The 60,948-nt window shown below is 44.7% G+C and overlaps 5 protein-coding genes and 1 long non-coding RNA gene across 14 annotated transcripts in view; 2 read left to right on the forward strand and 4 right to left on the reverse strand.

The window, feature by feature from the left end:
- slc5a11 (solute carrier family 5 member 11) overlaps positions 1-3,242 on the forward strand; it is a 5,923-nt gene extending 2,681 nt beyond the window's left edge. For all 4 annotated transcript variants that reach the window (XM_088316595.1, XM_088316598.1, XM_088316596.1 and 1 more), the window contains 9 exons: positions 3-83; positions 174-379; positions 728-863; positions 1,121-1,228; positions 1,306-1,456; positions 1,610-1,778; positions 1,938-2,153; positions 2,332-2,464; positions 2,532-3,242. In XM_088316595.1, coding sequence (XP_088172721.1) covers positions 3-83; positions 174-379; positions 728-863; positions 1,121-1,228; positions 1,306-1,456; positions 1,610-1,778; positions 1,938-2,153; positions 2,332-2,464; positions 2,532-2,764 — 1,433 coding nt within the window. In that variant the 3' untranslated portion in view covers positions 2,765-3,242. The remainder of the gene's footprint in view (positions 1-2; positions 84-173; positions 380-727; positions 864-1,120; positions 1,229-1,305; positions 1,457-1,609; positions 1,779-1,937; positions 2,154-2,331; positions 2,465-2,531) is intronic.
- Positions 3,243-3,441: 199 nt separating this feature from the next.
- arhgap17b (Rho GTPase activating protein 17b) lies at positions 3,442-15,822 on the reverse strand. 5 transcript variants are annotated; one of them, XM_088316583.1, is made up of 20 exons: positions 15,387-15,820; positions 13,302-13,341; positions 9,823-9,927; positions 9,572-9,648; positions 9,307-9,418; positions 9,160-9,236; positions 8,859-8,961; positions 8,714-8,782; positions 8,548-8,629; positions 8,345-8,472; positions 8,026-8,137; positions 7,836-7,917; positions 7,682-7,762; positions 7,458-7,571; positions 7,298-7,389; positions 7,036-7,171; positions 6,149-6,406; positions 5,593-5,714; positions 5,067-5,459; positions 3,442-3,986 (listed from the first exon to the last, which is right to left on the reverse strand). In XM_088316583.1, the coding sequence occupies exons 1-20, from the start codon at positions 15,437-15,439 to the stop codon at positions 3,868-3,870; spliced, it is 2,355 nt and encodes a 784-aa protein (XP_088172709.1). In that variant the 5' UTR covers positions 15,440-15,820; the 3' UTR covers positions 3,442-3,867. The 5 variants fall into 5 exon arrangements, with proteins under 5 accessions (XP_088172709.1, XP_088172708.1, XP_088172713.1 ...); XM_088316585.1 differs by adding an exon at positions 4,510-4,561 and having other exon boundaries at positions 3,850-3,986; positions 7,836-8,137; positions 15,387-15,822; XM_088316582.1 differs by having other exon boundaries at positions 7,836-8,137; positions 15,387-15,822.
- LOC148322443 (uncharacterized) lies at positions 10,849-13,751 on the forward strand. Its single transcript, XR_015846618.1, has 4 exons — positions 10,849-10,908; positions 11,572-11,669; positions 11,746-11,839; positions 13,607-13,751. It is a non-coding gene; the product is annotated as an uncharacterized LOC148322443 (long non-coding RNA).
- Positions 15,823-19,319: 3,497 nt separating the features above from the next.
- Positions 19,320-22,517, reverse strand: LOC148322444 (meteorin-like protein). 2 transcript variants are annotated; one of them, XM_088316609.1, is made up of 4 exons: positions 22,343-22,517; positions 21,333-21,757; positions 20,387-20,446; positions 19,320-20,046 (listed from the first exon to the last, which is right to left on the reverse strand). In XM_088316609.1, the coding sequence occupies exons 1-4, from the start codon at positions 22,435-22,437 to the stop codon at positions 19,709-19,711; spliced, it is 918 nt and encodes a 305-aa protein (XP_088172735.1). In that variant the 5' UTR covers positions 22,438-22,517; the 3' UTR covers positions 19,320-19,708. The 2 variants fall into 2 exon arrangements, with proteins under 2 accessions (XP_088172735.1, XP_088172736.1); XM_088316610.1 differs by having other exon boundaries at positions 21,333-21,733; positions 22,343-22,458.
- A 1,092-nt stretch (positions 22,518-23,609) lies between these two features.
- Positions 23,610-28,104, reverse strand: cbx8a (chromobox homolog 8a (Pc class homolog, Drosophila)). The gene is made up of 5 exons (XM_088316606.1): positions 27,909-28,104; positions 27,666-27,709; positions 27,160-27,225; positions 26,654-26,720; positions 23,610-26,454 (listed from the first exon to the last, which is right to left on the reverse strand). The coding sequence occupies exons 1-5, from the start codon at positions 27,975-27,977 to the stop codon at positions 25,762-25,764; spliced, it is 939 nt and encodes a 312-aa protein (XP_088172732.1). The 5' UTR covers positions 27,978-28,104; the 3' UTR covers positions 23,610-25,761.
- Positions 28,105-32,037: 3,933 nt separating this feature from the next.
- cbx4 (chromobox homolog 4 (Pc class homolog, Drosophila)) lies at positions 32,038-38,977 on the reverse strand. The gene is made up of 5 exons (XM_088316599.1): positions 38,592-38,977; positions 38,445-38,488; positions 37,865-37,930; positions 35,843-35,909; positions 32,038-34,725 (listed from the first exon to the last, which is right to left on the reverse strand). The coding sequence occupies exons 1-5, from the start codon at positions 38,658-38,660 to the stop codon at positions 33,301-33,303; spliced, it is 1,671 nt and encodes a 556-aa protein (XP_088172725.1). The 5' UTR covers positions 38,661-38,977; the 3' UTR covers positions 32,038-33,300.
- Between the last annotated feature and the right edge of the window lie 21,971 nt (positions 38,978-60,948).

Genomic DNA, 60,948 nt, shown 5'->3' on the forward strand with positions numbered 1-60,948 from the left:
AGGTGGTTTGGCTGCAGTCATCTACACGGACGCTGCTCAAACGGTTATCATGCTGGGGGGAGCGCTCGTACTCATGGGCTTTAGTAAGCGCACCCTCAAACGATGACGCCGGACATCTCATGACAGCTTTTTTTTTTATCTTGGATTTGTTTATTTGGTGTGCTCCCGTCAAGGTTTTGCAAAGGTGGGAGGCTGGAATGCGCTGTTGGAGGGCTACTTCAATGCCATCCCATCGGTTCGCGTGCCGAACACGACGTGCGGAATTCCCAGAGAGGACTCGTTCCACATATTCAGGGACCCGGTGGACTCTGACCTCCCGTGGCCTGGCGTCATCGTCGGCATGTCCATCCCTTCCATGTGGTACTGGTGCTCTGATCAGGTAAGGTTGGTTCAATTTCTTTTAAATAAAAAAAATAATGTTCGGTGTTCCTCAAGGATTACTTCTAGAAACCTTGTTATTTTGTATTTTTAGTTTAATTGCTCCTTTATATTCTAAAACAAATATAGCACTAAACAAATGACAATAAGACATAAAAAGGGCACCACAATATGCCAAGGTCTATAAAAAAAATCACGAGGCGTCCCACAAGGATCATTTCTTGAGACCTTTTGTCTTTTCTCTACACCTTTCGTCTTGTATAAAAAAACTATTTCGTAACCACTAAAAAATGTCCACAAATCAATATCAAAAATGTGCGTCACGGATCTCTCTGTGTTTTTGATTCAGGTGATTGTGCAGCGCTCACTGGCTGCTAAAACGCTGAGCCATGCAAAAGGCGGATCTCTGCTGGCTGCTTACCTCAAGGTTTTGCCTTTCTTTGCCATCATGTTGCCCGGCATGATCAGCAGGATATTATACACAGGTGGGAGATGCACATTCGCCGTCTTATTATTTTTGTCGATTTTTCACTAATTAGCTTTCATGCATTGCTGTTAACTCAACTCAACATTTATAACGGAGCACTTTTATTAATTATTTAAAGCAAACATTGCTGAATACAAAGTTAATTGTAATTGGGTGTTCCTTACAAAGTTTTAGTTAAGCTTTTCAATCCAAGAAAATGCGGAATATTTTAATAGCAATTTGGATCTGACCGATGTGCTTGAATCGTATATGCAGATGATATAGCGTGTGCCGATCCGGAGATGTGTAAGCAGATCTGCGACAACCCGGTCGGATGTACGGACACCGCTTACGCAAGACTGGTCATGGAGCTCCTCCCCACAGGTAATTTCCGCTCAAACATTTCTTGTCCTTTTCGCCCCTTTAATATTCCTACCAAATGTGTTTTATGTCACTTTGAGGCCTCCGTGGTCTAATGATGGCTGTGATGATTGCCGCGCTGGTCTCCTCTCTCACATCCGTCTTCAACAGCGCCAGCACCATCTTCACCATGGACTTGTGGAAGACGTTCCGCTCCGGGGCATCCGAGTGGGAGCTTATGACCGTGGGGAGGTGCGTTCATCCTTTTATTGTCGGAAGCTCTTTGGGACTATGCTGACATAAACTGACAAGGATGTTTTATTTTTATTCTGGGCTCTCTGTGTGGGTAACCAAAACAGCAGCACCAGAAACGTACGGCACATCATTCAATGTTTTGCTCTGCAGGGTGTTTGTGCTCGTGCTGGTGGTGGCGTCCATTTTGTGGATTCCCGTCATTCAAGCCAGTCAAGGAGGGCAGCTGTTTATCTACATCCAGTCCATCAGCACCTACCTGCAGCCCCCCGTCTCCATTATTTTCCTCTTGGGCTGCTTCTGGACCAGGGCGAATGAGAAGGTAGAGCAGTGTTTACTATTAATTTTACAATTTTTTTTTTTAAATAAATAAATAAAAATGAAAGCTGTTGCAAGTTGAAGGGTGATTTTGCAATATTGTAAACAGTCAAACTGGGTCACCATTTGCAGCTTTCAGAACCAATTTTCTCCCCACCATCAGGGTGCCTTCTGGGGCGTGGCCGTGGGCCTGACAGTGGGCTGCATGCGGATGCTGCTGGACTTCATCTACCCGACACCGCTGTGCTTCGAGCGAGACGACAGGCCCGCCGTGGTCAAATCGGTGCATTACCTCTACTTCTCCACGCTGCTGTCCTTCATTACGCTCGTCGTGGTCGTGCTGGTCAGTCTGGCCACCGAAGCGCCCAAAGCCGCGCAGGTAAAGACCGCCGTTGCGCTGACAACGTGGCTGCGAACATTGAGGAGCTACAGTAGATAGAAAAAGTCTACACACCCTAATTTACATTTTTTTTCCTAGAGGAAAAAAGGGCAAAAAAAATAATCAAATCAATATTAAAATCGCATTTGACGGGAGAACCGATTTTTCACTTTTTCAGATTGATCGTCTGACTTGGTTCACCAGATTTTCCGGCGTGGAAGGCAAACGACAGACCTTGGAGGAGGTCAAAGGTCACTTGATGACTGAGATGGTCGTTACAGGGAAGGAAGGAGACGAAAGCGCAAAAAAAGGTACTTTGAGATCCGTCCCAACATCGTTGCATCGACTTGCTTATTTGCCTTCTCCGCCACTTTGCAGAGTCGTCAAGCTCGGGCTCCGGCGTGAGACGTCAGGCCCGGCTGGTTTCTGCGCTCTACTGGCTGTGCGGGATGGAGCGACGGAAGGAGGCGGCGGAGAAAGCGCTTCCTGTGGCGCCGGCGGCACCCGACCTCAGTCAACTGAAAGAAAATCCTCGTCTGAAACAGGTGGTCAACGCCAACCTCATCATTTGCCTCGCCGTGACCGTGTTCATCATCGGCTACTGGGCTTGAGAGGTTGACACTCGTCTCAAAGGACATCTCAGTGAGCCCGTTGGCCTTCAAGGTTGTGTACACTTTTTTTTTTTTTTACCCCACTCACACAAATGTTTAATCTAAAAAAATTTTAGCTTTTATTACAAATTTTAGGCTAATACATGTTGAATACATGCACATATTTGCACACTGCGTTGCCTTTTTTCTAGGGGCGATGCCAAAGATTTGGTTTGCCAGGAAAAAAAAGTGTGGATGAAGAAACTCATTATTCGTTTTACTTCTTGACTTTACAGTACCAATTTTTGTTTTTTGGACTGTCAATGTATTGTACTGTAATTGCGGTTTTTCCACCTCAAGCACATTTTTTTTTTTTAAACCAAGAACTAGCCGGCATTGGCTCAGGCCTTTAGGCTCAAAATTGTTGGGCTAATGTTTGGTGTCTAATATCTTATTAAAATGTGATTATTGTAAAAGTAAATTGTTTCTTACAATATGAGTAACATTTTCGTTCTGGACTGTTTTTGTTGCAATACGTTACTGCTGTGGACTTTTTTTTTTTTTTTTGTCCTAATGGCAATGAGTCCACGCCGCATTACCGCAGCCCTAATGTCAGCTTTACAGATGTCACATCTTGATCTGCAGTGTTGTTTAATGTAGATATATAATAAAAATCAAACATTAGACGACAAACGAGACAAGATTGTAAAACTTTAATCATCACAAGTCATGATGCAGCAACAGTGTAATGTTTCAATATTAGCAGCAGCAAAAAAAAAAAAAAAATGAAAATGACAACTCACTGAAAAGAAGGTGAAGATTGTCAATATATTTGGTCAAAGCTTTGAAATTTTGGAGTGGAATTGGTCATTTTATTTACATACGCCACCACAGAAGCCAAAACGGTTTTCACCCCGTTTCCTTTTTGCCTTTTCTTTGGTCCAAGCAATTTCACTTGCACTTTATAATCTGGCCGTGCGTTAAATAGATTCACAGGAAAAAACAAAACAAATACTTTTGGTCGAGCCTGCTGTCAAACTTGTAGCAGATTGTCATAAAAACGCGCCAAAGCAGCCGTGACGAACCTGGCAGCGGCCGCCGCGCGCTCGGAAGACCGGTCCCGCTCACAGTGAGGTGCTCTCTGCGTCGGGTGGCGACTGGGAGGCGGGGGGGTCCGCTTGTGGGGCCGCCACGACCTCCGGGATCCACGCTCGTCTGACCCCCTTCAGATCCAGGCCGCCGTCTGCGCGGGGTCATCATGGGGGCAAAGGTCAACGTCATACAGGCACGCACAGTCACGCTATGCACTACTGTGTAGCTTGACACACACTTTTCGACACTAAGGACTCCGCTACAGTGGTGCCTAGAAATACGAGCCACCTGACTTAAAAAAAAAATTTTTAACGATGATGGTATCATTTTGGGAGAAATCACATGTTTCTTCTGCCATATTGGATGGAAACTGAAAATAGCGTTATTTGGAGTCCTTGGTGTACATGTAAAGTGTGGCACATGATCTACAAACAAAACAAAACACTACGGCACACTAGTTCTCTGCTTTTTCGTTTAGTCACACACGATGTCGATGTTAGTTTGTCAGGACAGCAACTGATACATACGCACACAATGTATGTATCCACCCGAGCATGTGCTTAGCGGCACCCCCCCCCTCAACTGCCCACACACACACACACACACACACACAGACACACACACCCCCGCACACATGCAAGCAAACCAGGCGCGTCAGCCAGTAGGAGTCTTACCATTGCCTGCCTTGCAAAGCCCATCTTACAGGCAGGCCACCACCTCAGACATCTGCAATGTTACACACACACATCATGCTTCACGTCACCACAGTCACATTGAGCGCGTCAGGTGAAACCCAGAAGCCAGAGAGTCCAAAAAGAAAAGGGAGCTGAAAATGTCACTCAGCCAGCAAGACATCCAAACCAGCCTGTTTGCTCCATCTATGAACAATTTCTATCTTTTTATGTCTTTTGTTAATTCAACTTAATTTTTGGGAATGTAGCTGGAGAAAACCTGCAAACTCTGCAGAGGAGGGCCAGACCCGAGATACAAAGCCGGAACCTCACAAGTATGAGGCAGACGTGCTAACCACTATTCCACCGTGCTGCCCTCATGATCGATTAGAGCAAATTGTGCACGCACACTAACAGTCGGCTGCGCAGATCAGAAATTGCCACTCCAGTAGGACATGTAAAAGTTGACCAAAGTTCAAATTACGAATACAATTTAATATCAATCTTTCATGCTCTTGTTCTCTCTTTTGTCATAATTACAACAATCAGCGCTGCTTTACCTGTGATGATTTTGGACGAGGAGCCCAAGAGGCCGTTGCAGCTGTCGCTGACAGCCGGCTGAGGCGGCGGCGGCATGTTAGGCCGGGGCCGTGGCTTGGGGGCGGGCCGGGAGGGCCGCGGGAGCGAGCCGGAGTGGTAAGCGGGCAGCTGGGCTTGGAGACCGTCGTGAGGCGGAGTGTCAGGCGGCGTGGGCGTCCTGGGCGGCGACGGCTGCGGCTGCTCCCCTGGCGGCTGCGGGGGCGGGTGGCTCGGAGCGTGGATGGGGCTTTCCTTGCCCGGGTGGCGCCGGGGGGTGATGGGCGGGTGGTGTGGGGACGCCGGAGCTTGGCTGACAGACTGAGAGGCGAAAGGACTGGCTTGTTTGGGTGGTGCTGGTGCCTGCTTTTTGGTGCCTGTGTTGACGAGATGAGGAAAGGGAAAAAAGTTAGCATTTTGGATTACGCTTTTTGACGTTTACTCCACGTTACTTGTGAATGAAGTCAAGCTGACAATGCCCGGCCTTCACATGCGAGAGACTGCGCTTACCTCTGCGGACCATGTGAGGGCTGGGCCCTCTGGATCCACTTTGGGACTGCGACGTTCCTGGCGTAAGCTGAGCCGAGCCGTTCCTCTGTGGCGGCGGCGTGGATGTGAGCTCCCGAGCCGGGCTGGACACACAGAGCGGATGCAAATCATTTTGCGTGCTGGCCGACATTTAAGGAATTGTGAGGCATCGGCGCGAGGGCATGCACACGAAAACAAGCTTGCGGGTTACAAGTAAATTGACGCAAAATCATATGATGCAACACTTGAAAATGGACGTCATGCCAGATCAGACCAAGTCGCAGATTGAGGACCAAGATCAATCAAGCAGGCTTAATGAAAGCAGAGCGGGGAAAGCGTAAACAAAGTCAACAGGCAGGGAGGACGTAAACATCACCTGTAAACAAAGCGTCACGTGATTGAACTTTGTCAGACATTTTGAATTTGGTGGCTTCCGACAAGCACAAGAGGCGCGGGAGCTCCGGGTGGCTCGGATTGGTTGAGAGCAGGCGGCGTTGCGGGGAGCGTTTGCGGCTACGTCAACTAGCTCGCTCCTTACCTGCTCTCCTCTGCGCCGAGCTGGGCGACCAAGTGCGCTTGTGCGGCGGCTACCTGACCCCCAGCGCCCACGCCGCCGGCCGGGCCGGGCTGCTCGGCCTCCGGGGTGGCAGCTTGGGGCTGGGGCTCAAAGCAGGCGGGGCCCCCGCCATCCTGGTGGGGCGGGAGGGGTTGCAAGGAGGGTGAGGTTAGCTGTGGCTGCTTTTTAATTGTGGTGCCGGCTCTACGTGGGCTGGGCTCCGGATGTTTGTTAACAGTGCTACGGAAGTGAGGGTGGGGGGTGGGGGGGGGGGGGCAAACCACACACATAAATTGTAAGAAAATGGCCCAGGAGAGCTCAAGAGGAACAGAGAGCGGAGGTCAGACAGAGACGAGCTCTAAGAAAGCAGAACCCGATATGAACTTGAAGCCACATGAGCGGCTTCAGGAGGAACCGCCGTGGCTGCACAGGACAGACGCCAGGAAGCCAACACACAACCAGCAACCGACACGTGTGACCTAAGCTTTAATGCAAGTTACGGGGAAAGTACAAGAGCACACAATGAAATTCAGACCACATATTGCAACAAAGGCGCTAAATGTTTTGGTCCAGCAGTCCAGCAACGAACACAAAAAGGAATATACTCCAAAAAGTATCGACAGCATCCAAAAAAATTTCCCTTTGACCATCACAATGCATTCGTGGCCGCTACTTTTGGCTAGAGCGCAGGCTCAAAGTTTGGACAGGGCTGCTGTCGGGTTGGCGTTTCACATACTGTGATGGACTCGTCGGCCACTACGTAGTGGGCCGACACCGCCGGGCCCCGCGAATCCTGCCTGCTCGGTGTCTTGGGGCGGGACGGGAGAGGGAGCGGCAGGCTGAGGCTGAGGTTGGCGCGAGACAGGTACCTGTCTTTGCGGGGCGGCTGCGTGTCCCCGTCGTGCCCCACGAGACTGCCGGGGCGCTTCCTCTCCAGTTCGCCGCCGTCCGACGTTGCCGGGTGGGTGGGCATGGCGAACATGCCCGACACGTTGAAGTCCACCTCTGGACGGGAGAAAAGGAAGCAGTGAAGCAATTCTGCAAACGGTTTCCATTTTGTTGAACAATTTTGAAAACTAATTTGCAAAAAGGTTTTTTTTTTTTTTTTTTTAACCACTCCTGAAGCATCACCTTCCGGAAAGAACCAATCGGCATGCTGAATGATCGGCTCAATGATGGCGACCACGTGGACCGAAGTCGCCGCAGCCATTTCCGCCAGTGACCTGAAGAAAGACGTGAGGAGGTCAAAGGTCAACTTCCCATGACAATAAACCAACGTGAATCCTCTCACCCCTCCATCTTTGCCCACAGGAGGTTGGGCCCCAGCACGATGGCGATGTTGCTCGGAGACATTTTGTTGACGTCGCGGTCTTGAGCCAGTTTGGCCAGAAACTTCACCAGGTACCTGCAAGAAGTCATTATTTATTTTTCTTTTCACATGTTTGTTCTTTGTGCTCAAATTCGGTTTAAGACATGCATTCCGTTAACTGTGAGCAAAGTCGGGTCACACCTTACCTAAAATTGGCTTTGTGAGTCTTTGGTAAACGGTCACATGTCACCCACAAGGCTTGAAGTCGCTTGTCAGGGTCCGACACACTGAAAACCACAAACACGCAGTTAGCGGAATCACATCTGGGTCACGCGGTTGCAGGTGCGGTCATCCCCTTACTAGGACGCCTGCGTCCACTCATCATACAGGCCAAACGTCATGAGAGGTTCGGGAAGTTCCCTGAGGTACGATTTTAGGGCTCCTGGATATGTGTGCAAACGGGTATGTAAAAAAAAAATAATTAAAAAGTGAGGCCAATGAGGTTTTTGGTTTTGCGAGGCTGTCAAGACACACAACGAACGGTTCTTACCGGCGACGGCGTGGGGGTCGGAGTAGAACTCTTCCAGCTGCGACGTGGAACAGTCCAACGCGGCTTTCAACTTTTTTAGTTTCGAAGCTCCCGCTGCTATTCTGAACAGACCCTAAAAGGAGAATAAATATGTTACAGTCGTATCCAAATGGTCAAGCAGTGATTCTCAAAATGTTGTGCAGTTCAGTTGTATTTAACTTTTTGAGTTCAACATTTCATCTTTCATTATAACATTTCGCTACATATAATATGAAACAACCCAATGAAATATTGCATTTCTCCTTTTTAACAATTTTAAAAAAAAATTTTTAAACTCTACCTCTTCTTTCATCCCCGTCTCCAGCAGCATCATGACGCAGGCCTCGATGGGCAGGGCGATGTCACGGTTACTCCGCTTCAGGTGCTCCTCCAGTGCCGTGCCGAATGCCGGCTTCTCCATCCAGGAGTCTTTTGAAAACGGTACCAGTTTTGGAGTTTATGTGCTCATGTCTCCTCCCGGTAACAAAATGCCACGCTGCTCACCTTGCTGTAATTGTATATTCGGTATGGCTTCCTCCAGCGCGGCCAGAGACCTTCTGTGGTAGTCAGCCTGGGCCTCTAATAACTGTCATCCATGGACGAGCATCAATGTGGGCCACCGTGAGCGCTGGTCCCAAATAAAGTGAAACAAGCCGGCGCCGGTACCCACCATGAGATAATAGCGTGCGTAGTCGCCTTCTTTGGACGCAAAGTTGTACATGTCTGCCGATAACTGGTCCTGCGGGGGGGGAAACAACAAGATACATTACAGAAAAGAAATCTCATTTGAGGAGAGTCAGGAATCGGAAACCTACTTTACAGATTTCTACTTTATTGAGAGCCTCTTCCATCTCGTCCTTGAGCGAGTCCACCTTTGCTGCCATGGCCGGGTTGCTGGACTTGGTTGCTTGGTACCACCTGCACCACAATCAATTCTTACACCCTCAAAATGGCTTCCACGACCAATTAAGGACTTTTCAAAAAAAAAAACTACAAACTAATGGATATTTCTAGAACCGATAAGCCCAAGTTACCGTTCGTGGACTATGCTCCATCCCACCACAAAAATTTCAGGATGTTTAACAAAACAAATCGCGCATAGAACTGAAACACAACCTGGTCTTGGCCGAGTCGTAGTCCAGGACCAGTTTGGCGAGTTGCTTCCTCTGTTTTAGTATGTTTGGTATCTCAATCTGTGGGATGTCAAGTTTCAACAATGAGGGGAGAAAAAAAAAAAGAAAAGCATCTGAGCAGGTTTTGTACCTCGGCCAGCGTGTTGAGAGGGTCGAGAATGTCTCGCTCGATCTGCACCTCGTGCTGCATCAGTTCGCTGGCCAACTTGCTCTCTGCCTCGCCGCACACGTCCATCATCTTGCTGTTTGTTCACACGCGACAGCACTTTAAGTTGCTTTTTTTTTTTTTTTTTTTATTATGCATGAAAAGTGCAACATTTGAAACCATTTTTTTTTTTTGCATCATGACAAGCAGTAAGTTTGACCCCAACTTGAGTGGACGCGTCATCCCTCACCCGATCAGACTCTCGTCGCTCAGCTGAGAGCCGCCCTCTTGCATGGCCTGAGACAATGCGGTCAAGGGCAGCTTTTTCTAAACGGACAAAAACAAACCAACTTAATTTTATCCCAAATATTAATTATTATTACGATTGCAAATCAAAATTGCTTTTTGTGGGCGTTTGCAAGCCTTCGCTGACATCGTTCACTTTCATGCGCTAACATTTACGACGTCAAGAGTGTTGACGTTCGTTGTCGCGTGACTCACATGTCTCTTCTCGGTGTCGGTGCCCAGCTGACCTTGCAGGCAGGACACCAGCTTCTTGTGCGTGTTGTGCGACATCAAGCGCACCAGCTCCATGCGTCTCTCGATCTGAGCGTCAACATCATACAACGGACACGTTAACGCACAACGTTTTGTTTGAACGGGTCATTATTGAGGAAGCTCCGAATCCAAACACAGACGCTTCTCCGACGCTCATCCATCTGTCGGCTTGCCGGCATGCTTTCGTCGTTACTAAAAAGGTGCCGATGGCGCTTGTCAAGCCAAAGTTGGCGTCGCTTCCGTTTTGTGGTGACGTAACGTGATAATAAGAAACAGACTGATGGATTGAGGGTGTTTTAGGAACAAAGCTTGAGTGCTACATTTACAATTTAGTAGGAATTCTTGTACTTCATCACACATAGAAAAAAAAAATCTGTATTTTGCCATCGTCATTTGGAATAAAGAAAATGATTCATCAGTTCATCAAATTGAAAAAGGAAGCTTTTTCAAGTAACCCAAACAATGTGTTGTTGTTTTGTTTCCAACAAATTACAGACTTTTTTTATTTATTTATTTTTGTCGTCAATGCTCCTGATAGCAGGCCCTGTGCTTTGGAGTTTGGTTTTGAACTTTGAAAAGCACCACTGAGAAAGATGGCATCACCTAAATGCACATTTCCTCTTCCTGTCTCCGAGTAAACAAACAGGGCGCCTCATTAGCTGAGAGATTCCCATCTTTTACTCTCTCATCTTCCCATTTTAACATCTGACATTTGAAAAAAAAATAAAATCCAGGCAAAAAAGGTTCAGACAACATCCCGGAGCCGATTCTGTCAAGCGGAGACGTTTAACTCTCCAGTGTATGATTGATGGACTCTGGAATGCACCAGGGCTCCTACTTCGTCCCACCTTTACTCTCCTCCAAAAAAGTCAATTCTGCACCAAGACTCGCTGTGTTGTTGTAAGAAGACAAACAAGCTCTAACTTGTCAATTCTACTTCACTTCAAGGTGCAGATACGTCAGCTGCAAAGAGTCGAAACCCACATGAGCATGAAAAACATGCTCGAGAAATACAAAGTCAATAAACAGGTGAGCACCTTTCCCCGCAAATATTCAACCTCATGACGGGAACTGCCTCGAGTATTGCGAGTCTCTCTTCACCTGCTTCAACCAAACTTTTGTTCGACCGTCTCCGACTAGGTCATGACGCTGCCACGAGTCTTTAGTACAGATCTCGCATGACTAAAATTCTGTCGTCTTTGCACTGGCGCATCGTAAGAATGAGTACAAAACTTTTCGTCACGTGTCCTCAATGGTCACGCTGCGACTTTGTGAATCTGGTGTTACTTTATTGTCCTGTTTGGTCGCGTTGGTCAGCTGACCGCCTTTCACTTCCTGTCTCACCCACGAGATGAAACGCTACAAGTGATTGAGCCTCACAAATTGTGGAATGCACTTCGCTTCCTCTTTTCCTGCCTCTTCCGCAGTACAAAACGCTTTTGTCGAGGCGGTGGGACTTGATTGTTTGGGGGAATTGATTTGTTTTCTTCCATAATGTTTGCAAGACGATTATATGGAAGTGTTAAAAGTTTCACACATTGTTCCTATTTTCCATGACTTGAACCAAATGCGGCCCTTCGGCATGTACAATTTAACGATTAACAGAACGCCGGCCTCAGCTCTTAAGTACGTAGGTGAGCCGTCCAAAGGTTTACAAGATGGCCGTGACCAACTTCCTTTCATTCTCAACAGCTGCGTGCCGTGAGGAGAAAGAAACAGACCTGATGACCTCTGAGCAGCAACCAAACAAATTAAGTTAACGTCTCACAAGCTGGACAAGCAAGTACAATGTACATACATGGGTTTTTTTTCCGTCTGTGTGACGGAATTGTGCCAATTCAAATGTGTGATGTTTATACAAAACAGTGACACACTGGGCTGTGGCAACACCAATTCCACGAACCGAGCAGTTTTCGAATCACAAAGGCTGCCACTTGGGCTGTGCTTCATCTGTCAATTGGTAGGCTTTATTTTCATTTCTTTTTTTTATTTGTTTTGTGTCTTAATATGTTGTAATCTGAATTACTGGACTGATTTATGTTTTGTCATGTTGGTCTGAAGAGAAAAAATAATTTATTGTTTGCTTTTGTAAAAAATTATTTAACATTGACGACAACACCCCCCCCAAAAATAATCACAATTTTCTTTTTTTTTTTTTTTCTAAATCATTATTGGACCCTTTCCCCTTCAAATAGCATCTGTCACTCTTTCCATCCCCACCCAAAAACGTCAAACTGAGAAAATTAAAGGTTTAATATGAAAGCATGTTTTTAAACGGCATGTTAGTTGCCAAGTACTGAACCGACTGAACAAGCTATCAGTAAGGGAGGCCTTCGGGTTAACATTAAAACACGACGGCCACAACTGAAGCGAGGACGTGTCCAAACAGGATCAATGTGCCTGAGCCGGCGCAAAAAAAAAAAGGGGGAAGTGAAACAACAACTACGCTAAGGAAATCAAAGCGTCCAATTTCACGTTGGAGGCCACCGTTAGCATTGTTGTGATGATGCAAGGAAAAAAAATTTAAAATGTCCTGCTCATGTGTGGATGTCGCCGTAAACTAAAAGAGATTGTGAGCAAAAAGATGAGTGATGAAGCAGCGATTCCGCGCCTTGCACCGCGCCGACGCTCACATTCCTCACCCGAGGAATGTCTAACGCAGCACAAAGCTGCCGACGTTCACCACAAGGACGGGGTTGCGTTTGCTTCAGCCGTCGCGATGAAGGTTGAGCGCCAAGCCTTTCATTTCACATCCCCTCCTCTCATGTGGTGAAAGTTTCTTCCCGCAGTGACATCAGCCTTACTTTCCGAGGCGCGCCCATCGTGCCCACCCCGTCGCGGGCCCGCCAACATTTCAAGAAATCAGAGCATTGCCCTGATTGGTTTTCAGAAGAAAACCGTGGCGTCGTCAAAGTCTGAATGAGAAGACGCCGGCTTATGTTGTCATTCCAAAAGTTTTGCTTCAAACCTGGCCAGAGTGAAGATGATGACTTTACCAGACGGCGCTTGGAAGAAAAAAAAAAAAAAAAGCCTTCCACAATTGACTTTTCAAGAAAACGACTTCCACTCTTCGACAGCATTTCTCGTGAAAAGCTCGGGATGGAGCTCCGGACTACGAACCAAGCAACGAAATGAACAAGAGACAGACTCGACAATTTTCAAGAGAAATCCTAAAATAATTCAAATGGCAATTCACAACTTCTCTTTCCTCGGAATGTGTGTCGTGCCATCCTTCTACAATGACATGAAATAAAACTGCGCATAATGTTATTTTTTTTTCTGCATAATATTCCCAACGGGCCATAACGCCTCACACGCGCCGTCTCAGGAGATAAACAACCTAACTTGTGATCCCATCACCAAATATTGATCTGACATCTAAAAAGTGTGTGTGTGTTTGGGTGTGTGGCCAAATTATTCACCTGGAGGAGGTCATCGCTCAGCACCTCGGTCTTCTCGGCCCTGAGGAAAAAAAAAAACGTGCACTTGATGTAAACAACACAACACAACGAGACGATTTTTAAGAGTCCGCATTTGAACCAAGTAACTGATTTCAAAGCAGCTTATCTTTTGTTTCCGGAAAAAAATATATTTATATTTCACAATCTGTGATGTCGTGTTAGCTCATCAACTGTTGCATGTTGAAGTTGGACGACGCGAGGCTTAACGCGATGCAAACAAGCTGATCCTTGTGAAATCGAGCTCAACCTGTCTTTTGTGTACACAGCAGGCAGAATACGAGCCGCTGAGAAAGTCATCGAGCAAAAGAATGATGATGTCAAACCAACTGTGTGTTCGCTCAGCAGAAACGCCTTCCTGTGAACGAGCTGTCACATTCCTCCCGGCGTGTCCCAACACACGCTTCCTGTTGTGTCACCGCGTTTGTTATGGCAACGCAAGGTGAGTCAGGGTGTGTGTGTGTATGTGTTTGTGCCGGAGGTTGTCTCAAACTCTCCATTCATAATGATGACGTCATACTGAAAGTTCCAAATTTCGTCTGCCTGCTGTGACTCTCTCACGGGGATCAATTAACTTGTCCTGCTCCTTGGATTCAAAATAAATAAATAAATAAATAAAATATCGCTATTACCATTGAATGAGGGTTGATTTTAGCTGCACTCAAGCATGACCCCGACCCGCAGCCACCGAGTCCACCTTTTTAAAGATAACACCCGCTTTCAACCCCCTCCCCACCCCCACTCCCACTTCAGTACCCCCGGCGACCCCCCAAGCTGTTGCTGGCTGGCAACATCCCCCAAAAATGCTGACTCCACGCAATCCCTCTGTGGCCAACTGAGCCCGCCTGAAAAGCGCATCACAGGCGAGGAACGCAAATTCACCAAAGAGTTCCGCACGTGCCGCTTTGGGTGTACTGGAGGTTAAAGCGGCAGTGGGCGTGTCTCTGTGGCATTTTACGACATGTGGGGGGCGTGCATGTGTGGGAACACAAGCCAGATGCACATGGAACAGCGCAAAAAAGAAGAAAAAAAACAAGAGACCAGTAATGAACACCGACTCAAACCCCATCAAACACTTTTGGGGAAACCGGGCTTGTCACTAAATCAAATCGATGACATCATATCAGCACAATTTTAGATAGAGCTAATTTTGAAATTTAATTTTACACCCCAAACTGAGGCCATCTTTGTTCTCATTGCGCAGATGTCAAGATTAAAACTGGCTTTTAAGTGATGTCGTCTTCTCCAACCTTTTATCCATTCACCTATTTTTTTTTTCAGTTTTACGTAAACTTCACAGTGTCCGACTAAAAAAACTAATCCTTTGGACGTTTTCTAGTTTTGTTGGAGTCGCAGTCATCTTGATCGTTTGGTGTCAGCTGTTTTCCCATTGGTCTTTTCCGAGTCTTGCCCTACGATATCCAACGTTTTTGAGATTATTGCAGGTTTGTCCGTCTTTGACAAACCGTGACACAAGCACAGCTCAAACAACAAAAAAGGGAAAAAAATTAGAACCTTGTCAGTCGTTCGGTCAGTTGGTGAATCGTTTTGGTGGGTGGCTTTTCTAGGAAGTTAGGGGTGAATCGGTTTAATGTGAGGGTCGGGGATTTATTTACTCTTGGGAGGTAGGTAGGAAGGTGTGCATCGTTTGATTGGTTGAATATTATTACAGCTTTGTAAACTACAACCACAATCATAAAGTGTTGAGTGCCTTTATACGGCCGTTATTAATGTTCGCAATTTCTCCTCTACTGGCTCTCGTTACATGTTGCAGTGATTATTTTTTTAATGTGCAGTAATTAAACCATTGGCGTTCTAATTAACAAGACAGCACATGTACTTTTTTTTTTTTTCGAATGACTCACAATGAGTTAGTTGAGACGAGAGAAAAGGACTTCGCCCTCGTTTGAGAACTACAAAATGACGTCTAAAGTGTCAAATATTCCATTGGTACATCAAAGCTGCGAGTGTCGTTGACTGCCATTAAAAGCCGGCAGCGGTTGTATGTCAGTTACATGTTGTCGCCAAAAGTCGACAACAAACACTCACCTCCCGACTGTTTGGTTGGCCAGTTGCCTCATTCGGTTGAATTGTTTCTTCATCTTGCTCTCCCTCTCGCTTCCACTTGAAACTGAGGAAAAAAAAAAGTCAACGGCACCTCCGCGGAACTCTCACCGTGGCTCCGAAAAAAAAAAGTTGGGCTAGGTCGGAGCCATTGCGCCTCCCAAAAAAAAAATATAATAAAAAATCCACACAGGCACTCAAATCTTCTTCGAAGCTTCCGGAACGAATTTGGTATTAAAAGTTAGAAGCAACGATGACAAAGCGGCGCAACTTGTGTCCCGAGCAGCTGCCAACATGCCAGCGAGCACAAGTTGAGACTAAAAAGTTGGCGGCTGCTCGCTCGGCTCAGCTCAGCTCAGCTTCGGAGCAGTACAAGGAGGAAGTGACTCGACTTTCCGACTGTACGGCACGCGCGCGCACTCACACGCACACGCTTACGCACACGTGATACCACCGCACGGCAATCAGAGAATTTTTTTTAAACGTGTCAAAAACACATTTAGAACACACCATGCCTTCTCTGAATACAATTATTCTTATTATTATTATTATTATTATTATTATTATTATTATTATTATTAATATTATTATTATTATTATTATTATTATTATTATATTGGTGCAAGGGCTCCCCCTAGTGACACATGGACGAATCACTGAATTAATATATATAATATAATTACTGTAATAGGAAATATGTTTCATTTGTATTTGACTTGTAAGTGCAATAAAGTTGCCTTTAGTCTTTTAGAAATGTTTTTTTGGGGGGGGCAAATTTTTACATTTTTCCCCCTCTGATCAAGCACGGTATTGCTGTTTGAACTGTAAAATGCTGCAGTGGCTTCTTATATTTTAATGTTGGTCATGATGAGCGCTACATTTTTTAATGAAGTGGCTAGGGTGCGCACTTGGCAACAATTCAGGAAATTGCTCGCATATCCACAGCTCCAAATTTCCTCAGCATTGTTGTTGTCCTCAATATTTCTATGCACATCAGCTGATTGGAGATCAGTTTGCTGACACCTGGCTGGAGGGCCTGCATCCTTTGTGCTCCAAGCATGGAAAGAATGTTCCACTTTTGGTTAATAATCCAACCTGTACTGTTTCAAGCAGTTTTTCTTAGTAGCTTTGCAGAGCACAAGATCCTCAGTAAAAATTTTCTATCACAGCTGTGACACTCCTTTTCCTTATCAGCCTTATCTGGCTCCTTATGACAAGGGCCCTTCATGTAAAGGCCCTGCTGGGATTCCTGTCCGTCGACCTCTGGACCAGTCCAGTAAATCACAAGCGCAAGCGCACGCCGCCTCTTGTACTTTGCTACTCGGGTGGTTAAGCTGATTTTAAGCGTCGTGTTGGGCAAACTCTTGTAATCTTTGAACAATGCACGGAGGTCGTGTGGAGTTGTGAAAATCACATTCCTAAGTGGAAACATAGCAGGCCTTCCCTCGGGCTACAACTCATGGAATGTTTGTTTACGGGTGCCATCTACAGGCACTTTGTGGTCATTGCAGCTCTTTCTGCTTTTTCGGTTCAAGCCTTTTGAACCTCCCAAGCGGAACACGCAGATTGACATCTGAGTTGTTTAAATTGGCAATTTAGTGTGATAATGTAACATATTTGGCCATGCAGAAAGACAAATTCTGTGACCTCTCCCTGGGACTACAAATTGTACATCTGGACTGAACAAAAATGATTCAAAACGTATCATATTGTCATCTGAGAAGTTTGGAACGCGGGCTCCATCTAGTGGACAAAATGGAAACTGACGGCCAGCGGGCCACGCTGAGTTTCTCCTTTTCGGTCGTTATTTTGTTGTTTGCTTTCAACAATTTATTGTTGGATACTGGCTCTATTATACCAGCAATGAAAAATGAAATATAGTTAGCGCATGCATGTCTTTTGCATGTATATGCACGTATCCCGCCCATATTCAAAATGGCATTTTTGTCATCCATGCACTTTCTTTCAGAGTTTATTTTTGGGCTTCATTTGCAAAACGCATGAGAACATTCGCAAAATCTGATTCTCAGCCAGGTGCTTAATTGGCATGAGGATGACCGATAGCAATTATATGTAAACGTGTTTGGAGGGAGGGAGGGCACTTTCCTTCAATAAGTTGCAAAAACTCAATTACGTCCCACTTTCAACCCCAAATGCTGCCTGCGGTCAAAAGGAGGTCCAATGACAATTTTTTCCCAAGCCAACTCGACATCTTTCTCCATCTTTGTGTTGCTGCAGCTCAGTGCGGCTCTCTGAATGGCAGCTCGACACCGGAGGGTCTCACGCTGCTTTCATATTGTACCCCCGGGCCTCCACACAGCAGTGGCCCACATGGGAAAGCGGACCAGGCGGCGTGATAAACCAATTACCCCCCAGCCAGGGTGGACTCCTGCCGGTGAGCCGCGCGGCCGATCGGCGCTGAGGCCTCCCGGGCTCCATCCCCATGAGAGCTGGCTGGAATTCCCAGAGATGAGAATTGGGAGGTCTTGAGAGCCCGCAGAGAGGTGACATTTTGTTTCAAAGTCTGACATTGGGTGGGGGGGGAGGCTTCATGGGGGGTGGCCTTCCCGGGATAATACAAGGGGAGGAGACTTCAACGCAGGCCTACTTTGGGCTAAAATACGTTTGTTTGAAGGCTTGATGAATGTGCAGCATTCATCATGTTCATTTCAAACTCGGGTGCGAAACCTAAGGCCCGGGGGCCAGATATGGACTACCACATTGTATTATATAATATGTTCCTCGTTTGTTTTTTTTGCTCAATGGATTTGTTCTTTCCATTGCGCGAGAATGTTTTGCATCTAGCATTGTGTTTGACACCCGAGCAATAAAGGAATATCGTACGTTATATTAAAAAAAAAAAAAAGCTGAGCTCCAGCTTGTCGAAATCCTGAGCCATGATGTTTTAGTCGTGACAATGCTCATTATGTCTGCCGGGGGCCTTGTCAGCGCAGCGCCATTGTGCGGTCGCCATTCACTGCCGAGTCATTTACACTTTCATTGGCAGCTATTTAGTCCCCATAAAAAGTTCAACGCACCAATTTGTGAGCCTCCCTCAGCCGAGGAGAGGCGTGGAATATGTTGGGGCTTTACAAGTCAATTAATTGTTCCCCTCGGGTGGGAGGGGCCCAAAGCAATGGGAGGTGGAGGGCGGGGGTGCTCCAGGGCCTCACATCTGTCCATTGGGTCGACATGATACGAGGGCGACACGGCTCAAGAGCAAGATTTGGCTCTACTTTTATCACAAGAATGAGATTCCACGGCAACGATGAGACGCAGATGGAAAAAAACAAAAAGATTTGTTTTTTGTTCTGAATTCCATTCTGCCCCAAAACAGATTGCGGTTGTGATTGTGAATAAGTCATGACTGAAAAGGCTTTTAAGGGTGTCTAGAATTTTAGATTTTAATACACTTCACTCCAAGAAATGGCTTTGTGTTCTTTTTCGTTGTGCTTCAACAAAAGTAAAATAAAACTGTTGCAATTTTCGTGACGCAAACCGGACTCGCCGTGACATTCATCAGTTTTCACTTTTTCACATAAAATCACACCAGCGTGTCGAGTTCTTTTTATGTATTTATGTAAAATGATCACATTTGAAATACCAAGAAGAAAGTATTCACAACAGTGCAAAAAGTGCAACATTATACAGTCCGTATACACAACCAGTGGACTCCAAGTTTGCAATAGAAATATTTTTCGCAGGTTTCTTTTCAACACATATATACAGTAAAAAATACATTTGAGGTCGTCCGAAACAGCTATCTGGCAATAATTAAAAAAATGGAAAAATTGAGTTGAAAATCAGTCAAGTTGCACACAAACATGTTGGAGGCTGCTTCGCCTTGACTGAGGGTGACAATTCTAAAGTTTTCCCTCCCACCTCAGTTCAGAGGTCACGAAGCGTCCAAGTGAACAACAGGCGATGCGGCGACCAGCACAAAGAGCTCGCTCCTCTCCCAGGGTGGACGCCACAAACGGGAGAGACAATGGAAGAATATTCTACCTATTGCAGAGTCTAACCCTTCATTCAGAAATATTACTAAATATATTACTTATTATTGTTGTATTACTATTATCCTTTCAAATCTGATGTGCTAGAAAAAACAAAACGAGGGCTAATTTGGAATCGCAAAAAAAAATCATTAAGAAGTTTACTTATATATTTTTTCATTCTGCTTCTTTCAAATTGAGTGTCCAGCGAGATATTTGTATCGCCATCTAGTGGTCGATAGTGTAATCAAACCGTCCACTCCGTTATCAGACGACGTGGCCCATGTTTGAATCATTAAATATCTTAACACCACCTCATTCCAAAGGAAAATCGCACGGATTCCGAAGCCGGGCCTTGGCAGTCCGGTAGACGGACAGGAAGTAATTGTAACGCGGGGCGCAACCCAGCCAAGCGTCCCCGAAGTGTTCCGAGCCCGTGAAAAGGAATTCTCCCTCTCCGGGCTTCACGCCGCACTGGTGGTGGACGCGGATAATACCGCGCCACGATGGGACGGGCCGAGACGATCCAGGAGCCGGCGCCTGGTGCTCGAACACGCCGCTACGCTGCCGGTGGACCTTCATCGCCAACACTTCCACCAGCGATATGTGACCATCACCATGGTGACGAACGTCCTCGATGAAGCCTCGAACTACTGGAAGAGTACAAAGACAGAAATTTGGAATTCCTCAAGTGCCCACTTCACGGAGCAGATGTGCTTCAACCACGTTGAGACGCTAGTACGGAACAATTTTAAGGGAGTGAATGGAGAAGCTTTGATTGGCTATGATTAAAATCCGCTGTGACCACACCCACAGCAGCGCAGCACTCCCTCTCACAGAGAGCCAGACCGCGAAAAATGATCAACTTCGGGTCTAACCTGCCGTGCAGGATTTACGCCAGGCGCAATTTGTCAGATTCAATATTTATCTTCTCATTTGGCTTGAATTAAAATCATCCACCAAAGACGGTTTTCTTCATTCATGCATACTCACCAAAGTCGCTGTTGCAGACGGCCATCAGAAGCTCCGCATCATCGCATGGACGACATGAAACTGTGAGCAGAAATGTGTTGCTTGTTATTGAAACGGACTCTGATTGGATGACGCTTTTTTTCCATCACCAATCGCCTTTTTGGTTATATGTCACATGTTGCCAACATCGCAAAGCACGAAGATGGACGGACGGAGTGTGACGTCACCACACGACGTCCGCGTCATCCCGCCTCTTTTCAAACCCTCGACACCCGAAAGGTTAAACGAAGGAATGTTGTGTGCCCACCACATGAGCTTCCACATCTTGACTTGCTCTTTGACTCCTATTGTACGACCACCACCGCCCCTCCCTCCCCACGCCAAAGTGGGGGTCAACCATTCTTCCGCTCCGCAGCTGCATTTCCTCCACGGCGAGACGGCGAGTGGGCCCGCACACGGGGATCAACGGCGAGCGCCATAACGAGGCATTTGTGGAATCTGCAAACTATTTACCGACTCGTTTAGCCCGCCGATGCTCACTGGCCCCTCTGTGCTTTGTCGTCCGGGATGCGAAGCAGACAAAACAGCATGCTGAACAGCAGCTGCGTCTTGCGAACATGATGACTGCGATGTGGAAGAAAGCAGCTGCTGTTTTTGACGACGTTATCAGTTTTAGTCCAAAATGTTTATGAGCTGCTAGCATCTCGAGTGGATACTGATTGATGAAAAAGAATTTTTAATGAGGAAGTCAACCCCCCAATTTTTTGCATGAATGTGCTAAGCAGCAAAATCCACATCCTTTGACTTAACATGAACTCAAGTGGCATTCATAATAAGTCGTCTCTTCAGCTCATCAGTACGGCACTGATATTAGTTGTTCTACATAGAGGATAAAGGAGGGGTATGTTTATACTGTCAAGGAAAAAAATGAATCTAAAGAACCGATGAAAGTAAGAGGGAAACTCACTTGTGTGGTCCAGGCCGGGCGCTGCACTCCTGTTGGCCATCAGTTTGTATTTGAAACCCATCCGACGTGGACTCCACAGTCCATCTCCCGACAGGCTGGTCTGGATGTAGATGGTGGGCACGTGCGGCCCGTCTGCCTTGAAGCAGCTCACGCGCTCCGCCCTCCCGCCGTCCGTCACCAGCGGCTCCAGCTTCCCGCCGCGTTGAATAAACAGGTTGGCGCTGCCAAAGCCGGGCGACGGTTTAATGCAGAGCGTGCCACGTCTGGCCGAGGAGGACAGGTTGGGCTCCAGGACCACCCGTAGAGCTTGGCCCGGGTAGGTCCACCTGACGGAGCCTTCTGTGCAGCGTAGTCGCACCTGCAGGACCATCCTGGCATCTGCGCCCACTGCAAAGCCGCTGCTGCGACAGGAAACATCTGTTGTGCTGCATGCGTAAATGCTTTTAAATTAAAAAAAAAAAAAGTATGCTTCCCTCCCAAAGCTTTGATTGTTATTTTAAGAATTTAAAACCATTTTTACTGTCAGTAATTTTACAAAACTACAATTATTTCGTTCCTTGGCTTTAAATAGCATTTAAACACATTTGCAATGTACAGTCTACTACTTTTGTCAGTTTTGAATGTCTTCATCTTGTTTGTAAATGCTTTATGGTGTCGTGTGAAGAACATTAAGTTGCCTTGTGTAATAAATGTGTTATACAAATAAAGCTGTCTTGCATTTGCTCGACCTCAAAACTACAGCCACAATTTTGAAAACCTCCTTTGACCATGCAAATGAAAACGCAGCATATTAATAATCCAATCTTTACAATAACATATTTTAAGAATATCTACGTTTTATTTATTTATTTTTTGTTTGTTTGTTTGTTTTAACTTCGCCATTCTGACCTATTAACACATGTGCCTATTACTGTTTCTGAAGTGCGTTCTTATAATAAAAAGGCCAATATATATATATTTTCTTCTCAGTCCTCCTGTGGCTCGCGTGCCCGTGCCGAGCTCGCGCTTACCTTTGACCGCGCCAGTTGCACAAGTCAGCGGCAGCAAGCCGCACTTGTAGGCTCACCACGATGTACACGACGAAGAGGAGCGCGCCGGCAAACATGTCGAGCTGGCTTCAAAACATCCCAAGTGGGCGAGAGACAAGTGCATGGCTAGATTGGATCGTGACGAGCCGTCATCCAGTTTGACATGCCGCTGCAAAACGCCGACTGGGTTGATTATATGCGGCGCGTTCACGCGCTCTGCGTGCGCGCGCGCACATATGCATAATTATTAAAGCTCCACAAGCGTGTTTAAATCTGACATTTTAAATACTGGACTGTGATAGTCTTTTGATTTTAATTTGGTTGAAAAATTGTAACTAGTAATTTGGTCATTCAGATGCATTACTCCAAATATATATAATAATAATAATAATACATATCTATCCCGTGGATGGAGGCACAAAATGGAGTCTATGACGCAACCATCTGCAAATATTGCAAGTGACATGTTTCCACCTATACAATATTGATATGAGTATACATATAAACACACGTTCACGTTGGGCTAACCTCATATTGCACGTATTTGATGCAAAGCGAAAAAAAGGAAAAAGAAATTCGTTAGTGGCGCCCTCTTGTGGAGACAAATGTGAAACACACACGTCATTGTGAAGGCCCGTAAGCACAATATATTTATCATGCTCGATGTGGGGAAATTATTGCGGTCATATTATGTGCAGGAGATGATTTATTTTTAGAAGTACAATTAAAAAATGGTTTATTAAATCAGTCATTTGCGAATTATGATACATGTACGCGAGAGATTACGTCAAAGGTAAATGTTTGGATTATTGTTTTTATTGCTTCAGATAGATTTCTAGAGCAGTGAATTTCCAAACAACTCTTAATAAATTCGTTATTTATTTTGGTGGCATATAATTTACAAGAAAGCAAAAGCAAAGAAAAAAATTAGAGTTGGCTTTGTGGTCCAAGATTTTAATGAACGAATAAACGACGGCGAAAAAAATGTATAGTTACGCAAACATTCGCCTCCATAATTGCATTTTGAATCGGGGATGACCATACTAATCATTAAATATTTTTCCAGTGTCAAAAGTATAACAACTAAAGGTCAGCGTTTCGGGCCGCGTAATTCTAAACTTCCCTGAAAATGAAAAACGTTTTTTTTTTTTGTGAACGTCGACGCGAGTCACAGCTGAAGAAACTGAAATCCAGGCCTCGACTTCTGCATGGGAACACATGACGGGGGGCATAAAAACGCATTACAATGTGCTCGCTGATAGTTTTATTCCATATTATTTTTTTTCAGGCAAAACCTCGCCGTGCACGTTTTCAACATGATTACTGCAGCTGTGCACGCGCGGGAAGAAATGCAAAAAGTATTTCCTCATTCGTCAGTGGAGCGTAAAAAGGCATGCAAAACGCAATTTAGCTCAAACTTGGCTTCTAGGAAGGATCTGGCACGTGAAATGCTAGAAGTACACAGGAAAGCGAGTTATAAGTGAAACAAACGAAAAAAGACAAGTACACGCGAATGAAATCAGTGGCTTTGTTGACAGTCAAAAGCGGCTACGATGCATTCTAAAATTGGCCAAATTTACAATGTGCAAAAAAGCATTGGAACTCTTTAATCATTTACAATGATTCGTTTTTTTTAAACAATTAAATACTGGTGTTTGAAATATGCATGATGGCAGTAGCTTAATTGTTAGTAGCTTTGTGAACGGGCCACAACATTAGGTACACTTACACAAATGGACAGCAGGGTGGGCCAAAAGTAGGGATACACTTTTCAAATTAACTTGTTTTTTTAAGTACTTTAGAACAATAGCAAATAATTGGAGTCGAGAACAAAAAAATATATAGTGGATTTCTATCAGACAGGGATTGAAGGATCAAGGCAAAAAATGTTTGAAGAAAAGGGGCGGAAACAAAAAAAAAAAAGAAAGTCTGAGGTGGAAGATGGCAACGATGGGAGACAGAAAAGACGCTTTAAGTGATGGTAGGAATGAAGGAAGGCCTAAAATGTGAATTAAAAAGAAAGTGTGATTGATAGACGGCATGAAGGAAAAAGTCATGAAATGAAAAAAACTGGGCTAAGGAAAAGGATGACAGCAAAAATGTCAGAAAGGGAGGAGGGAATGTTGGAACAAAAGACAGATGGAAGAATAAGACGCAATGCTTGGGGAAAGAAGGTCAGGAAAGGAAAAAAGGACAGAATGAGAGGAGGGAGAAAAGTGAATCGGACGTAATTACGAAAGGCCTTTTCATACTCGGGCTAAAATTTTTTACTTAGGCGCCACCTTGTGGCATCTCTAAGCAATTACAAACCTTTGACCTACTTTTGGCTCACCTATTTGTAAAGTTTGCAGCGGTCAAGTCAAACTGATAATTTCACTTCCTCATTCCTCTACATGGCGCAAAATATTTGGAGGAGGATACAGTCGGATAATGATGATGATGATGCGGCTGCCAGTGTCAGTCCAAATGGTGTCTCCCAGCTGTGCCTAATAAAGTGACCCACGTGACTTTCGAGGTGTGTCCGAAAAGCTCCAGGACTGGTGCCACAAAAGAGACATTTCAAATTCAAATCCAGAAGCGGCTGGGGGCGCGGGGTGTTTTTCTCCACCAGGAACTGTCAGATGCTCTACGCATCGTTCTGCCATGGTTTTCGCCTCTTCTTTCACACTGAATGAAGGAAAGGCCGCCCAATCCCTTAGTGGACGTGCTGCCTGATCGCCTGACCCGTATTGAAGGGGAATCTCATAGTTTAGCTTTCAAATCCACTGGTGCCACGAGATACCAGTTTAATTTCTTCCAATGAACAGAATTCCATGAATGTGTCACAGCCCCGCGCCCTAATTTTTTTCCAAGAAGGAAAACAACACTTGTTTCTATAATACTTTGTTAAAAATAAAAATAAAAACTAACAATAATTAATTAGAACGTAAAGAATTAAGGATTTTGTGCATCATGATTAAGTACTTGAGTGCAGCTCACCCTGGTGTCCACCAGGGGCAGTATAAATACAGTGATGCAGATAAATGAAGAAGAGTTTCACAATGACTGGAAGTGATAAGCTGCAATAGTAGTAGTCATTTTTCTCAGAGAATAAAGAATATATTCATGTTAGTTTTTCTGGACTTTGTTTACATATTGATATGATGCTAGTTCTATTAGCCCAATAGCGTTTTGCATTGTTTGTAAGCATTAAGCTAAACTGACTTTCGTATGACAAAGCTGTTGCGAAGTGAGTGGTGCTTGCAAGTCAAAGCACAAATAAATAAATGAAATAATCATCTGGATGACAGCTCTTATCTTGAAAAACTCGTACGACTGGTCGGTATAACTCAAGGCAGCACTGGAAATGGGTTGCAATGCCAGTCCTGGAACTTTTCTGACACACCTCGAATGTGTCTCTCTTATCTTTTCCCTCGAAAAAAACCTTTGTCGGTGAAGTTTTCTCGGAAGGTGACGGTGAGCAGGTTCATTGTGACGTCCGTGACGGTCACCGTGTCCATGTTGGTGAAGCGAGGGGTCCACGACGAGCCGGGTGGTGTGGGGGGGGACACCACCCCGAGTTCTTCTCCCATTATTATGGGCAGGTTCCTGTTTTTGTCACGGTGCTTCAGAACCGCCACGTAATGAGTCCTGCCTCCTTGGTCCGGACGGGTGTAAGCCACGCCCACATGCTCACTGCTGGCCCGGGGCGTAATGGTGGTCTCCTTCTGGAACCTTCTGGTCAGCTGGGCCAGGCTGGGGTCGGAAGCTCCCCCGTCGTGAGGTAAATGTCTGGAGATTTTGGGGGCGGGCTCCACGCTTTCATTGTCATCCCGCTCGTAACGCAGACGCAATCTGGGCTTGCGTCCTCTCTTTTTGGGACCCAGTTCTTGGTGGGAACTTGCTGCCAATCTGGACCTTCTTTCTGGTTCTAGGGCTTGGCTGGCGACGCTCTCTCCTCGGTTGACGGCGCTCGGGGGGAAGATGGTCGGGACCACGGCGCGTAGACCCTCGCGCGCCCTTGGCATTATGACGGGTTCCGGAACTGGATATGAGACCTGGATGGGCCGGACTGGATCTCGTCGAAATTCGTAGGGTTTCTCTCTGGCTTTGGCCTGTGTGATGATGACAAAGTTTAAATGCAACTGAACTGGATTTAGGCAGTGATTCTATTGCGAGAAGGAGCACACACTTTGAGAATCACTGTTGTAAACCCAAGGAATGTAAATGTGAATCCCCAAGCAGCAATTTTAGTTTTATTTAAAATGTGACAGAAAAATCTATAAGCTTATGTACATAACTTAATTAACCTACCTTCAAGAGAAATGTCTCAGGCTTCGGTCCTCGCTTTTTGGGCCCAAAAAGCTCTCTTTCACGTTCCCTTATGAACAGAAATAGAGAAATTTAATTCCATATGAAATATTTATTGAGAAAAAAAAATATTTATTAATAATTATTGTTCAAGAGTTAGCTGCTTTGATGAGGCTAAAGGTAGCTCGCAATCTATCTATTTGTCTAGGTAGCTATCGAGTTGCTAGCTATAGCGCTAGCTTTCGCTATACCTAGCGAGCTCTATACCTAGCTAGCTCTATATTTAGCGGTCTTGCTGGTACTAAATTTATCTAGCCATCGATCCAGCCACAGGAAAATTTAAATCAATTAATTGAAATAATGAGCAGAACATTGGTATGTGAATTTAACAATCTTCCTCCACAGCCAGCACAATAATGCATTTTATTTGTAAACTAAAATGCCAATCTCTGTTTTCTGTCTTCTGAAGTGAGATTCAACCTCATCCCTGAATGCATCTTTGGGCTCACCTCTCCTCAAAAGCTGCCAGCAGGCGCTCATCCAAGATGTTCTCCTCTGGCTCCCATGTACTGTACCTGGAACAAGGAAAGGCATTACGGCCCTGATCAACTGGACGAGGACCCGCTCCACTGAAGTTATCTTCCTGCAGCACTTCATTTGATTGACTCTTACATTATCTAAGTTTACAATGCATATGATCATTTTATGTGTCAAATGTTGCCCACTTGGCATCCATTGCAGCCTGGTCATCCTGGAAGGGGGATTCCCCCATCTATGGTCCCTTCTTAAGGTTTCTCACTTTTCCCCCAATGGGGTTTTGGGGTTTTTCCTTGCCCTCCTGGGGGTTAAGATCGTTGATGTCGATTGTGGTTATGTAAAGCCCTTTGAGACTGTCTGTGATTAAGGGCTATACAAATAGAATTGACTTGATTTGACGTGAACTGATATTTATGTAGTTCTGCAGGTCGCCACGCGGGGTCGCTGCACCCTCCAGAGAATTGTGTACAGTACTCACTTGTGAGACCAGCCCTTCCATTTCACCAGATATTCCCAACGACCCTGGAAACGACACACACGCGCACACGCGCGCACGCGCACACGCGCGTACACAATCGGGTTATCGGTTCTGTCGGGTTCGTGCGTGTCGCCGCTGCACAAACACACGCTTGCGTAACAGGCGGAACCTAAAAAAAAGTATGGAGGGCTAACAAAATCAAAAAGAAGAAGCAGCAGCAGGAGCAGCTGAGCAACACCGTACCCGTCTGATCCGTCGCTTAATGATGGACTCTGCGGCGAAGACGCTCTCCCCGACGGCAGACAGCTCCATGGCGCTTGCTCGCTCGCTCGCAATCCCCCCGCGGCCCTGCGCTCTTATTTGCGCCCGCTAGCCTGCGTCCTCCTCCGGCTGCTTAATTCCGCACATCCCATAATACGCAATCTGGCGTGGACGTCAGGGGACGGGAGGGGGAGGGGGAGTGCTGACGTAACGCGCTGTTGCTAGGCACCGCATTCGGCAGGGGCGGGCGGCGGCGTGGTGTGATTGGTCAGTGTGTTGCTACGGGCGACGAGGCGGGGGGCGGAGTCAGAGTACGGAGAAGCGGGCTGGAATATGCGCAAGTGGCCGACTCGCGAGCTGCTTTTTCCCGGCAGCCGCAAAGTCCCAGCGGCCGGGAAACTTTTCAAACGAATATTGATTTAGTTTCAGCGCATTTTACTGCACGTCGACTCTCGAGCACTCCCAGTTCACATCAAAAGGCCAATTGGGGAGTTAAATGTGAATAATTGATCAGTCAGTGGCAATAAAATGAGAGCCTGTAGTGTGATAAAAACTGATGATGAAATGGTTTGTCTGACTTTATGACTTTATTTTATGTTCTATTGGGTCCATTTAATCCCACAATGACGCTTATTTATCAGCGCTTTGACATGAATAAAATGCGCATTTTATTTAATATAGGCATGGCGAATCCTCCCTGCTCGTATTGCGGTAAAACGACATAAATAAAAAATAAATAAACACAAATGTTCCGTTCATCAGAGAAAACCGTGACCAAAAAACGTGACATTAATACATTTTATTTGAATATCCTTTCGCCTTTTTTCCGTCTTTTGTTTTTCCTCTTTTGATTCCGCATATAGAAACTCTTAATTTCGCACAAACTGCGAATATTCCCAAACAATTTAAACTAAAATAATTACGTCGAGATGAAACACAATTATGTGGATTCAAAATTCTATTAAAAAAGAAATACGGCCACTTTTTTGCCCGGATTTAATTCAAGTTAAACGTCAGCGTTGCGTGAACATTTTTCCGTATGAAAAAAATTAATTTTCAAAATTTAATGTGTAGTTAAACAACCCATTCGTCTGGTTCACCAAAGATATAAAATAATCGCTCACGAAGGACGTTTGAACGGAAAATAATGTGCTGCATTTAACATTCGATGTGTTCGGAAATGCACGTGAAGATTCAAATGTTTTATTCAGAACATAAACAAAACTGTGACGCAGTCTGATCCTTAACAAAAGATTCGCCCTTCGTATTTCTTAAGCTAAGAATCTGATTACATTCAGCGTAGGCTACATTATTTTTTGCTCTAGAAGGTGATTTGTGCACTTATTTTTTTAGTTCATTAAATATCAAACTAAATTCCATATTATTCTCAATATTTGTAATATTAAATTAAAACGAACGATTATCATTATAAATAATATATTATTATTATTATTATTATTATTATTGTTATTATTATTATTATTATTATTATTATTATTATTATTTGTAGCCATTTTCTGCATTATATGAAACATCGTTACAAATGACAAAAAACGGAACCAGAGCATTTCTACACCTCCACTTGAAGTGGCAAAATATGTAGGTCAAATTTTGAAATAAAAGAAACATTGACAACGTTCCTTGGTGTGTTTAAATGTTCAACATAGAGGATTGTCGTTAAAATGAACATTTTAAATTAACTCTTCTGCTGTTGTTTCCACGCACAACATTCGAGACGTGCCTCCGTTTATTTTCCTAATAAAAAGGACCAGTTATATTACGTCCTCCAATTATAGCAGTAATATTCATTAATATTTATTTCAATTTAGAGGTTAACTTCAGTCTCACTGGTTATATCACGTCAACATTTGTTTTTCAATTTCTCAAATGTGCTCCAACCACAAAAATGTTCAAGTAGCGAAATGCATATCAATGTCATTTATGAGGAACAATAATGCCATAAGTGTGTTCCTTTTCCTCTTCTCTTCTCTTTTATTATGACAAAGAGAACATGAAAACGTGACGATCCAGAAGCAGAAGACGGCGCACGTTTGCTGCATTGAGACTGTCGCGACGTGACGCGACGTGACGCGATCCAAGGTTGGACCGGCGTGGACACATCAGCGGTGCTGACGCGCAGGCCCTCGCTTGTGTCTCCATATTTGGACGCAAGTTGACGGGCACGCGCTCGCTTGCATCGCCATATTTGGACGCAAGTTGACGGGCACGCGCTCGCTTGCATCGCCATATTTGGACGCAAGTTGACGGGCACGCGCTCGCTTGCATCGCCATATTTGGACGCAAGTTGACGCGCACGCGGGCTAGATAGGAGACGCAATGGCGCCTGCACTTAGCAAAAAAAAAAAAAGAGAGAGAGAGAGAGAAAGAGACAGAAAGCGGGCGAGCGCCATTGGCTGCGTGGTTTCTGGGCAACTGGTGCACGCTGTCCACGTGCACCATGCAAGCGTGCATGCAGGCGACATCTTTCCTGCATCGCCTCCAAAATGTGAGGAAAGCCCTGCGTCACGATGCGGAAGACTATGAAGAAATTTTGACGCTTTTCGAAGAAGCCTTTTGAAATTCTGCCTTGACAAAGCAGCTTTTTATGCTTGACTTTGACTAATTTAACATGCACTTATAATGTAGAGATGTCTCTAATATTTTTGAAATCACAATACTGCACTGCAACAAATTTTTTCAAGTGTCAATCAAAAGTCAGCATTATTGAAGAAAGACTATAAATGTATGGCGTGATTGTTTTTTTTTTCTTGTTTTACGTACAAAATGATCTCAATAGTGTACAGTTAGCATTCCATCATCCCCACTTTTTTTTGCCAGTGTCTATTTGCGCATTTAAACGAGGCCAGTAAGGCCCAAAATGTATTCGAACCTGGTTATAACCGGTTCCGGCGGCATGCAGGCTGCAGCCTGCAGCCAGACAGGCCTCATGCGAGCTCTAATGATAAAAGGCGGAATGTGAAACATCACACTTGCGCTATAAATATGTCGGGCCGCTGCAGTTCGATGCATGCATGATCGTGTCGTGCGCACAAGCGGCGGCCTCCATGTGCACCGGCGCGTCACGTGACCATGGGAATCAAGTTATGCTGTAGATAAGCGTCGTGTGTAAAGAAACCGGAGAGACACACGTGACCTGCATGGAAGTGCATGTGATGTGTTTTGAAAAAAAAAAATCCCCTTTTGTGCACTGCATCAGCCTCAGATTACAATCACGTTTGTGGAGGTTTGGCTAGCGTGGCGGTTATGTTACTGTATTTCGTATTGTATTGGCACAAATGCTGAGTCATGGTGACCAAAATTGAAAGAAATGAGAACAGTGACGTTTCCCTTGGCCCAGCGTGCCCGAGGAAACAGATCTGAAAAGTCCAAGGCTTGTTTTGACACTCCTTCCTGCTCCAAGTCTTGCTTGTTGCCCTTTAAAGAGCAAGGAACAATATTTGCTCAGTCAAAATGGATGCCCAGCCGACTGCAGGCAGCACGAGGATGCGATTTCTGTCAGCCAGGAAGGAAAGACAAAGTGCTGCTATAAAGACATTTTTGTGATGTACGACAATCATTTTCAAGGGACGGGGGATTGAATGAAAAATTTCAACGTGTGTGTGTCTTAAAAATGATTTATAAAAGAATGACACGACAGTAGGCAACCTCTTTCCCGCCTTCAAGTTGCTTCAATGTATAGATAAAAAAAAAAAAATAATACAAATGATTATTTTTTTAAAAATTGTCATTTTCAATGTGTTCATGTGTAAAACATTTGAGAACATTGTAAAGTAGATCCAGAGATTTATTTCTAATGACATTATACATTTTTATTGTTGAAAATGTACAAAAACCGTGAATGATGTCGCACTCAGTTGTGGAGCTTTCGCACTCAACTGTTTTTCATCATTTTAGTTTTATGGGCGTGGCTGAAATGGCGTTCGATGACGCAATTGTGGCCGAACGGGCGGGGGACTGACCGGCAAAAAAGGGTCAAGTGCCCAGCTCTGGATAGTTCTTATTGTGTCAAATTTCCAAGACATTTATTTTCACTTTCGTGGGAAATCAAATATCATTGAATAGCATGTTAAGAAATAACAAGAGCCAAGTGTTACTAGGAACTTTGCTTTCTTTATTGTGAAAGTGTGCCAACAGCAGTAAGCCAACCGACTCCCTCACCAACTTGATGATAATCCTTTAACCAAGTGCAAGAAAGGATCAACAAAATGAAAGCAACATAAAACAAAACAAACATAAAAAAAAGAAACAAAATTAGCAACTGGACACATTGAAACATTTGTGAAAAGATCACTTGCAGCTTCTTGCATCAGATTCAATAAATATGCTCGCTTCCCGTTCATTCTTGTCGAATTTTACCATTCTTCTACTGCTTTTTGCATTCGCTGTGCGTATCGAAAGTGATTCTCGCCGTACATCCAACAGGTTCCACATTTGCATTCCAAGCAGCATAAACAAAACAACAGACTGTGTTCAACTGGCAAGACCGAAACTTTTGAGGAGTCACATTTCATGGGTAGTGAGCGAGCGCCAAACCAACAAGTCAAGCAGTCGCATGACCTTTCCGATCACGTCAGGCCCCCAAGCAAAGAATCGAGATGAGCGATGCTAACTAATCAGATGTTTCACATTTGTCAGATGACACTCTTGAATGGAACAGCACCTGGCTGAATTTGCGTACGTCTCAAGTGTGCCGAACAGAAACGGACAATAACAAGGGGAACATTTCATTTCTTTGAAAAATGATCAATTAATCGTTTTCCAGACACGATTAATCGACTACCATTCCCACACTGCCAGCATAGGTTAAAACGAATGGACTTTTTGACGTATATACCCGTCAATGGCAGTGAATGAGTTAACCAAAACCGATGAAATTGAACTAAGCGTAGCACAAGTTTGTCCCTTAATAATGAAGGCAAATGACGATAATTGACGGGTGAAAAAAAAAAAAAAGAAATTAAGTGCTTTCAATTTGATCTTTGATCTCTATCGAAGTTCCTCTCTAACCAAGACCCCAAATAATCCATCTAATCGATACAAAATACGTATAAACCTTCATACATCTGAGATTACAAGTTTGGTACAGGTATGGAACAATGGAATATACTCGTAGACTGTTTTTTTTTTTGTTTGTTTTTTTTTAAGTGAAATACATCCGGCGGAATGTATTGACTTCAATCCTCGAGGGCACTTGCTTGGCTACGTTTCGGAGTTACAGTATAAAACATTGTAAGAAACATATTCAATTTGAATCATAAATTAGAACTTTGCATATGTACAAAATCTCCATTTTTTTTTTTTTTTTTTTTTACAGTATGCACATCAGGACGGAATCAATCCGTCGGTGGCTTCCTTAGAAAGAAACGTACTCCTTGAAGGTGACAGTGAGACTGTTTGTTGTGACATCAGTGATGATGATATTCCCCATAAAAGGTGAGATCTGTTTGGCAAGCGCCGCTTTCGTCTTCTTCGGCGTGTCCTCGGTTGCTGTGGGCGTGTCTTGGACAGGGGGCGTGGCTAAAGGAGCAGCAGCTTCCAGTTGGGGAGCAGTTCCAGGTCGGGCTTCAAGTTCAGGCGGCGGCTCAGGTCGGGGTGCAGTTTCAGGTTGGCTTTGCGGCTCAGTCTTAGTTTTTGGGCAACTCAGATCCATGGGCTCTTCCTGGCCAGCGCAGTCGATGGCGTCATACGCGCCGATACGTCCCGTGCAGTGGAGGTTCATGGGTTTGTCCTGAGGCGGACCGGAAACGCCGAGGCTTCTGGAAGCCGACAAAGTCTTGCAAACCCTGCGCTCATCCACGGGCTCGCAGAGTTTTCTCTTGCGACTGCTGGGGTAGGACGGAATCCTTATGTGGTCCATCATCGTCGACGTGGGGATGTTGCCGTCCGCCGGCCAAGACGTCGGGGGCGAGCTGGCGGTCAGCTGCAGCGGCAGATCGTCGGGTAAGTCGGCCTGACCCCGAGCGACTTCCGTGTTATATTCCTCGGCGGTGCTCGGCGAAGGCTTGAAGAAATGTCTGTCCTTGGGCGAGCACTTTTGGGGGTGATCTGCGGCGGGGAGGGAACTGCTGCCGCCGATCTCTTTGGGAATTCCGTTCTCCAGCATTTTGCTTCTATTTTGCGCCAGTTGGCCACTTTGGCTTTTCTCTCCGCTCGACGATTCCCCGTGTTTGCCCTTTGCCCCGTGAACTTTATTGCCGTCCATGTACTTGCTCATGACAATAACGATTCGTCCGTTCTTGTTTTTGTTCTTGATGATCTTCATTTTGTTGCTCACGGAGCTCGGCAGGGTGGCGTCCTTGGGATTGGGCTTGAGAGCTTGCTCGCTTTCCGCATCTTTGGGAGCGGCTTTTCTTCCCTCCACTTCCTGCTCTTTGACTTTACTCAAGCAGCCTGTGTCTTTGTCACGAACCCATTTCTGCTGCAGCGCCAGAGGCAGATTCCAGCCAGGGTTGGCAGGTTTACTGGCTGCTTCCTGAACTTTGACCACTTTCTTCAGCTTTGAAGCTTGAGCGTCGTACGTATTGGGGTCAGGCTCGTAGTGGTGGTGCTTCTTGCTGTTGAGCTGGTAGATGTACTTCTTTTTGCTGTTGGCCAGCGGCTCAACGGACACCTCCTGGCTGCTGGGCTGGTACTGATGGTGCTTCTTGCTGTTCAGCTGGTACTGCTGGGGCTGGGAACGCTGGACCGGGACCGCATCGGACTTGGGGTCGTCGTCTACGTCGGGAGAGGTGTCCTCTAAGCCTGCGGGAATACTCGATCTCCGGGCAAATGACGGAACCTAAAAGAATAGACACGATACTTTACATATTGGAATGTATTGCGGGGCAGAACAAAAGCAAAATTCGAACAAAGCTTTGCCGAGACGCAAGAAGGGAATGCAGACAATATTTTGTCTGCACTGTTTGACACTAACAAATAAAGTGCTCGACATTATTTTTTTATCACTATAACAGTTTGGCCTTGGGCGATTTTCCTGAGTTATTACAGCTTTGCTAAAGCAACAAATCTAATGGTGAGGTCAAACCTCTGCGCAAAATTCCTTCGACTCAATTCTTTTGTCTCTCACTTCAGAGGAAATGAATAGACTGCATCTTTGCAAGCTTTAGCTAAGATAAAAATATTGAGAAAAATAAAAGGACTGCGCCAGAACCGGATCTCATCTCACCCAAGCACAAGCTGACCCCTCCGGCTCTCAGAGATGCACTGCCGCGGAACGCTCGAGACCCTTTGGCTGTGACCTCAGGTCAGTGAAGTGCCACCAGACATGTCACGCTTCATCTCTGATTCCCCACCGCGACTGACTCCAGCTAAGCTGGTGCGCGGCATAGCAACAGCCGATACGTCCACATTTGCTTCATAAAAAGGTCCATTAAACGCTGCAAATGAGACCAACCCAAGCGCGCCACGGAACTACTTTTACCCATTTCGTTGCGGGTCTTCAACAACACGCTGACTTGCACGCTCCAAACGGAGCGCGTCCTCAAAAACGAGTCAACGATATGCCTCGCCCAAAGCCAGAGAGTGAGACCAACCCAAGCGCGCCACGGCACTACTTTTACCCATTTTGTTGCGGGCCTTCAACAACACGCCAACTCGTTTGCGCTTAACTGAGCGCGTCCTCAAAAACGAGTCAACGATAGACGGTAGAAGCAAATAATAAACACTCCGATTCAAACAAGCTCGCTCAGGACGCGCTTGCGTAACCTTGAGAAACAAACTGAGGGCAAGCCAGATCAAGAACCTCTCTCCCCTCCTCCCCGTCTCGGCCTGAAAGAAAACTATAAATAACGACAACCATAATGAGGGCAGCTCGAGAACACCTGACAGCAACCCCCCCCCTCCCCCCCCTACTCCCGTCTGACCTCTCACGGTTCGAAAAGCCAGATGAAAATTACCTGCAGGAGAAGATGTTTTGGTTTGGGCCCCCGTTTGCGATATCCCATCAGCTGTTCCTGCCTCTCCCTGTGAAAACAAAAGGATGATTATAGCTCGTCTCAAGACGCCGATACCCGGTAAGGAAATGAACTTTGCGGGAGTCGCCCATTTCCATTCACCTATTCAAGGTCAAATGTGGAATTCGGCTCTGAAGAAAAGCCGTCACGTGACCCACCGCAAAGCATTGTGGTCCTTATTTGCATAGCACTTCGTGGTAATCATCCCCCGCTCTGTATTGTCATTATCCTGCAGAAATTCAATTAAGGCGACGGCCAAGAGACTCTCTGCGCGTCTTTCAAACATCCTCCGTTCTGCCACTTCTCCTCTGTTACGCGCTCACCACTGTAATTAGGGTCATGAGGTACATGTCAAATAGCATAAATAAACGTGAAGAACCCCGAAGATGAATACAAGTAGAACGGGGATTTTCAAAAGAAATTGGGGGGCGGGGGGGGGTAGAAAAACGGATAATGCGGTTGTTATGGCAAGGCCGTTGTGAAATATTACTACCGGGAATAAACCTTGACTAATCAGCGACTCGTAAATAACCGGCGCTGGATGAAGGCCGGCTAACGCAGGTCTCGGCAGGCATGCTACAGATGTTCAAGGCATCAAGGCTGCCATAATAAACACTCAAACGCCAAAGCCAACGAGGTGACCCCCTATTCACAGAAGATTTGGCAATTACAGGCTCCCTTGTCGGATCCCCTCCCCCATCCTCCGGAGAAGCGGGGAGGATTCCACACACACGCACTGCACACAGGCAGCCCTCCATGACCATCAGGACGGAAGCAGACGCGCACATGCAAGGCTGCGAGCGCGACGCTGCACGAGCATGCGTGTCAATTAGCCTCTTTCCAAAATGCAAATGTGGTTTTACGCGATTAGCACACGTTAGCATTGAACTTCAATGCCTGGCTATGGTTTGTGATTTTCACGCAGGCCTCCGACTGGGGTGCGTTTTGACTCAAAATCTTCCAACGTGTGCTTCCAGTTGACAGAAGAGCCGCCGGTCACTTTATTAAAAGAATACAAGACGGTGCCGCTTTATCGTGGTGGCAGATGACAACTAACTTGACAACAAGCCGCAGTTTGGCAAATGTCGTAAATGTTATTCCAAAACTTCAGGCTGTTTATTGACACTCTGAGCTGAAGGTTAGCGTCAAAATAAACATCACAAAGACAATGACTGTACACGTTGCATCTTGAAAACAACATAACTCGTTTATAAGGAACCCTAATAAATAATATAAAAATCCATTGGCATTCGAGCGGTTAGCGTTGATCGTCCTAGTGTTAAAAGCAACTTATTTTTGAAGACAAATGCAACGAAACCCGTTTGGGGAGATAATATAACAATATTTACGTATCCTCTACAAAAAAATGGCTAATGTTGCAGCCTCTTACTGAGAATTCTCTTCTTCTGTGTTTGTGTCTGGATGACACTGCATGGACACACCAAAAGGAGCAACCCAATGAAGTCAATCATCATACAAAATCTGTTGAATTATTTTGACTATATTTAATTTATGTTAGCACTCTATGTTTATGTTTCAAGTGTAATAATATTATGTGCTTATTAAAAACAAAAAACATTTTTGCGATTTAGGGAGCGGCCCGAACGGATTAATGGCAATTCCATGCATTTCAATGGAGAAAGTTGATTTCAGAGATGAACAAATGAACGAATTGAACTATAATCTCAAGGCACCGTTGCACCCAATAACGTTGCTCGTGAGCCACTGTAGGTATTGTAACACCTCATTTTAAGAAATTGGATTCAACCAAATGATCTGACAAAATAATACGTGATGTACTGTAGGCCTTGTTCAAAAAACTGTCATCAGGCCTTCTCCCAGGATACCAGCGGGTCAAGAAGGGGTATCAGAACAGAGTGGCTTGTGGCCCCTCCCCCATGCCCATATAAGGTCACGGTCGAGTTAGAGCAGGCCTCTGCATCCAAAGTCCAGAATGAGTCTCACCTGTACTGAAATGCAACGAGAAGTCGCGGATCAAGGATGTTTTCCTCTGGCTCCCATGTGTTGTATCTGCAAGGAGGGACCAAAAAAAAATAAACTGTCACTATCATGTTCGCCCCACGAAACCCCGACATCATTGCATGGACATGTTATGCAAGCATTTGAACGCCAATTGCAGGCGCTGCGATGTCACCGTGTGCATAACGAGCAGCACGTTTGAAAGCAAACAGCCAGTTAGTTAGGATGAAGGTGAAATGAAGGCAAACAGATCCGTAGTGTGCGTGTGTGTGGGAGTGCGTGCGTGTGCACGCGCGCGCACTGTCTCCGCGCGCCAACATACAGTCGGCCATTTTAGTAGCACCGTCTCTCAAAATCGTTGGCAGAGCAGAAATAATTAAAACGGGATTACATGGCCGTGCCTACCCTCCCTTTTCCCCTCGCATAAATTAGTGAAGGCATCCACGGATGAAACACTTGCCCCCACAAACACACGTACACACACACGCGCGCACTGCACCCATGTATAGCCTTACTCATTTGCATTATCTAGACTTTAATATAAACACGCAGCATTAACACTTACTTGGGAGACCACCCCCGCCACTTGACCAGGTACTCAATCTTCCCCTGCGTTGATAGAGAGAGAGAAGAAAAAAATTACATTTTCCCCGAGGCTTTAAACGCACCATTCAATACGTGCGTCTTTTCCCCCTGCAACAACGCGCCATACCTTGCGAATGCGCTTCTTTTCGATGCCCTCCACCGCAAAGACATGCTCCCCGGCGGCAGGCAGCTCCATTCTCGCCGCAATCCGACCTCAAGTGACGGCTTAGAAGGGCGAAAGCGATGTACGCAAGGAAGGAGGGGGGGAAAAAAGCCAGACAAGGCAGGGTGGTCGCGCTCGCTCGCTCGCTCTCTCGCTGGCTTGGTAGTTTTCCAGTGTGTATCGAAATCCCCAAAAAGTGTTATTCCCGTCCAGCTCGCGTAGTCCCTCCTTTGCACAATCCTGGCAGTGTGCATCGAGAGAGACAGTCTCGGGCGAGCACTAGTGAGCTGATCCAGTCGTGCAAGAGCTCCGGCTTTGGCGCATGACGTCACGAGGGGAGGTGGAGACCTCTCCTGGTTGGGCTCCATCCCTCCTCCTCCTCCTCCTTCTTCTTCGTGGACGTTTGGGAATTCAAATAAATCACTACGTTAAGTGTCACGGCACATATGCGCCACTGGTGTATTTCATGTCAGGCAGCAAGGAGGAGGGCGAGACCCCCTCGGTTAACGTGTTCATGCATGGACGGAATAATGTGCGAGCGATGCGTGTGAAAATGTTAACCACCAAGAGAGGAGTGGTCCGTTCACAAGCGAGCAACATTTCAGATTTATGATTTGGAGAAATGTCACACTGCAGTCGCGCTTTTGAGGGAACCAGAAATGACACACACACACACACACACACACACCAAAGCGGCGACGTTTAGTGCTCCGAGAAGGACCTTTATGAAGTGTCTTGTGAGGCTTTATACGAAACACCGAAGAGAAACTCGGCATTGTGGCGGGTTTTTAAGGGGTCTTAAAAAAAAACCGTTGAATGTTCAATGTTACAAGACGAACCATTCTATCGTGCCGTGTGTCCTGAAATACGAAATTCATAAACGCAGCACGACATTGGTCGAGAGCTTTTGAGGGGGGGCGAGTGTAGAAACAGGTGAAGTTACAGGTGCACTTCAGGTTTTGGGCTTTAAAATGAAGCACAATTCTCGTCAGGGAATTCTGAGTCCACTACTACGATTTATAGCCCAAATTAGAAAACAGCAACTACATATGTTCAATGCTAAAGTTACCACAAAACCTTCTGTCGCGTTTTAAACATTTTATAGACTCCGCAAGACCCGCGCAAGTTGCTGTAAGGATAATTTCAAAAAGAAATCTATCCAAAGACTGACTTTCTGGTGCAATTCAGTTTTCGTCCCTCGTGTCTAATCGGTTTGCAGCCTAGTGGGGAAAGAAGTCATTCTGAGATGAATGTGTTCCAAAATGTTGACGTGTTTATTGCTGATAGATTGCACCGTTGTCAGTTTCAAGATGAGAAATCTATTAGTGTAGCTGGTAGGGAATTTTTGATCTGATTTGCAATTTGCAATATTCTTGTCGAACCACCCCATCTTTTTGTCTTTGCAAGTGAGGGTCTTACAGAAAGAGCAAGGTCACGGCAGGAGCAAAGGAAAGGACACTTTCATCCAAGTTAAGGCTTAGTTGTTCCTATACCAAAGTTACCTACAGTCCAAAAATGAGTCTTAGCGTGTACCTTTAGTGGTGAAAATAAACTCCTTTTGTTTATATTCTGTCAGTGTTGCCAGATTTCAGACGGAATTCAGCTTTTTATGTACCCCCCTTTCACCCCCCTTCCAAATGCACGTGTTTGTCTTGTAGATTTGCTATCTCAAGACTTTGAACCCACGAGAACGCTTCGTCTTGTAGCTATGACCTTGTTAGAATTAATTCATATTACATTTTTTTTGTTCATGCTTCGAATCTGCGTCCCACCGTTTCATAAAAGGATAATTTAAAAAAATCCCGATGCCCCGTAATGCAGCACGGAGGCTTACATTTCGATTTGCTCACTGCACTGAGCAAATATAGGTCACACACACACACACACACGCACCCACACACTCACGCACACTGAAGCAGACACTCTCTCTCACACATTTCCACACACACATTGTCAGCCAGTGCCATGTCCTCTGGGCTCAACTGCCGTTAATTTAACATGTTGCAAGACGGTAAGGCTTCAGGTTTTCAGGTTTCGCGCCACCATTACTCACTTTTCCCCTTTTAATTCCGCCTCACGTGAGCAAATTGCAGTGTTTTGTGTTGAAATAATATTAATAATAATTAGAAAAAATAGAATACACAAGAAAATCACTTGCGACCCGATTGGAAAATGCTCCCCAAAATGCAAAACCTCTGTGCTTAATAGCGACCACCCCCCCCTCCCCAAAACACCACCGAGCTGGAGCAGACGAGTTTATTTCCATACTCGGAGAAAAAAATAATTCAGCATGAAAAGGGTTAAAACGAAGCCAGTTTAACCGATGCAGCAGCGGTGGGCAGGCGCGATCTTTCTGTGCTTGCCATATATGGTCATGCACAGAAAGCGGCCAAAAACTGCAGCGCGCGTCCTGCAATTCTCCACTTTTGCACCGCAAATGAACACGGGGGAGGCTTAAGACCCCCTTGGCAGCGAAATCGCTCGATTAAAGCGTTGAATTGTCGCCCAATTCCATTTTTATTCCTGCCCCCACCCCTCCTGCGGTGCCCTCCAGTCGCGCGGCCGCGGAGCGCACACGCCCTGCTTCCCTAGCAACAGCAAAAGCAAAAGCAGAGAGACACTGTCACTCGCCGAGAGAGAAATTAAATTGGAGCGAAACACTTGAGCGTGGAATGTGCACCCTCTCGAAATGTGAATACGTCGCGCTCATAATTCAGAAAAAATGCATATTGAAATCGTGGGAGGACGCCATTCTGTTTGTGGATTTGGCTGTTGGTCAATCGAAAAGGCGATTTGACATTTCTAATTAAGCGTCCGTCCAGTTTGTTGAAATAGCAGAGGATAGAATTTATTAAAATCATTCTCTGTTTAAATCGCGCTCAGCCGGCAAGGGCGTGTTGCACATCAACAGAACATGTCGAACTTTTTTCGTCAGCAGGTGTGTGCGCGTGCGTGTGTGTGAGCAGCGACCAAAACTCAGAAGAAGGGGGACACGCCCAGGAAGGTACGAAACCAAAGTTACGTAATTATAGTTGAAATAATTCATTAAAGTTGCCAAAATTGGGGCTGCCCAAAAATGGAACAAATATGTTAGTATTGTATAGATGCTGTATTTCTATTAAGATTTTTTTTGGGGGGGGGATAGCAAAGAAATTTATATATAGTGATTAAGTAGCAGAGAATGAGAGAATGCCCTCAAAAGTTCATTAAAAATCTCCCAACAATGATAAGGGAGTACGAAATGATGAACGATTCCGAACACTGTCGCTGCTTTCGGAAACATTCATCATTCCGTTCTCCTTGAGTACTCGAGACGGACTCGTACAGTTAACATGTTTTTGTTCTCAGGCCAAAGCCACGTTGAATGTTTAAAAAAAAAAAAAAAAAAGGCATGCTGTCCGCTTTAGAGGGCCTCGTTGTTGTGGCATGACAAAGTCCCGTAGTGAGGGCGATATATTCCCGCCACAATCGGCGAGAAGCGGATATATTTCCATGGCTCAAACATGGCAGTCATGCATCGGCGTAAGAAAGATGCTAGGCTAAGTCGAATCCGTTTTTCCAGGTTGTAAAAAAATGCAAGTTTGATTGAAAGTTGAGAGGGGCGTGGCTTCATCACACTCAACAGTACACGCCCACAGCGGTTGAGAGTTGGATTGATTTTTCACGAGAAATTTGGCGGTGTTGTTGACAAATAATTGCATATTTGCTTCATAGCACCCGCAGTCTTTTTTTGGGGGGGGGGGACTTCTCTACCGTCAAACGCATTCCCGTTTTGGAAAGCTATTCTTTTTATTTTGTCCACTTGCACCGGCTCATCGCCACACTCGGTTCAGTTTTGCAAGTGTTCCTCTTCCATCTTGACCAAAAGTTGCAGTTTGAGTGCAAAAACAAGAACACACGCTCCGGTCCTCGAGGACTCCTTTGCTGCACGTTTTCAATGTTTGCCCTCCTCAGTGCTGATCATTTGAATCAGCTCTGCTGGAGGAGGGAAACATCTAAAACATGTGGCATAAGGAGCCCTCGAGGACTGGTACTCTGGTGACTTGCCGTGTTGCTTCTGAGCCAAATTTTTCGTAACTTAAAAAAAACAATTAAAAAAAAAAAAACAGGAGCTGCTAGATTTCGTGCCTCAACCATGTGGTGAGAAATTGACCCGCGAAAAATCCTCACAGATTACAGCATAAATATGGAATTATCCTCGCAATCCCATGTCCCCCCCCCCCTCAAGCCTCGTGACTCCAAATTGGGCCTGGCTTGCAAAAAGTACGTTGCAATGTTGTGAACTTTGCGGCAACTTTATTTTGACCTTCTTGCAACACACCAAGGTCAAAAAGCAACACTTATCTGCAACACACAAGGTCAGGCTGCCTGTTTTTTTTTTGTTTTTCCCCCCCCCCACCTCTTTCTTTTATTTATTTTTTTTCCTCTCAACGCGGCCTTGTCTTATTTTGACAAGGTCGTCTGTGTTTTTATGCAACATTTATCGTCCAACGATCGCTAAGTAGCTTCATGCAAAAGTGCTTCGGGAAATTGTAAAAACAGATTTTTGCAGGGATCGGGAAGCAGTGCGCAAATAATCATTTTTGATTTCATGCAATCGTTAGGAAGCTATATTGGTGTGTGTGTGTGTGTGTGCGTGTGCATGTGTGTGTGTGTGGGAGGACCAGGGTCAGGTTAAGTCATGTTCTCTGCAAGGCTCTCTGCAGGAAACACAGATATTTCAACCTTGTGACCTTTTTTTTTTTCCTTCCTTTCTTTCTAAACCCCCCCCCCCCCCCCCCCCCCCACACACACTCACACTCACACGCAAACACACACACACAGCTGGAGCTCAATCACCTTCCCTAAAAATGAAGCCAGGCGGCCTCCCATCCTTTGGCATCAGCCACCCACCGTGCCACGAGTGCCAGCTGAGGGATGGGAGATATTTTGGGGAAGGGGAAAGGGAGGTGTGTGTGTGTGTGTGTGAGGTAAAGTAAGTTCACGGCGGTGGGGGGCATGAAAGAAAGACAGGGCGGGCGGGGACGGGGTGGGGGGGGGGCAATGATGAGAGATCTCCGCGTTGGCCGAGAGAAGCATCCGATTCGTTCCTGCGGTGGAAGAAAAGAGTTGATTTGGACAGAATGCAAGGACGGAGTGGTGAGAGGGAGGGGGGAGAGGGGGGGAAGGGGGAGGGGAGGGGTTGGTGGTATTAGAAAAATGTTAAGAGGGCTGGAGAGCCTGGCGGTGCTCAGCGGGCGGTCATTAAAGTACACAATCAAACGGCGAGGACACGCAAGCGCAAAATTCTTTGTGGAAACGCAAGCGAGCATCTTAATTAGCTTTAAAATTTTGCGGTGTGGACTAATGAAGCTGTACGAGGACAAAAAAAAACAAAAAAACGGTCCTCATGTTTTAGCTTCAGGTGCAAGCATGTCATTTTTGACGTGTTTAATTACTGTCATTTGAACAAATGAACGATACTTAGGCAAGGCAGCCAATTTTGAATGATTTATTTATTATTTATTTATTTTTTTTACAAAAATGGATTCTAAAAAGGCTCTCAAAATAATCCCGTGAATGGTGAAAACATTTACACTTTGGGGCCGACTTCACTCCTGTTGACCGAATATTCCATTTGAGTGCAGCATAACAGTGAAATGCTGACGCACCATGTTTGCTTCACTTATTGTCTCATCATCATTATTATTATTATTATTATTATAATTTCTGTTATTTTCTATGTGCATTTCTTTCTTCGGACTTTTTCTTATAGATCGACCGGGATTTGATTTCTAAAATGTATCCTCCATCCGACGGGGAGCCATCGCGAAGTCAATTAGAAGGCCGTTAATCTTGGCAATGCAGATTTTACGAAATGGGCAGTTTAAGTTATTTGTGGGCGCAAAGCAAACCCAGTTGAGGGACCCACTGAAAAGAATCGGAATATTAATCTTTATTATCATGAACTCCAAAAGTGTGGATAAGAGAACTCTCCTTCTCTGGGCTCCATTCCCGTTCTTAAAATCGTCATCAGATTATGAATCCAAATTTATTATATAGCGGTTTACCAACAAATGAGTTTTTCCTGAGACTTTTTGTGCGCCCCCTCCCCCATGCAATATTTAGTTTTTTTTCTAGCTACGACCGCCCCTGCCTCGAAGACGACGGCACGCCGGCGTGAAGCAGACTTCAGCGGAAATTCCTGCTCCAGTGTCATTGTCGCATCCTTTCTTGCAGCAAGGCGGCAAGTCTGCATTGTGGGGTGCGCCTCCGCCGGGGTGGGCTCCCCTTCTCTGCCTGCAAGGCTGCCGTCGTGTGGGGTTCATCCGCCATACGGTTATACACCCGTTGATCCCTCGAAGCAGGAGTAGGCGGAGGGTGAGGAGGGAAGTGAAAAAAAATAAAAAATCCCCACACAGGCATGAATAGACCATTTTTCTTTTTGTCTTTGAGCTCGTAAAAGACAGCAGAGGTGTTGTTGCTATCATCAGCGCGGAGACCGCCACAAAATGTGCCCGTGAGCTTGTGTCGAGATTTCTTGCCTCGCTAATGATGAGTGACACGGGTCCTTATCCTGAGAGCCCCCCAACCAACCCCCCCACCCCCCATTTTTTCCGCAACCCTTTGCAATCTCCCGGGAGCAGCCTATTTGCCTCTTTCTAATTGCATTTTAATTCACGTGTAAGCCGCGGGATGGATAACCGTTTCATTTCCTTCCTCTTCCTTCACGCCCTGCAAAGCATTCGGCACAATGTGCTGAGCAGGAAGTGCAAAAATGATCAACGTGATCGAAACACTATACATTATGTGTACGCAGGGCAGCAAATGCAGTACTCAAAAAATAGTGCAGTGGTACCTCGGCATACGAGTTTGGAGCCAATTGTCCCTTCAATTTCATGGCCTAAAAACACTTTTTTTCATCCTTTCTTTTTTCATCCTTTTTTTCTCTCTTTATTTTTTCTTTTTCATCCTTTTTTTCATCCTCTTTTTCTCTTTTTTTCTATTTGTTCATCCTTTTTCTCTCTTTTTTCGTCTTTTTTCATCCTTTCTTTTTTTGTTTGGTCCATCCTTTCTTTTTTTCGCTCTCTTTCTTTTTTCTTTTTTTCATCCTTTCTTTTTCTCAAATTTTTCAGTATTTCTTTTTTTCTCTTTCCTTTTTCCATTTTTTGTCCTTTTTTATCCTCTTTTTTTCTCACTTTTTTCTCTTTTGCTTTTTTCTTTTTTCCCATCCTTTCTTTTTTCTCATTCTTTTTTTCATCCTTACTTTTTTCTCCCTCTTTTTTTCAACCTTTCTTTTTCTCTCTCTTTCTTTTAAATATTTTACATCATATTTGTTTGCTGTGCTGCTAGATTGCATTTTTGTATTGTATTGATTTTTTTTCGCCACAACTGTGACAAATTAGCTGCGTTCATTCATCCCTCTATTCTACATAAAAGCATGAAGAAGATATTTTTTTGGGACACACAATAGCATTAGTGTTGAATGCTCGTCTCTCAGCATTCAGCCAACAAGCCGTAATGCCTGGAGAATGTTCCTCAAAGCAAATAATCGCCGGGATGGCCTGAGGCGAGTCTGTCGTGTTGGCAGCGTGCGTCGCTGTCAATCAGCAGTCGTCACTCTTGTACACGCGCACACACACACACACACACAAGACAACATCAAGCTCTGAGCACAGGAATTGAGCATGTGTCACAAGTGCTGCGACTCGCTACATCACAGCGGCACAAAAAGCGCCTTGTCCACCCAACAAGACGTGAACAAGCAGATTACAGCCTCAACAGGTTCGCCTCTTGCACCATCCTCATCGATTTTTATATAAACACAGAGGAGGAAAAAGTGCTCACATTCTTTTGGTATGTGAAGAAATACAAAGAAAATCTTTCTTCAAATGACAAAGGGAAGAAGACATCAAAATATTGGCAATATTACAATATTACTATTTTTCCATAAAGCTGATCACTGACGACGATGTTTTCACAGTTGAAAATGTCAAAGAAGCCACACATTGTACATGCACATTTGTCTCTCGTAGAAGCAGAGGTGTACTGAAGTAGAAATGTAAAAAAGTACAGAGTAAATTGTCGCTTGGTCTCAAAGTAAAACAAATTCACTCGGTGAATTATAGACAAAACACAATGACAGAATAATAGTTTTCTACTACATAATGCTGAGAAGAAGAAGAAGAAAAAAAAACACGTTAAATGCATGTTTTTCTTGAAGAGTTAGCTAGCTAGCTAACTAGCATTAGCCCCCCTCGGCTTTTATGCTAACAAAAGGACATAGCCGTTTCTAAATTTATGATCTTGTCCGTTCTCACGTCTTTGTGATGTCGTCTAACGTCATTGTCTCGTGTTTCCTTTTTCTCTACTTCACAACTTTACTTTAGCCTTCAATAGCTACCCAAAAATGACGCAAAACCTCATTTGGAAACAAAATTTACATTCCTGATGAAGCTGTTACAGTTGAGCCTTTTTAATTCTTTCTCCAATCTAATTTAATTAAAAGGCTTGTGTTGAATATAAAAATCATACTAACATGTAACGGCCGTCCACATTATAACATTTGGCGGTGGTAAAATTGCTTCCGTTTTGTGCTTTCAAGGTCAACAGCAAACAAGAAGTTAAGTACATCCTCGCTGACTAATACAAATGCATGCAAATGTCGCGGCGTACGGGCCGAATCCCTCCAACTAATCCAAAGAAGCCAAACAGCAACTACACAACAACAACAACAACAACAACAAAAGTCCTGCTTCAGCAAAGCTGAGCATAATTCACCGGGCTCATCTTTAACCAGCGCGAGAGGCGGCGAGGAGATTGCCTCACTTGCACGCCTGCGTCCCGTGTGTTCCCATCCGATACGCTTTGTCCGTGATAGATCGTTCTCGTCCTCATGCCATGCTTATTTAAAAGGAGAGCCATGGATTTTCTCCCCCCTCGTGCAACATAATGGCAAATCAATACGCAGGGCAAACAGAGAGATAGAGCCCGAGCCCGAGCGCGTTTCTTACGGCAAATTGGCCTGAAATGGGTTTGAAACTGCGACAGTGACCGCACAATTACGTATGCACAAAAAAAAAAAAAAAAAAATGTGTAGAGCACTGAATGGATGGTGCAGGTGAGTCCTGCTGGTTGCCCAACAAAACCGGAAGACATTTTTCATCACAGAATGATGAATTTTTTTTTTTTGCGGGCGTTCAGAATGTGCCCTCATTTTTTTGTCAAGCACGTCAGGATTTCTTCATCATAATAATATCACCAGAATATTTTTGTAATATAGTCAAATGTGTAGCATTTAGGAAGTGTTAGGCTGAGCAATATTTCCCTAAAAACGTCAAAGCTGTAAATGGCAACGCACGGTCAAATCCGCTGAAAATATTTCAAAAAGCTTGATGTGCTAGCTAAAAAAAAAGTTTACATTTATTTATTTTTTTAAATCAGCATCGAAAACATGTTTCGGGACACACTGTTTATTTGTTGCACTCACCCAAAAAAATAAAAAATAAAATAAAATAAAATAGATAAATAAATTGGACGCTACGAAGTCTGCCTAGCAACATGTAGCCAAATAATTTTCATTGGCCTTTGGGAATCAATAAAGTTTTATCACCAACTTTTGAATCGTCCGATCCCAAATGCTTGTTTTATCGCGTGTGCGATTTTGGCTAGTTGATGTTTTGCAGTACATTCCACGCAGTGTTGTGGTTTCCTTAAGTGGCGTTTGCCCCGACGCTTTTTGCCAAATGCAAACGCTCCGCCGTAGCTCTGAAATGAGACGACTCGTTTGACTTGGCGCCGTCTTAAAAACAAACTTGTTTTGGAATATCAGCTCACCTGTGTGGCATGAAGACAAGCTCCCTGCGGTGTGTGTGTGTGTGTATATACACATAACACACTAATGCGTGTGTTTCCCCATGGCGAAGGGACACACACACACACGCACACGCACACCCACACACACGTCTGACATCATGCTGCGATCACATGGGAGCTTTTCCACTGCTTGTGTGTGCGTTGGCAGTCAAGCATGGCGGAAAACTGTCCCCACTTTAAGAACGCACAACAAACCCCCCCACTCCCCCCACCCCACCACCATCACCATTAGAAAGCTACCGCATAGAAGAGGTGAGGACAAAACAAGACAAAACCGTACCTAGGGAGTTGTGGTGCTGTGTTGTGTGTCCTCCGCTTCATTTGGATGCTGTGCGCCATCTCCACGTAGCAATGGGATGGTTTCTTTTCGCAATCCGATATCAGATTCGGGATCCTCGCGAACTGGGCCTCGATGAAGTCAAGCATTTTTCCGCCATCTGATTGGTTGGTGAGAGCAAAACTTCAATTGGCAAAACAAATGTGTGGCTTTGCATCAGTTTTAGATACATTTATTTATTTATCTATGTTTGCGATAAATATTGATTCGGATGTTTGTACGTGGCATAGTCGTGTGCTGTGACATTGTCTTGAGTGTGACTACTGACAATCATGTTTTTTTTTTATCTCTGGCACACACACACACGCATGCACACCCCCTCTTGTGTGGACGTCGTCTTCTGGCAGCGCGCACACGTGTGACGTTAATCAAACACTTTGCAGCCGGAGAATTAAAAACGGTAGCGACGCTCACGCTTTCACCACCTCCCTGCTCAGTGTGACTTTGCACCTTCCCGGTGTGTGTGTGTGTGTGTGTGTGGGGGGGTGTGGGGGTGTGTGTGTGTGTGTATGTATGTATGTCTGTTGTTAAGTGTACACGCTCGCACTTGCACATATGCACCTCACAACACACATTGTTGTCTGCTTTGGCCTTTTTGTTGCTTCACATCATTGGTGTTAAACTCGAGGCACGTGGGACAGATTGGGGCCACAACATCAACTTGTTATTTCAGATGGTCTGCACCGAAATTGCAGCTTTTCTTTCAAGTCATCAAATAGATGGAAAAGGACACCTCAGGTATGAAACAACATGAAGCAGTGGGAAAATACGAAATGAAAAATGTGAAATGCTAACTCTTTAGGTATTAACAGTGAATCTTTTTTTTTTTTTTTAAGGCATCTATTATTATTTATACAGTTATTTAATAAATCGCCTATAGAATCGTCCCAGGGGTGATTTAATAGCTTTTATTTTATGAGGCAACTGTTGACCACTAAAAGGAGCGGCGATTTCCAAATAATCCATTTGACTGATGGCAGCGTCGGGATAATAAAAATGAATGCAGCCACGGGGTCGGCATACATGACCCCACGAGTCCGACGCCGCTGATCGATTGAAAGGACAAAAAAAAAAGAACAATAGCGCGGCGTACGTTATTGACAGCAGCTCGCACAAACGCTGTGATTAAAAAGTCCCTCGCGTGCGCGCTCGGGTCACAAGGTGAGAAACAACATCGGGAAGGGTGTCGCATATCAACAGTGAAAAGCCCGTTCATGCGCAAAATTTTTAAAAAATGATAGATTATGTCATCTCGGAGAAAACATAAAAAAATAATTTTTAGTAAAATGCTTTTTTCACTGAAATTGTGTGATTCAAAATAACAAAGAATTAAAAAAAAAAAAAAAAGGTCAAATTGGATGTAAACTGTATTATTATCTAAATATTTACTGAGCTGCAGCTGGAAAATTCTAACTCACGAACCCTTTGGGAACTTTTATCACATTTGCATTAATGCAGTTAAAGTGGTTCAAGCATAGAGCCCTGAGGGACAACTTTGTCAGGATTTTAATAAGAAAACAACATCAAAAAGTCCATATGTCTTCATATAAATGCATTACAGCTCATGTTTTCACGCCTGGCACATGTTTAAATTCTTTCCCCCCCGCGGGGGCTTTTTGAGGGCTGACCTCTTCCATCACGCACATTTGGAGCAGGAGCGCCATTCCCCGTTTTGACGCCACGTGTCATCCATCTCACGTTGCCCTCTATTGTCTCACGCTGCGTTGAAATGACAGTGATACATATGCCGCGTTACAAAGACAAAGGCTTTGTCATTTGTTGCTCGCGTGAAAAAAAAAAAAAAAAAGGATGTGACGCTTTTAAGTGAATTTTGTGCATCTGTGTGGGTCGACGAGTCCCATTAAAATGCACGTTGACGATGTTGGAGCGGGCTTGTAATCATCCCTCGTTCCCTCTCAGTTTTATTTGCAGAGGATTTGGAGGATCCTCCCTCCCCCGTAGCGGGCATTAATATTCATAGAGAAGATTCCCAGCTCGCTGTGTTTGCCGCCTGTAGCGCTCACACTTGAGAATGAAAAATATGGCCGGCAGGCTTCGCGCGCGTGTGTGTGTGTGTGTGTGTGTGTGTGTGGGGAGAGGTCGTTGGGATTTTCAGACGCCGCTTGTGTGAGCTCATCATGCTAAGATGATACACAACATACATCAAACATCGTTTTTGAAGCCATCTTATGTTGTGCTAAATGGAGACGAGACGAGCTAATTGGTTTGCTCCCGAGCTTGGCGGCCGACTGCTTGTGTGGAAAGATTCGGAATAAAAAAAAATAAATAAAAAAAAAAAACATCACATATCATCTTTCCTCACTGAAATGAATTAGAATGCCTATTTTTCGTTCCAAGACTCCCTCTCCAAAATTTTGTTCCTTGTTTTTTTTTTTTGGTTAAAAGAAAACTGCATTCTATATTACCGCACAAAATATACTTTTAGATTAGGGTAATTCAATAGAATGTAAAGAATTCATACAGTGAAGGGGCCTCATTCTGACATGCTCAGTGGCCACCAGGAGGCACTGTAACACACACAGAATTGATCATTTAGCACAGAAGAAGACATGTAGCTCCAGCGTAAGCGGCACTAATATTAGTCAGTCTTTGCGAGGATGAAGAATCCATGTCGCAAATGTATGCTCCATCTGCTCAAGTGTAAGTTTCGAACTTCCATACCATCGAAGCTAGTTTCGTAAGCCTCTCTATGACCTTTTGCATTCTGTGTTAGCATTAAGCTAATGGACTTTGGTAAGGCCTAATTTTCGGGGGTTGAGAAAAATACACAATAATGACTGATGTAATTGTCATAGTTTTATGTGTACAATTAAAAAAAAAAAAGTTCTGTTTTTGGGGAAAAAAAAAAAGGAACTGAAAGTAAAACTTATTTAAGTACGATTTGAAGGTTAATCGACAAAATAAGACGACAGATTTGTCGATTATGTAAAAAAACTAGTTTCAGGGCTTAAAGGGGAGCCTCTAATTCAGGGGTGGGCAAACATTTTGATTGGTGGGCCACAATGGGTTCTAAAATTTGACTGAGGGGCCGGAGCAGGAATAGATGGATGGAGTGTTTTGGGAACCTCACCTCATCTGAGAAAAAAAAAAATTTAATTTTAAATGAAAGTGAACAAAATCATTATAACAAAATATCTGTTTGACTCACCACAGTATTTAGAAAAGAAAACATTAACAAGGTTTATTCATTTAATTTTATTTCAAGTTTGGCGGGCCGGATTAAAACGTTTAACGGGCCGCATGTGGCCCCCGGGCCGTAGTTTGCCCACGCCTGCTCGAATTGAAGCTATCTAAAAAAAAAAAAAAAAGCTGCTTGCGTGCACCTTGCACCAGCGCCCCAACATGAAATGACGGCATTTCCTTTTTTGCAGCAAGCGCACTTCACTTTTTCCAACCTTATTGCCACTAGCGAGCAAAACACTTGCGAAGAAAAACAGGATTCTTTCCAAGTCTTGTCTGCTTTCCTTCCCTCCCTTACAACTTTTGCCAAACGTTGCAGCTCACAAAGCGGGAAAAACACGTGTTGCATAACTTGAAATCAAACATTTTTACCTCTAACAATACTTTAAGAGTTACTTTGGAAATAATTACATACTGTGCTGTCACTCTGCGACCAAAGTTCAAGTCCCCCCAAAAAAATCGCCTGCAACGATTTTGATGTAACAAGTGAATCATCAACACTTTGACTGTAAATGATCATGACATGACTCAACATGAAGCAATTCGTGCCACTGTCCACTTCCTCCACGGATGCCGCAGACAACCTCTGCCAATGTCGGTTTGGCATTTGCGGCGCCAAAAAGCTTCAAACGTTCGGTAGGCTTACCTCTCGCCTTCTCTTCTTAACTGGAATGAGTCCACGTCGTTTTCCTCACCATGCGCCAATGCATCAATCAAGTCAGGTGGAAAAGTCCATTGCCTGGGAAAGGGAGGGGGGGGGGAACACATACAAGCATTTTGACGTGTTTTTAAGCACGGCTAAAACAAAAATAATAATTCATTGAAATTAAATATAATACATGTTCAAAGTGCTTTACATAAGTCTCTCTCTTTCTCACTGGGCCTCAAATTTGATGATTAAAACTTCAGACTTACCCTGGTTTAAGCTGGATAAAGTTCTCTGGCATCCAGGATTTGATGTCCAGAGTAGAGTTAAGAAGAGCATCCACAGGACCGGCATCATCAGAAGCTGTGGCACTTTACTCTGTCTCCCCCAATGACACCGTCAAGAAGGGGCAGATTTTGTAGAAACGAAACAATAAAGGACCTAAACTTGAACCTTGAGGCACACCGCATGTTACTTCAAACGCCGATCCTCGAGGGTTGCTATATATTCCATGCTTCCCTCCTCCAGCGCACCTGAATCCCATAATCAGGATTGTGTTCAGGATTTCGCAGAGCTTGCTGATCATTTGAACCAAGTGTGTATTTTTACCAATTGTGGGCGGTGGATCTACAATATATTGATTTTGACAAAAAAGGGTTTCACTGTACTGATCTTGTGGCATCAAATACCACGTTATTAACGTTAAATGAGAGGCGACAGGCACTCTAAAACTGCAAAGGCCTTTTTTTCATGAATGCTCATTTGAAAGGGAGTGTGTGGGGGGGGGGGGGGGCTGCAGAAACAGGCTGTGTCCACATATGGGGACGCAGCACATCTCTGCACTCCACTCCATTGCACATAAATGGCCAAAATGTCGGCCAACGCTTCTGCAAACATTTGCCTGCGCCCTATCTGACCTCTTCCCGCAGCACACACTCGAGCGAGCGAGTGGAGTGCGCTGGAGTGTCGTGGCGCTCTCACGCCACATCGCTGGCTGCCCCGCACTTTCTTTCACATGTAAATGAGCCTCTAATCTGCGCTGGGCTAATAGACAACCATGGCAACCGAGGCAGGCCTAATGAGGCAGAGGTGCAGGTTCAAATGTGGCCACATGCGCTCCGCCACTCATGCGGTCAACAGTTTAAATGCGGCCAAACTCAATCGGGCGAATGCTCAGGCACGCACGGACAATGAACATTTCAAATAAAAAAAAAAAAATCCTCTTTCTATACCGTATATTAGTAATCATTTGTAAGTTCTCATTTTGGTCTGACCTAACGTCAGGTAAAGTGTGAGAGAAAAGAAAAGGGCAATGAAAATCCTGGGCCTTTTAATCTCATTTTGCTCATGTCATGCAAAAAAAAAATAATAACATAAAATAAAGAAATAAAATAAATACATAAATAATACAAAATAAAATAAATGAATAATAATAAAAAATAAAATAAATAAATAAATAAATAAATAATAAATAAATAATAAATAAATAAATAAATAAATAAATATAATATATATATACATATATATATATATATATATATATATATATATATATACACACACACATTTTTTAAATTTGTTTATTTTTATAAAAAACAGGAAACTGTCGCCATCACTTTTGAAGCCGGGCGTTGCATGAGAATATGTTGCTTGTTGCAATCCTGCTTAAAAATATCGGCATCATGCCTACCACTAAATAATGACGACATGATTTATCGGCGCCAGTGCAAAGCTCTCCTGAGGACCACACGACGTCATGTGTGCCTTCAGGAACCAGTTCTCCACATTAATGACAGACTAATTACACGGACCAATCAAAGCGACAACGGCGCTCGCTGGAGCCAAGCCGTTTTCAAAAGACAGGGCGGCGCTCATTTGGATCCGTGCCAAAGTGGACACACCTTCAGTGAGTTGAAATGTTGTTACTTGGATTCATGTTATTTACAGAGAAATTAAGGAGCATTAAAAAAAAAAAAAGAAATTCAATGTTGCTGAAGTGGAACTAGTCCAATTGGGTCGTGTTATTGAAATGATAATGTGCCATCAAGAATGACACCCAGACTTCTAACCTGAGGAGAGGGTATGAGAGAGAAGTCGTCAATAGCGAGAGAGAAGCGGCTTCTTTTGGGAAAATGTGGATTTGGTGCCAATGAGGAGAACCTCCGTTTTGGGGAAACCAGGATTTTCTTCTTTCAATACAATCACTGAGGGCGTGGGAGAATCTGACATTGTTGAGAGGGATTATTAATTCTTAACATTGAATTTACGGAAGATATTGCCAAAGGGAAGGGGCCCCATAACAGAGCCCTGGGGCACACCTGTAGTGTTGTGTAGATCGGAGGCGCGACTTCAACCGTGCAACAACGGCTGTTCCACGGAGAACACTCCAGTGGAAGCTCCCACTGTTGCTGTGGCAACCGCACAGACTCTTCCCCCTTCTTCCAACCCGCCGGTGTACAATCGGACTGAAGCGGACCCTTTAAATTGAAGATCCACGTTGTAGAAAAGAATCCGCGCCGCCTCCACATGCCTCGTCGAGAAAACACGGCAAACCGAGTGTCACGTGCACTCCAACGCCCTCGTCCCTCGCCTCGGCGCACGTGCGGCAGATGTTGACACGCTCTTTCAACACTTTGCCTTGTAATTATTCTGCGTACGCAGACACTGTGAACTCCCGCACGGAGGTCTATTGCGACACCGGCTCTAATTAATGATTAACAGTCATACGACGATGGGGGCGTTCAAGTCGGTAAGTAAGTCAAGAGAAAAGCCTGAATGAGAAAATTGCCCAAAAAAAAGGAGTCAATGTCGTAATTATGTGCAAGATGAAAACAACAGAAGGCTTTTAACATTGTCACACTTGCTGCAATGTTATTTTTACCCCGAGGCCCAACACAATTAACACTCTGCCAACCAGCTGCGTGTGCGTGCGTGCGTGCACATGTGCATGTGTGTGCGTGTGCGTGCAGATACACGCCGCTTTAATGCGTTTAATAATTCAAACAAATATTACGGCTCTTCCGACACAAAACATGTGTTTTGCCATCGTAATGAGCGCACAACATTTCCGCGCCGGGATTGCTCGCGACGCTGCTGATTTCGCCATCCTAATTAATTGCCCTGCAGAAATGAATGCCTCAGCAAATGTAAAATAAGACCGCATAGAAATTAGAGCAAACCTCCCCAAATGCATTTTGCACTTTCAAGCGCACCCCCCCCCCCCCCAAAAAAAAATCTGCGCTCCAAATTCCCATTTTGAGATGCATGAAAAAGATGCACAATGTAACTCGGAGGTGTGCAAATCTTCCTCTCCATAATCCAGAAATCAGCAGGAAAAGGCAAAGAGGGATTTGGGGCTGTCTCGGCTAAGCTGCTCGTTGGTCCCAAGCGGACGACTGACGGCAGGTTGGGGAACAACAAACACGTAGGAGGACCATGACGGCTTCAGCTTATCGCTGCCGAGCATCGGGTCGGGCGTGAATGCCACGCGACCATCTTTGAATGCGGAAGATGCAGCTTCTTTTTGGGGTTCGTTTTGTTTGCTAAGATACGAAATGGTTTTTATGAACACTTTAAAAAAAACTGTCGAGTGATTTGTTTATAAATACATGATTCCCATTTGAAGAAAAGACTCAGCTAAGATGTTTTTAATTTTTTTTTTTTCACCATTCCCATTTTCCTGAATTTTTTCGGGGCGTGGCTAAAACGGTGCCCAATGTTGCACTTTGGCTCAATCATGAGCGTGACATTTTTTTTTTTGTAGTCGACGCGAACATGATGATAGTAGTTGACTTCAACTAATTGATGACGTCATTGATACTGATGTAAGAAAGAGAAATGCTGCAAAATACAGGGAAAAGATGGAGAACTACATCTAAAACTAATTTGTGGACATGTAGCTACGAATTTACCGTTTATTTATTTATTTACATTTTTTTGTTGAACTTTTCATTGGTACAAGCGTCCGTTTGGTGAATTTGCCGACCGCTGGCGTGAGAATTGAAGTCTGCTCATCAGCTAGCATTAGCATTAGCTAATTAGCATTTTAATGGTTCAAATTCAAATGAATTAATGAATCATTCAAATGATAAATAAATAAATAAATACATAGATTCAGCATTCTTCTCTCTGGTGCGTCAAATTTACATGACATTTTAATTTGACGGGGACTTTAGTGTAGCAGAATTGGCAGCATCGCAACACACCAACAACACAAAAAAAAATTGAGGGCGCAAAGGATTGTGACATAAATAAGACGAGCAGCGTTCGGCATGCGAGTGGTTCACGGTGCTATTCATAGAGCCTGCTGATAGCAGCTTGGCTTGTCTGGGAGTGCCGGATTGTGCGGCGGGGGCCGGGGTGGAGTTTGGGAGGAGGGGGGGTGGGGGTGGGGGGGTGATGGTGGTAAAGGAGGCGGCGCGCAGCCGAAAAGACAAAGGAGGGAGGCTGCAGGGGAATTCACCTGTGGAAAAGAAAAGAGAGATGATGTTTAGTGAAGGATAATTAGAGCACGAAAACACACATTATGTGTCAGACACTTAGGGCTGGGCAAGTGACTGCGGATGACAGCGACTCCGAGGAGGTGGGGGGGGGGACGGGGGGTAATGCAAAAAAGGCTGATCGAGTAAGACAGGAACACGTGTACCTATAGCACGCAAAACAAACGAGGCGCATGCATGGAAAGGAGCAGCTCTCAAGGGGAAGGAAATGCTTGACTGGGAGCCTCCAAGACAAGTTCACCGTCACACAAAGAGAATGACACTCTGTGTAGTTAAAACAACCACGAGCCACCGGGAGCTAAATGCTAACACGTAAAGTGAAATGCCATAAAAGGGCGAGTGAATAGCAAAAGTGTGTTAATGTTCGAACCCTTTGAGCAATGCCAGCTATGTAACAATACTCACAGGCATTGATTCTTTATCCTCCGCAAAGAAGTGAGCGGTTGCAATGTCTCCTCTTGTCTCAACGTACATTCTTTTGGCTAATTAACAGCATTCAGGTGGTGAAGGCGCACACGCCAATGTCCACCGAATTGAAGCGTGAAGTGTGACAATTCACGTTAATTGGGAAAGATGATTTACTCTTGTGAATTACAAACGACAAAGAAATTAAAATGAGCAAGACGATAATATGCGGTGTGCCATATTGGTAGGCCATCATGGGAAATGAGTCAAAATGTTGGAATTGTTCCCATTTGTTTGCTGCTGGGAGAAACCAAAATATAAATTCGCAGAGACGCTAATTGCGCAAGTTATAGTAATTACTGCCCCTCCTCTACTTTCGTCTTGCACAATTTGCATACAAGGGAATTATTGTGAATTTATTTTCCACCTGCATTACGTGCTCACTTCCTCATTGTAGGAAAGCTGAGAAAAAATTCCGGAGGGAAAATGGAAAAGAAAAAAAAAAAGCCCAAGTTTCTATGACTCATATTGCAGCGTCACCATTCATCGATTTATTTTATTTTATTTATTTAACTTAATTTGTTTAGGTAAGGAAATTGGCACGAGATTCGCATTTACAAACATTTGTTTCCGATCAAACAATAAATTTTTAAATGTTTACAAATATTTGCCACGTTAAAAAAACAAATAAATAAATTATTATTATTATTATATTTACAGTCTTCTTCTGTTTTAATTGTTCTTAGTAAATCACAGTGACTCATCATTAATGAGCTATTTTTAGAACGGACTCATGTCGTCCTTGGGGCTAACTATGACCCGCTGGCACCATGTTTTTGTTTTTTTTACGACAATGCACATGAATCGACGATTCTGGAATTGACGCAGTTGCTCTCTCTCCTCTTCCTCGTACCCACCTGTGTGCGTAACTGCTCACCCCTCCTCTCTCTAAATGTGAAGGAGTAATGTCCTAAAATACATTACATGAGGTGAGCTCAGAAGTGAAATTGACCACGTCGTCACTTAAGTTCGGAGGTCAGACCTCGTGGATTCAGAGTGTGATATTTTCATCTTCACAGCAGTCTATGCTCTCGTTCTCACCAGTCAATCGTGACAGTGGAAGTTCCAAAGCGTTATGCAAATTTCTCGCCGCGCCGCATTCCTTTCCCCAAAACAAAGCTGTTGCTGTTCACCGCAACGCAACAGATACCAGGTTGGCCTTGACCACCATTCTTCAAGCGTCTTTATATCGCCGCTTCTCACCACTTCAAATGGCAACTTGTGATGTTTTTTTTTTTTTTTTTGGGTGTGTGTGTGTGTGAGAGAGCAGGGTCTTAATAACAGTGATAGTTCATTGCTAACACATGTTTCATTAAGTGCAACGTTGAAGAGGAAAGGGAAAAAAAATTTGAGAGTGTGGTGATTAAAAACAGGAGGGGGAAGACAACAAATGACTTTTATGCCCTTTAGGAAGGATTGCGCAAGTTTGAACGGAGATTCTATAGCTCGAACCCGATTGGAGGAGACGACTCCTGCTTGATATTCCAATTACCGCCGCATCCCTTCCTCTTCCGTTGCACTCCCTCTATCCCATATCCTGACCCAGACGTCTGTTCCCAAGCTTGAGTCCCCCCCCCCCCCCTCGCCGGATTCCTGCGTCATGGAGGAATGTACGCGCCAAGCCGCAATTAACATTTCATCGGTGTGGTGTGGCAGCCACACACACACACACACACACACCTATGCAAGACGCTTAATGACGCCATATTTATGAAGGACAAATATTAGCATGAGGAAAAGCTGCTTTGGAGCGACTCCAAGAAGAGGAGGAGGGGGGGGGGGAGATTAGGGGGGGGGGCTTGAGCACGTATACAATACATACTTTGAACAAAAATATAAACACAACACTTTTGTTTTTGCTGCCATTTTTTTGTGAGCAGGACTTAAAGAGCTAAAACTTTTTCGACATTCATGAAGGTTTTCCTTCAAATCTGTGTCATTGAGCATATATATATATATATATATATATATATATATATATATAAAAACATAAACACACACACACACACGCAAAGTGACAGCAGTGGATGGAGAGAGAAAACAAGCAATCCTGACACACGAGGGGAGAGACAGTTAGCCGGGGGAGAGAAAAGAAGAAGAGGGGAGGGGTGAAAGGTGGAGTGCAATATTTTCTGTGGCAATAAAGACCGAGATCCATTTTAAAAAAGTTGACAAAAAAAAAAAAAGAATTTACAAGACCACCACAAAAGAAGAAGAGCTGCAGCATACTCATTCTGCCTTTTCCCCAAAGAATATCCCTCCCCGCTGCCGCCCCCCCAGCTGGGAGGACACACACACACACACACACACACACACACACCCCTCCAGCCCAGCTGTCTGGATGGGGGAGGAGCACACTGGGATGCGGGGATTGTGAGAGAATGGAGCAGAAAAGAAGAGAGGAAGGGAAAGCAAGCTTGAGAACGACATGAGGAGGGATGGCGAGCATGTGCTGCTTACACACGTGCACGGACACGCAAATTGGGTGAAAGGAGCTAATAGGCTACTAGACAAAATGTCCGCACAATAAAAAGAGGGATGTCAAGGGTTGTTGCATTCAAATATAGAAAGACAGGACTGCGCACACACACACACACACGAACAGCCACCTGACTCAGCAGCGAGCTCTCCATCACTATTCATCATCGCTGTACTCCTGCCAGCTCTCACACACACACACACACACACACATTCCGACAAAGCCCCCTGCCGAGGAGTAATTGTGAAGTCAATAACACAACACACAATGCCATATGTGAAAACAGACAGACAGACAATTAATTACAGTCATGAGTCATTGTTTGGGCCTCATTGGCTCGCTTGGAAGATGCTACAGAAATCGACACTATTATGATTGTTATCGTAACCTTGCGACTTCAAGCGCACACACACACACACACACACGCATACTGAAGAGAATTCACGGTGCTTCATCTTGACTGCTTTCAGTACATGTGAAAGATTTTTATTTTCCTCCAATCCGATTTCAGCGCTTTTGTGTTGCTATGTCAATCAAATCTGCCGAGGGCCTTCAGGAACAATCGCGTGGCCCATGTTGCAGCCACAAGCATATTTGCGACGAGACAAGTGGAGCCATCAAAATGTTCCTTCGGATGGATCTGAGACGCCATCTTTATATCTCAGCTCCATCATTTGCGTCCACGCTGCTGGGAATGAGATGGACACACACGCACCCACACACACCCACACAAATGCTGACTGCCATATAAGGCAATTGTCTCTCCCTCCCTCCCACCATCCCGCCACCCAACCGTCCGTCTATCCGTCTCCCTTTCGGCGGCACGCAGGGGAGGGATG

Source organism: Idiotropiscis lumnitzeri, chromosome 15 (assembly GCF_059441095.1).
Source record: "Idiotropiscis lumnitzeri isolate Australia: NSW breed Sydney's pygmy pipehorse chromosome 15, RoL_Ilum_1.0, whole genome shotgun sequence".
In the NCBI taxonomy this organism is placed as follows: Eukaryota; Metazoa; Chordata; class Actinopteri; order Syngnathiformes; family Syngnathidae; genus Idiotropiscis; species Idiotropiscis lumnitzeri.

What these genes read in the sequence shown, in the direction of transcription:
- arhgap17b (XM_088316582.1), bottom strand. Translation starts at nt 15,439, where the DNA reads ATGAAGAAACAATTCAACCGAATGAGGCAACTGGCCAACCAAACAGTC. An exon ending in CCGACACCGAGAAGAGACAT is followed by an intron (nt 9,649 to 9,822) that starts GTGAGTCACGCG and finishes TTGTCCGTTTAG; the next exon opens with AAAAAGCTGCCCTTGACCGC. An exon ending in GAATATACAATTACAGCAAG is followed by an intron (nt 8,473 to 8,547) that starts GTGAGCAGCGTG and finishes CGTTTTCAAAAG; the next exon opens with ACTCCTGGATGGAGAAGCCG.
- LOC148322444 (XM_088316609.1), bottom strand. Translation starts at nt 22,437, where the DNA reads ATGTTTGCCGGCGCGCTCCTCTTCGTCGTGTACATCGTGGTGAGCCTA. An exon ending in TGCAACTGGCGCGGTCAAAG is followed by an intron (nt 21,758 to 22,342) that starts GTAAGCGCGAGC and finishes TTACGCATGCAG; the next exon opens with CACAACAGATGTTTCCTGTC. An exon ending in GCCCGGCCTGGACCACACAA is followed by an intron (nt 20,447 to 21,332) that starts GTGAGTTTCCCT and finishes TTCTGCTCACAG; the next exon opens with TTTCATGTCGTCCATGCGAT.
- cbx8a (XM_088316606.1), bottom strand. Translation starts at nt 27,977, where the DNA reads ATGGAGCTGTCTGCCGTCGGGGAGAGCGTCTTCGCCGCAGAGTCCATC. An exon ending in TTAAGCGACGGATCAGACGG is followed by an intron (nt 27,710 to 27,908) that starts GTACGGTGTTGC and finishes TGTCGTTTCCAG; the next exon opens with GGTCGTTGGGAATATCTGGT. An exon ending in TGGAAGGGCTGGTCTCACAA is followed by an intron (nt 27,226 to 27,665) that starts GTGAGTACTGTA and finishes TCCTTGTTCCAG; the next exon opens with GTACAGTACATGGGAGCCAG.
- cbx4 (XM_088316599.1), bottom strand. Translation starts at nt 38,660, where the DNA reads ATGGAGCTGCCTGCCGCCGGGGAGCATGTCTTTGCGGTGGAGGGCATC. An exon ending in AAAAGAAGCGCATTCGCAAG is followed by an intron (nt 38,489 to 38,591) that starts GTATGGCGCGTT and finishes CTATCAACGCAG; the next exon opens with GGGAAGATTGAGTACCTGGT. An exon ending in TGGCGGGGGTGGTCTCCCAA is followed by an intron (nt 37,931 to 38,444) that starts GTAAGTGTTAAT and finishes CCCTCCTTGCAG; the next exon opens with ATACAACACATGGGAGCCAG.